This window comes from Mytilus trossulus, chromosome 2 (genome assembly GCF_036588685.1).
Source record: "Mytilus trossulus isolate FHL-02 chromosome 2, PNRI_Mtr1.1.1.hap1, whole genome shotgun sequence".
Lineage (NCBI taxonomy): Eukaryota > Metazoa > Mollusca > Bivalvia > Mytilida > Mytilidae > Mytilus > Mytilus trossulus.
Window position 1 is genome coordinate 6,317,243 of NC_086374.1, and position 64,929 is coordinate 6,382,171.

The 64,929-nt window shown below is 32.1% G+C and overlaps 3 protein-coding genes and 1 long non-coding RNA gene across 5 annotated transcripts in view; 3 read left to right on the forward strand and 1 right to left on the reverse strand.

The window, feature by feature from the left end:
* LOC134704873 (uncharacterized) overlaps positions 1 to 4,547 on the forward strand; it is a 15,508-nt gene extending 10,961 nt beyond the window's left edge. Inside the window, exons 3-4 of the long non-coding RNA XR_010105424.1 lie at positions 1,939 to 2,071; positions 4,379 to 4,547. This is a non-coding gene — a long non-coding RNA (uncharacterized LOC134704873). The remainder of the gene's footprint in view (positions 1 to 1,938; positions 2,072 to 4,378) is intronic.
* Positions 4,548 to 17,997: 13,450 nt separating this feature from the next.
* On the forward strand, positions 17,998 to 41,478 carry LOC134706369 (solute carrier family 28 member 3-like). Of its 2 annotated transcripts, none has more exons than XM_063565255.1 (13): positions 17,998 to 18,123; positions 19,468 to 19,601; positions 20,746 to 20,879; positions 23,261 to 23,499; positions 26,997 to 27,138; positions 28,371 to 28,562; positions 30,152 to 30,313; positions 32,045 to 32,170; positions 33,733 to 33,863; positions 34,945 to 35,113; positions 36,689 to 36,865; positions 37,683 to 37,863; positions 39,945 to 41,478. In XM_063565255.1, the coding sequence occupies exons 2-13, from the start codon at positions 19,481 to 19,483 to the stop codon at positions 40,103 to 40,105; spliced, it is 1,935 nt and encodes a 644-aa protein (XP_063421325.1). In that variant the 5' UTR covers positions 17,998 to 18,123; positions 19,468 to 19,480; the 3' UTR covers positions 40,106 to 41,478. The 2 variants fall into 2 exon arrangements, with proteins under 2 accessions (XP_063421325.1, XP_063421326.1); XM_063565256.1 differs by having other exon boundaries at positions 18,026 to 18,130.
* Positions 41,479 to 47,834: 6,356 nt separating this feature from the next.
* Positions 47,835 to 52,472, forward strand: LOC134706370 (leucine-rich repeat-containing protein 4C-like). The gene is made up of 2 exons (XM_063565257.1): positions 47,835 to 48,009; positions 48,382 to 52,472. Coding segments are annotated over exons 1-2 (1,311 nt in total). The 5' UTR covers positions 47,835 to 48,008; the 3' UTR covers positions 49,692 to 52,472.
* Positions 52,473 to 52,967: 495 nt separating this feature from the next.
* LOC134704803 (complement C1q tumor necrosis factor-related protein 3-like) lies at positions 52,968 to 56,232 on the reverse strand. Its single transcript, XM_063563586.1, has 2 exons — positions 56,054 to 56,232; positions 52,968 to 53,377 (listed from the first exon to the last, which is right to left on the reverse strand). Exons 1-2 carry the CDS (start codon positions 56,223 to 56,225, stop codon positions 52,968 to 52,970), a joined length of 582 nt encoding a protein of 193 aa, XP_063419656.1. The 5' UTR covers positions 56,226 to 56,232.
* Between the last annotated feature and the right edge of the window lie 8,697 nt (positions 56,233 to 64,929).

Here is a 64,929-nt window from a genome sequence, read left to right on the forward strand (position 1 = left end):
GCATTGTATTAAACAAAACGATCTTTTGAACTGCATTGTCTTCAACATACGAGTGTGAATATCCCTTTAAAATTTCCCTTCTCTCTATTACAACAACTAGATCAATGTAAATGCCTTTGAATTATTTCGAACATTCCACCAAAAAATTTAAAAAAGTATATAAATTGATTACCACAGAGCATCTATCCTTTCATTTAAAAAAAAAGGATGGCGATTACACTAATTATTGCTTAAGAGTGCACTACTGGTAACTCTTCTGTCTTGGAACTTTCTTCTGTCATTTTGCCTAATTCTTAGTTTTGTCGCTGTCAAGTAGAAAATACACAAGAGACAATTTCATTTAATTATCTTTTATTTAATACTATTAAATAACTTGGTGTTAGATATACAAGGCGTACAATTTATCTTCAGAAAACCTAATTTTACATTTCGTTTTTTTTAATTGATGGATAAGTGATGCCTTGCCTCAACCTTATCCATGTTCTATGTTTAGAGTATAAAAGTTGATAAATCTGTTCGGCTTTCAAATCGTCCGGCAAATATCGTGAAATGGAATTTTGATAATGATATTGTTAAAGAATAATGATAAAAAAAAACACAAATGAAAAAATAAACTGCCAGATAAGTTAAACATACAAAACTAATTCTTGATATCATATAACACGTAAATGTTTAATTTCATTAAAAAAAAAACTTGCCATATGAATTTCAAAGATATAGGGTGATAAATAATACATTACACCAAGAAACAATGTAGCATATCTTAATTATATTAATATCAATTTCCGTTAAATTATTGGAACAAAAAGATGATTTATAAAAATAAATGATACGCATATTCCATAAAAGTGGTGTATACCAGTCATACCAATAATTTGGGAGATTTTGCAATTTCAAAACGTGTTTTCCAATGATTTATTTAATAGATATAAACACTTTGTATAAAATTGAACGAATCGGTTGAGGCAATCTAACCATTCACCATAGACTTGGGGAAAGACTGCAGATGATGAGATTATTACAGGGATTCCTATTTTTTTCTTTTGACAAATTGGTTATTCTATTGACTTCTTATAGGTCAAATTAAAAAGTTATGATTTGCATTGAAATAAAATGCGAGATTCATACAGAGCAGAAGACCTTATCAGCAAAGAAAAAAATCTTTCCTTACATTCTTTATTTCTCGAAAATCATTGATATAAAGTAAAGAACAAGGAATTGGAAATATGAATTATTATATAAGTAAAACGTGAATCATCAGAACCCATTTCTCTTTATATTTAATAGTATTCGATTATAAAGATTACTTGTAATCACCTGCTAAATCTACCAGCAATTTATCAACGGTATCGATATTGTTATATACTTTCATATATTGATGATGGGTGCATAATGAACTTAATGTCAGACGATTAGCCGGAACAGTCATCTCTAGTTTATGTGCAACCTTGTCTCTGATATGTGTTACAGCTATTGATTCATTTAAAACAATGTTAGTGATGTTCAGTTCAGGATTGCCGATGAATATTTCTAGTGTTTCAGTTCAGAAATCGACGTTATATATTTTCCATGACCAAAGTTTAATGTTAAATGTCATATTAGATAGGTACAGATACTAATATCTTTTTTTATACCTCAATTAGCAAATTGAAATTTCGTTTTATGAATAAATAAAGGCAACAGTAGTATACCGAGGTCCAAAACTCATAAATCCATGGACAAAAAACTAAATCGGGGTATCAAACTAAAACCGAGGGAAACGAATTAAATATAATGACACCGATGACAAAAATTTGGTGACACGTGACTGTGCTCTTTAATCCAAAATATTCAGGGTTGAATTAGCATTTTTGTTCTTGATTTTACTAACCGAACATATTTGACTGTTATTGCTTTCTATGACTACGTTATTTAAAAACAAATATGTTATTTTTGCAGATGGTTGCCTTGGCTCATATTATGCGGTTAGCAATGGCTTTACCAGACAATGGAATGTTTTTGGATAAACGGAATGCTGGTACTGTAGATACGTTATATAATCTTCCAGATTTGTTTTCTGCAGGTCGATGAGGTAATATTTCCTTCTAAAATATATTGAATTGTTAGTAAGGACCCTGATTGTACATTTATATTTGAGGCATAAGAAAAAAAATTATGTTGATGACAACAAAATGGTATGGCAAATAGGGAAAGCATATTATGTGTCCGCAAGCAAAATATAACCATTGCCTTGTATTAGTACATAGTTTGATAATGATAGTTTTTCATGAAAATTGTTTTCAAATTAAATCAAAAGTTATAATATCATTTTAAGCTAGATGCTGTCTCGCGCATGACTGTGTTTTTGGGATATTCGTGTGGTCATTGTATTGCCTTTCTGATGAACGATTTCTTTTGGTATAGTTTTGGATGGAGAAAAGGACATTTCGATATTCCTTTGGGTGTGGTATTGTCTCTTTGATTTTGTTTTTTATGTCTTTAACAGATAATATGAAATTCGTTTCTGATTTGAAGACAAAATAAATATTTCTATTGCCTCTGGGAATGATATATCCTTTTGTATATTGCTGTGCGTGTAATGATAAAGAGCTCTCATTACCTTCAAATGCACATGGTATTGTTTCTATGATAAATTTACTCTTTCAGATGTCTTTTCGACAATGTAATTGTCTTCCTGATTTTCTTTCATGGAATTGCTTCTCTGTTTCGCGATCTGTTGAGTTTGGTTTTGATTTTGATATCTCCTCTGTGGTTAAAGGGCACCTTGAGTTTTCCATTGGTCAAATTATCGCCTTATAGTTTTTATCTCTTATCATTTTCTTTTTGGTCATTATTATTGCTTCTCTGATTATCGGGTTCTTAAAATGTTCTTTTGTTCAGTAATTGGCTCTCTAATAAAAGAACTCTTCAGAGTTTTCATATGATCATAGTATTACAATTCTGGTGTATAAATAATCAATTAGAAATAATATAAAATATTTGATACTTTTGGCAGGCAAAATCCTCATATTTTAATAAACGTTATCACGTGGCTTATAGAACTGACATTCTATTGTAATGTTCATGGTCAGTTTTGATCAGCAGGATTTATGTTATTGTTTTCTTTCATTATGGACGTAATAACATAAAATCATTTTGGGTTCTCTTGCAGCCATCTATGCTTTCCACCGCTTCATATGTGATCTTAAAACGGACTATCATTTGTCATTGTACAATCACAATACAATATCTTACCCAATTCTTCTTTGAAAATAATTTATATTAGGATCTTAGTTTTATAATACTGTAACGCGCTGTAAGCAATAGCTATTGGAAATGGTATTTACAATAGATAGTATAGTTAACATGATGTGTGTATGATCAATGGATTGTAAGCTTAAACTTGAATTAACGTTAATCCGATCTTAATCAGCAGGTTATTGCTTGTCTCGGAACATTCAACCTTTTCATCAGAACGGATAACAGTGCAGACAATTGAAAATTTACCGAGACAAATGCGAATTTTATGTCGCACGTGTTTATGTTTTGACAAATTATCTGTTATTTTATTTTGAAAGGCAAATTACTTTTGAAATATTGAACATCTATCTAAAGAATAGTGAGAAGTCATTACAGAATATTGTTTTGAATGACAAGGATACTAGTTTTCTATTATACTTTTCCGGTTTTATTTCATATTTCGTCTATTAAGGAAGTGCTATTACAGTTCACTCACGTTTTTTGTACTTCAAATTATCAAATAAATAGAATACTGATTATTGGTTTGTTCATTGATAACGTTGTTGACGTACTGAGAGAGGGACATATTATGTCGTATTAACTACGTCTATTGACAGGAAACATGCTTGAATAGTGTTATGAACATATATCGTAACAAACGTACAGCATTAAACCTTCACAACAAAACAACCATTAATTTGTATTCAAAAGACAACAAATCGATGGCTAAATGAAAAAGAAAAAAAACAATAGTGTCCCTTTTTATATTGTTGTTTCTGGTTTTTTCCCCAAAAGTCCGTGTATAATACATGAGTATCACAATATCGGAAATTAAACAAATATTCTTGTGTAGATCAATGGCCATTGTTTTCCCTGTTTTTGTTTTGGTTTAGATATTTTACTTTCTTAATTATTTCGAATTATTTTCCACATTTTTAAGAAATTTAGCTCAGTTTTCTCTATTGATATGTGTTTACTGAACACGGATTCTAACATAACAGAGGTTAATAACTATACATAACAACCCGAATAGTTGTTATTGTTTATTTGAATTGAAACATTTTATATGATTTATGTATTAAACGTGAGTTTCGATAAAGTTTTAGAATAAACAGTACCATACAAAGGAGTATATGTCATATTTTTTTTTTATTTGCAGATTATGATGATGGCAGTTGAATAAAGAGCAAAGATTCATTGTTTTCTCTTTTTATAAGATGTTTACTACGAATGTTGGCTTTAGTTGCAGCTAATTTAATTGTCATATGTTTTAACAACAAAACTTCGGTTATCAAAACTAATTACGCAATAATCTCAAAAGACATAAACCTGTTTGTTATCAATGTAATAGCTTGTGTAGAAATATGGTAATATGATTTTGATTTCGATAGAATCCCGATCAAAAGTTACAATTTATTATGGAAATGCCATTATTTAAACAAAATATATTTGTCAATACATTCTTCACAACGGGCTATATACAAATTCCTTTTTGAAGACCAATGTATGATTTCTTTCATGAGTATAGATGTGGCATGACTGTTAATAAGATAAACATTTACCGAAGACCAAAAACCTAAATTGTAAACAATCCATTCCGACCTCAAGAAAAAATATACAAAACAGACAGCTATTTTGACTATATAAACATCAAACAATAGATAATAGAACAAATCAGAACCAAGACAACAATTAGCTGACTTGACTACTGGTTTTTTTATTTGATACGAACATAGTATGACATAGTTAGGTTTCACTGACCTTAACTTCCTTTTCCATGAATATGTCAACCGTTGTTATCCATTCGTTTAATGTGTTTGGGATTTTTTTTTCCATTTGATTACGGACTTTCATTTTTTTGTTTTCATCAGAGATCGGTATTTTGATTATTTCGCTCTATTTTCAACCTTGGCCAGTGTTGTGAAAAAAAAAACGTGACAAAAGCTAACTGTTTAACTTAATTAAAATAAAGACTTTTTTTCTGAAGATTGATACTAATGTAAAAAGTAAAATCTCAAAAATACTCAACTCCGAGCAAAATTCAAAACGAAGCTCAAACGCACCTATAAAATGGACAACAACTGACATTTTCCTGACTTGGTACAGGCATTTCAGAAATGTAGATAATGGTTGGTCACACCTGGTTTTATAGCTAGCGAGCCTTCTGACTTGTATGCCAGTTGCATAAAATATCATTATTAATATTGACAACACTGTAAGAACAAAACAAACAGACATATTTTGTTAAAATATCAAAAATAGGGACACAGCAGTCAACATTGTGTTATTATCTTAATCTCTTTAAAAACAAACATATATGTAAATAAATATAGAAAGATGTGGTGCGAGTGCCAATGAGACAACTCTCCATCCAAATACCAATTTAAAAAAAGTAAACCATGATAGGTCAATGTACGGCCTTCAATACGGAGCCTTGGCTCACATCGAACAACAAGCTATAAAGGGCCCCAAAATTACTAGTGTAAAACCATTTGAACGGGAAAACCAGCGGTCTAATCTATAAAAAAAAAAAAAACGAGAAACGAGAAACACGTATAAATTACATAAACAAATGACAACTACTGTATATCAGATTCCTGCCTTAGGACAGGCGCAAACATTTGCAGCGGGATTAAACGTTTTTAAACAAACATTTACCATGACACAATCACGGGATGCTTAAGTATAGAACTACGCCATATGTTTAATACAACGAAACACAAAAAGTCCAATAGACAAAGCATATTAGCAAAAAAAAGAAAGAAAACAATACAAAAATGATAATTAAAAAATAACACAATGACGGGATGACTAAGTGCAGAGCCACGTCAATATTAAACAAGGAATCATAAAAAAGGCATATAGATGAAACATATTAGCAAAAATGAAAGACAAGGAAACACAAATTTTCATAAAACAATTATACAATGACGAGATGTGTAAGTATAGAGCCACGTCAAATGGATACAACCAAAAACCGAAAAAAAACACCAGTAAAAGTAATATTTATAAAGACAATTAAAAGAATAATATAACAAGTTATTAAGATAATAAACGTTGCAAAGTGAATGTGTGATACGATTTTAAAATCCACTTTCTTAAAGTATTTTATCATGAAGATCGTGGTTTGATTAATAAAGTTTCTTTGTTGTATACATTTATCATTATGATGTCATACTTTATTAGAGAAGCACGTTCCTCTAAGCAAACAACATATGCCTTGACTTCCACTTCTTTCGATCAGAGACAATGTCGTAGGGACCCATTGCGTATTTTTCAATATACATTTGTTAACTCTTAATAAGACTATTATTTTAAAAAAGTTCTCGTGGCCTTCAAATGTCACCAAACATCATACGGTGTAGTTTACGTCACATCCAACTTAGAAACATAATGCCAGCTAGGTCTAAACCTCAAACATGAAAATAAAACGCCCATATTAATATAATATGAACGTGTGAGCCTGAAGCCAATTTTGATAAATTAAGATAAAATATTCTTGTTACAAACCCATCTGGCAGACAACGCATCGGTTTTTATATTTTTTCTTTTTTCAAATTTCTTAAATATTTTTGGCCTCATCAAAATAGTATGAGCAAGTAGATGCAAAACAGAGAAATCGACCTTATGCCAATAAATATCTATAAATCTATTAACCTATTTATAATAAACAAAAATAAACAAAAAATAAACAAAAAATAACAAAAAATAAGTGATTATTGAAAAATGGATTGATACAAATATTGTATAAAAAAAGACGAAAGTTCATCTTTTAAAGTATATATTTGAATATTCAAAAATCAATCAAAGCCCTATACATGTATATGTACACGTGTATTTGCATAAGGTCGATTTATTCCCGACGCAGCTCAAATGTTTCAATACATCTAAACAGTATTATGTGCAACTTAAGTATGATATACTTGGATTTCAGTTGCATGCAAATTATTCACTGATTGATTATTAGTTAACAAAGTATGATTAGTATATTAAATTGTTGTATTATCTATGTACAATTTTGTCTAACAAAGCAAGTTAAGACGAATCCCATTCTATAACAGTTTGTCCAAAATATAAGGAACGTAGAGAGAAATACGTTAAAACCTATTTTCGGTGTAGACTGGGTGTTTTAAGAACCTTTGAATATCAATAGGTGAATTTATTTAGGAAAATGTGTTTTTCAGCATTTAAATAGTTATCAAAGATACCAGGATTACAATTTAGTACGCTAGACGCGCGTTTCGTCTACATAAGACTCATCAGTGACACTCATATCAAAATATCTATAAAGCCAAACATGTATAAAGTTGAAGAGCATTGAGGATTAAAATTGCAAAAAAATGTGCCAAATACGGCAAAATATTTCGTTCTTATGTTGTACTGTTATACCACTGTCCCCTGTTAGGGGGAGGGTTGGGATGCCGCTAACATGTTTAACCCCGCCATATTATTTATGTATGTGTCTGTCCCAAGTCAGGAGCCTGTAATTCAGTGGTTGTCGTTTGTTTATGTGTTACATATTTGTTTTTCGTTCATTTTTTTTACATAAATAAGGCCGTTAGTTTTCTCGTTTGAATTGTTTTACATTGTTTTATCGGGGCCTTTTATAGCTGACTATGCGGTATGGGCTTTGCTCATTGTTGAATGCCGTACGGTTACCTATAGTTGTTAATGTTTGTGTCATTTTGGTCTTTTGTGGGTAGTTGTCTCATTGGCAATCATACCACATCTTCTTTTCTATATAAGGTAATATATGCCCGGAATAAGAAAATCTAAATCAGAGACAATGTTATCGCATGATCATTATCCGTTTGTTTTCGTGATTACTTTGAAATGTTATGTTCATACTGATAAAATGCAGAGTGAAAGATGATGCAGCATTTGAAATATTTGATTGCATATTTGCACCAACTACTTTTCTACGATATAAGTTTGTTAACGTAAAGTATTACCATTGATTGAAATAGTTTTTAAGAATACGATTAGAAAATCAAAACCGTAAACATTTTCACAATTATATTTAAGGTTGTCTGTATTTACAAATTATTATGAAATTGGTATAATGCTTTATTTATTCGTTAAAGCTTCAAAAACAAAGGTAGTAGATATGAAAATAAATTTCTGATTTGCGTCTGTAATTGTAAAGATTTAAGTTATGTAAACAGTACTTTTAAGATTTCTATACATTCTTCAAACTTATCATAAATGTTTTGATGTACAAATATAGATATGGTTTGGCTTTATATATACTTTGTTGTGATTTAACTTGCTTGAATTAATAAGTTTACACTGTTACTTGTTATCAATGATGTCCCTTTCGTTCATACTGCAGTATTAGCAGCCCAGTAGTCAGCACTTCTGTGTTGACATGAGTTATCATTGATATGGTAATAATTATATATCATTTGTTTACAAACTTTGATTTTTTGAAATACTAAGGCTTTTCTACCTCAGGTGTAGATAAGCTGTATTTAGCAAAACTTTTAGGAATTTTTAGTCCTCAATGCTCTTCAATTTCGTACTTAATTTGGCCGTTTAGTCTTTTGGGTTTGCAGCATCACTAGTGGGTTTTTTGTAGACGTTCATACTGCATTTTGCTATTAATGATGTTCCTTCCTTTCATACTACATCTTGTTATGGCACCCTAAACGGAGTTTGGGTGACATATTGTTATTCTTCGTTTCTTTTTTTCTTATTTTTAATATTATTTTTCTTCCACTTTTTTGTCCAGGCAATTTCTCGGAACTGTATGGACCAATGCTAATGGAACTTAACAATAATGTTAACCACCATGTGCAGATTTGCAAATAAGGGTTGGCATCACCAAGATGGCTGCCGTTACCATGGAAACTGGTAAAATGCGAAAAATTTCAAAATTTTCAAAATGCTCCAATCTTTCTAAAACTTTACAGAAATGTTAATAGGCATGTGTAAATCTGGTCTTTGACTTTGGAATTTTCAAAATGGCTGCTGTTATCCTGGCAATAGGGGAAGGGTGCCATCCGTTATTGCTAGCAATTACAAATCTAGTTATTAATTATGTTTCTTCCATTCATACTGCATCTTGCTATTAATGACTGTGGATTTTACAATAGGGTACAGAAAACCTTCAGAGATGTTTTTATAAAAAAGATATTTGTTCTAAAATTCAAATCATATTTTGTATTGATTTTCGTTATCATGAAAAATTTACTAAATGTGCAGAATCTCAATATTGGCGACTCCTTCTGTGCTAGTCAGTCGTTCTTATTAAATCCGGCTGCCAAAGTTATTACTGATAATATAAACCGATATAAAAATATGTGGTATGGTGGCCAATGAGACAACTCTCTACTAGGGACCAAATGACACAATTATTAACAACTAAAGGTTACCGGACGGCCGTGAACAATGAACAAAGCCCATACCGCATTTGTCAGCTAAAAAATGCCTCGAAATGACACATGTAAAACAATTCAAGCGAGAAAACTAACGATCTAATTTATGTACAAAAAATGAATGAAAAACAAACATGTAACACATCAGCAAACGACAACTACTGAATTACAGAATCCTAACTTGGAACAGACACATACATACAGAATATTGCGGGTTAAACATGTAAGCTAATTTCCAACCCTCCCCTAACCTAGGACAGTTGTGTGACAGTACAATATAACAACGAAATCTAAAATCAGTTGAAAAATACTTAACTCATCAGATGGATACAAATATGAATACATCTAACGAAAAGACAGAGTGGATAATAACACTTGGCAGAGAAATGTGTTATGACGGGCTCGAAATATCGTGATCCTTAAGCCATCAATTGGAAAATACAGATGGTTTCAGTCGAGTTTTATGCCAGGCAATTGGTTAAACCCGAAAAAGAAAACGTAGATATTCTTTCCGAAATTATTATGGCTGTTTATTGAGTTAAGCCATTCCAATTGATATTTTATTGCCCGTTAAGGAATAACCGTTTCACAAATGATATCGGATAAGTTCCTTACTTCGTAACTACAATCCCCTTCCCTTTCATGAACGTGACCTACCGAATTAGACTATTTACCGGATTTGTTATCACATAAGCAACACGACGGGTGCCACATGTGGAGCTGGATCTGCTTACCCTTCTGGAGCACCTGAGATCACCCCTAATTTGTGTGTGGTTCGTATTGCTCATTATTAAGTTTTTCTATGTTGTGTCATGTGTACTATTGTTTGTCTGTTTGTCTTTTTTTTTATTTTTAGACATGGCGTTGTCAGTTTATTCTCGACTTTTGAGTTTGGCTGTCGCTCTGGTATCTTTCGTCCCTCTTTTATAGTGTGTCTTTCGATGTTGTGATGTTACTTGTTTCAGATAAGAGCTAAGGTTGGTACCATTAAAACGTTTAATCCCGCTACAATTGTTTCCACCTGTCCTAAGTCAGGAATCTGATATTCAGTAGTTGTAGTTTGTTTATGTGGTTCATAAGTTTTTCTCGGTTTCCAGTTTTTTGTTTAGATTAGACCGTTGTTTTTCCCGTTTGAATAGTATTAATAGTAATTTTTGATGTGCTTTTTAGCTTGCTGTTTAGTGGGATCCAAGGATCCGTATGTTACCCTATAAGGATTTACTTTTATTTTATAAATTGTAACTTGGATTGAGAGTTGTCTCATTGGCACTCATATATTCCCATATCTATGTTATGTGTTTAATACAAATAAAAATTATTGTATTCCTCAATTCGGTCTGTTAATAACCATACTGCAAAAATATTTAAAGACCAAAATAGTCCACGCCTGTCCTACCACCATGACAACGGTTTTAAGTGATAGATAAAGGCAACAGCAATATACCGCTGTTCAAACGTTAAATTGATTAAGAGAAAATAAATCCGGAACAACAGAAACACAAAACTGCAAAGAAAACAAACGCTAACATACATCAAAAAGGACTATTTGCCACAGGACATTTTAAGAGAAAATGGTGGATTGAAACTGGTTTTCTGCTAGCCAAACCTCCTGCTTATATGACAATTGCAAAACACACCGCTAAAGTGACAACACTATGTGACAAGAAAAGAGTACAAACAAATGCAAGAAAACTCGGCACATTGAAATACATAAATAAAATAGTTAGCAAAGGTACGAGGATTGTAATTTAGTACGCCATCCCATGAATAAACGACAGCAGAGGGCACCTCAGACTGTGAATCAAATGAATGAAACAACTCCACAAAAAGTTACGTGTTTTTGTGACGTATCTATTATCACAGGTAATTTTGAAATTCATACAATTATATGGAACGAGATAAAAAAAAATCAGTTTTATTTTCACAATACTAGTTTAATTAACTATCATGGTTATGACGGTCTTGAACAGCTATTTCAAATTAATGCTGTGAAGACGTCATAATTGTTTTGACTGACACAGTACATTATTCGTGGAAATATAAATTAACTCGACTATACTGAAAAATAAGACATATATGTGAAATGTACCGAAAAAACTGAATTCAAATCACAAACAATCAGACATAACACAATACTCAACCGTACTTACAAGAGAAACATCATAACACAATACATGACAGGGGGTAGATGTTTAAATAACGATACGAACTGGGTCTTCCTTCAGAGTTCGGAGTTAGTTTTAAAACTACCTAGCTTTTTCTAGAGATGCTGATGTGAATAAATAAGAAAGTGTCTGTACCAAGTCAGGAATATGACAGTTGTTATCTATTTGTTCGATGTGTATCAGCTATTGATTTTGCCATTTGATAAGGGAATTTCCATTTTGAATTTTCCTGGGAGTTCTGTATTTTTGTGATTTTATTTTATATAATATAAACAATATAAGACTCTTTCCTCTTACAATTGCATTTAAACATTTGACTTTTCTACACTTTGCAAAAGTATCATCCATTCCAAACTATAAGAAACATCTTTGAAAGAGTAGATCGTGCTTTATAAAATAAAATAACCAGCGTTAATACAAGCATCTTATTTAGGAGAGGGATAAATCGTACTTTATAAAAAAAATCACCACTCTAATTCAAACAAACAATTCTCTGAAACTGACATTAATTGATTTCTTAATTGATAACAGATTATTACGTTGGAGGACGTGTTTTCGGCAAACAATTGGGATTTCTATAGTTCTTTTTCTTTCCGACTTGTGCCTTTCTTCATATGAGGCTGTATATAAAGTTTTCTTTTGTGTACTGTTTGTTCTGTTGGTCTTATTTTTAGCCATTGCGTTGTTAGTTTATTTTCGACTTAATAGTTTGAATGTCCCTTTGGTTTCACTTAGAGATAAAAAGTCTTGAAAAAGTATGAGGAGAAGTTGTATCACTATAGAGGTGACACTCAGTTTGAAAAATACAGGGTGCAGCCCGGGACGTTATGAATGGTCATTGCAACTTAAGAGTTTTAATTAAAATAATTCATTTATGTTTATACTTATATTAGAATTTAATTAATACTAAATTAAAACAAAATGTGCGTCCAAATTATTGACGTAATAGAAACATTACATTTTCAGTCTCTTCGTGACTCTCGAATTATAAAATCGTGTGAGTTTAATTTCAACTAAATAGAAAATTTTGATTCGACAAATAAACACGCTTATGTTACAATATAAATTTACTGGGTTCTTACGTGTAATTAATTCTTCACACTCAAATATATATGATTATGAATATATTTTTTAAATCCTACTTAATCCATAAATTTGTGATAAATCCGTGTAAATGTCAAACGTTGACGCATGTCTTAAATTTTGAAAAATACATCGTGTGATATGATTGCCAAGGAGATTACTACCCTTAAACCTCTATATTGACACAAAACTCGAATCTATGCATGGCAAATGTAATGATTTCAATTCACATGTTTGTCAACTCCATATTTCTCACCATTAACATCTCCTCTGTCCCATCGTATGGCGTTTACATATCTAATTTATATGTTACACTTATGTACACGTGCGCACATAGGGTAAATAAATGCTACTTACAAATACACTTTTCCAATAGAGCCATGATCGAAGAGGAACGACAGGAATCGTCATTACATAAAGGTTATGTATACTAACCATAACGAATGTGTAGACCACAAATACGATGTGTCTGCATGTGTCTCAACTCACAAGCGGCATGTTTTCCCATTCTCAGTTATTCAGATTCCAAATTATTAACATCTCTTTATTCAATTTTTAAGATTGTGAATTTAACATAGATACAATTTGGTTAGTCCTCATTGCAGAATCTTTGCTAGTCTATCTAACTAAAATGTATAACTTCGTTTTATATTTATACATAATACAAGAAAATTTGATTTTCTATTACAGATAATATATGTTTACCTAATATACTTTTTGGTTATTGAAATCTTAGAAACGGAAATTTTATTGTGCTTTAAATGTTGATTTTAAAAAGGCATTTAATAAATTAACCGGCACTGTATTGCAAGATGGTGTATTGTTTTGTTATTGATTGTATCGGGTCTACCATAAGAGTGAATTTTGTTTTGTTCTCGTTTAAATGAAACTTGTGCAACTGATTACCGTATATTCAAAACATTTATTTATTATGCATAAATTCTGCCACTAGTTTAAATATTCGTAGGAAATAATCAACAAGTGACCGTCAGCAAAACTAATTTAGAAGTTACAAAGCGCAAAAGGTGATATAATTATTATCAATGTTACAACACTCGGTTATATCATACTAGTAGTTGAGGGCGACACATGAATTTAAGGCAGATAAGAAATATAAAAATATATTTTTCTTTAAATTGACTCATCACAGAGAAACACAACAGAGCCCATCCGAGAAAAAAAATCATGTATATCAACAAATATTAATAATCTTTGTTGATTAATTTTAATGCATAAAATTACTTAAATTCTTATACATACACCATGAAATAACATTTTACATCAACCAACTTAGTACAATAAGCGAGTACATGCTGAAGCTCGATGCAAACAGTTATGTTGGAACAATTGATCATACCAGGAATAGGAGGAAGACGAGATGTGACTCATATGCGTTCCCAAATTGATTCTGAAAACTAAACGACTAGGCAAGAATTTGTATGTACTATACTATACAAATCCTTGAACTAAGTACTTACAGTTACATTATTATCTTCTTTCGTGATAACTATGACAGTTGTTGTCCATTCGTTTGATGTGTTTTGTCATTTGATTTTGCCATTTGATTTGGGACTTTCCGTTTTGAATTTTCCTCGGAGTTCAGTTTTTTTGTGATTTTACTTTCTTCTTCTTCTTCTTTAGTTACAGAAAACTATCAACATTTTGAAGATTACATTCTTGCGCATGCCTGATTGAGGTTGCTTTTTAAAATTAATTTCAATTTTTCTTTATTTTTTAAGCTTTACAATTTTTATTGCACTTTTAATTTTTACATTTTTTATTTTATATTTTTTAAATTAAGATAAAAAAACAATAGGTACATTTAGTTAACTTTAAGTGAGAAAAGGTTTTAAGTAGTACTTCATGGGTAAGTGCATCCCTACAGTTGTCTGTAGAAGATTTGTTTGAAATTTCAGGTGGTTGTTTATTCCAGTCTTTGATGGTTTGGCTGAAGAATGAGAGTTTAAAACTGTCTTTATTGCATTGGAGCTGTCTGAATGTTATTTGATGAGTAGATCTTGTTTTGGACTGGCTTTTTATCAGAATATCTTGAGATGGTATTGCAGTTTCGTTATTTATTACTTTGTGGAACATTTGTAATCTGGTTTTAAGCCTTCGTTTTTTTAGGGTTTGCCATTTCAGATTTTGAAGCATATCAGATACACTGCTGGTGTTGTGAAATCTGTTGCAAGTATATCGTGCAGCCATTCTTTACACTTGTTCCAGTCTGTATATATTTTCTGATGTGTATGGGTCCCAAACGGTACAGCAGTATTCGAGTTTTGGTCTTACTCTAGTTTGATATGCTCTTTCCTTCACTAATTTTGAACTAATTTTTAGGTTGCGTCTGACGAAAGATAAAGATTGATTTGCTTTTGCTGCTGATTGTTGTAAATGTTTGTTCCATTTGAGATCTGAAGAGATTGTAATGCCTAGATATGAAGCTGATTGTACTTGTTCTAGGGTATGACCGTGCATGTTGTAATAAAAGTGTATTTGTTTTTTCTTTGTTGAGACTCTAAAGATGTTACAGTTAACGGGGTGGAATGACATGAGCCAGTCTTGTTCCCATTTTATAGCTGCTTCTATGTCTTCTTGACGCTTAATACAATCGTTTTGGCAGGTAATAGGCCGGTAGATAATGCTGTCGTCTGCAAAGAGTATTATTTGGCTGTGTTTAAGGTAGTCTGGTAAATCATTGATGTAGATAAGAAAGAGTATTGGTCCTATTACAGTGCCCTGAGGAACGCCTGATGTTACTGGAATATTTTCAGATGTCGTGTTTTCGAGAAGGACTGTTTGAGTTCTGTTCATGTACACAACTAAATTGATTGCCAAAGTAAAATATTTAATAATATGATATAAGGAAGGATTTGTATAGTAATATAACAATTCCTTGATATAAGATATACAAAATGTATTTTTTAAGCCATGATTATTTTTATTCATACAATGGATTGTATAAATTCCCAAGGGGTGTTACATGTTTTTATGTACTTTAAAAAATTCTTACAGAAGCTGTGAATGGAAAACGTTAAATAAAAAATGCTACAGTTTAAAGGTTCAACGTGAACAGACCGGGTGGAAGGAAGCAAATCAGAGCTCTACATTTTACTTTTTAGATTGAAAACTGTAAAAAGAACAATCGTAGTATGTTTTAGATTTTGCTTTTTGCCGTGACAAATAATGGATTACTTATATTCATACTCGACATTTATGATCATTTATGGACAGTATACTACGAGGTAGTAAAATGTTAATTTAAATTATTTAATCAAATTCCAATATGATCCACTACAAAAACATTTGATATCAAGTAAGAGAACATGATAGAGAAGCCGTATATCAAACCAAGTCCATATTCAAGGTATTACGCAAGTAGAACAAAGTAACAACAATGAATGATAACAAAACAAAATTAGGCTTTATAGGTCACTTGAACTAACATAAAACCAGAAATTGTGTCAGGTGCTGCTCCGATGGGTGGGTTTTACATGCTGTTCCTAATGCAGCACATATACATTGAACCAACGCAGCGCCGACATAAAGTTTGATAGTACTACGTTTGCCCAACTTTCATCCAACGTTTGAACTAAGAATTGCATAAAACGTTAAACGTTGGGCTTTTGAATAGTTACTTTTTTTATGTCTAGACATATGCATGCTTCATTTAACAGTGAAATTGAACGGTATTCTCGGGTTTGTATTTCCTATCATGATTTTCTTGATAGAGGATTGCTACTGAGTAATTCACATGGAAGCTATTAAACCAAGAGTTCCAAATGGCGAAGTTGAAATCATCCCTTCGTAAATTTTACGGACGCCATCACGGGTTGGTAAACCGTTTTATATATGATATCGGATATGTTCCTTATGCCGTAACTACAATACCCTTTCCCTTTTCACGAATGTGACCTACCGAATTATACTATTTACCGGATTTCACGGTAATAACATAAACAACACGACGGGTGCCTTATGTTGAGCAGGATCTGCTTACCCTTCCAGAGCACCTGAGATCACCCAAGTTTTTGGTGGGGTTCGTGTTGCTTTGTCTTTAGTTTTCTATGTTGTGCCTTCTGTACTTTTATTAATTTTGTCTGTTTGTCTTTTTATTTTTAGCCATAGCGTTGTCAGTTTATTTTCTATCTATGGGTTTGACTGTCCCTCTGCCTCTTTCGTCTCTCTTTTAAGTTGTTAGGAAAAAACTTCTTCAAAAAAAATTTTGATTTATTTTCACTAGTTTTTTTACAGATTGATAGGCTAATATCCAATTTCCGTTCGCTGTACAAATACTGTATATTTGTGTTTGAGCTTTTGATTTTGCCATTTAATTAGAGACCGTCAGTTCCGTTTTGAATTTTCCTCGGTGTTCAGTCATTTTGGGATTTTATTTTTTTATAGTACCATGATCTACCATGAGTTAGTTGACTGGTCCGACAATGTTAGCCGCATTTGTCATTCATTATATAAGCTGCTCACTGCTGGACTAAGATCAGATGGGCACTGCTCAACACCTATTATCAGGTACCAGTACAATTATGTGTGTTTCACGAGTCTAAATATGATAATGTCACTTGTGTGCCTCTCTCGAGTTCTAATAATAAATATGACTTCGATGTCTGTACAGAGTTACAGAAGTTAAGCTTTTCCTGAAATCCTTCAAGTTTTCCTCTTTTGACTTTTCTCTTTTGTATAGATACTGAGAAATTCAAGTATTTTTTTCTTTTTAAATACGATATTTTCAATGATTATAGAATAAAATCCAAACATTCGGATTGCTACTTAATTTATTTACAAAAACAAATAAACAATGCAAATACGTAAGTTACTAACGTTTACCAAATATCAAAATGTAAAACTTTTTAAATTTAATAATCATAAAAATTTATAAATATTGTTAATGAGAAAGAAAGCCGCGAAACGAATTTTATCAATCTAATCAAGAATTACAACAATTTTATCAACATACAATTAAAAAAAACATTTCGTATCGCACCTGTGGTCTTGTATCATGTGTATGGCATAAGTGAATAAACTATCCTCAAAGGAGTGCCAAGGTTCTAGATGACGCAACCACGTTGCACACATGGCTTTGTTTATTCGCGGAAACGAAAATAGATAGTGTTTCATTGGCTTAGAACAACAGCTTTAAAAGACTTCGTGTTAACTCGGCTAATTCCGCGCCTCTTCCTGAATGGAAGAAACCCGAGGACAGCCGATAGGTTATTCTAAAGATTAAAAAAAAGCGGTAGATACACGGACATAAAGCGACTAAGGTGAGAAGTAAGTTATATTATTTGTTAACTTATACATGTTATACATACATACATATCAAATATATATACAATATAATTTTTTAGAAAATAAGTGCAAAGGATTCTAAAAGTTCAAAACATTGTTATATTTTTATTAGTATTTTTCTAGTAATGTTTTCCTTCATGCTTGTCTGTTTTTACCCCTCTCTTACTCTTAGTCTCTATTTCTTCAGCAATTGTTTATAAATTTCATCAGAGACATATGATACTGTACATTTGGCACTGTGATTAGCAATACAAATTTATATACTATTCATAACTTATTTACTGGCACTCTATGCTTCACGTAAACATGTACATGTGCAAATATCGATTATCAGGTTTCGGAGAAAGACCCCCCTTTTTTGGTCCCGATTGTAAAAAAAAGTCTTTATTTTTCCATATTTACTTTTTTTTGTTTTTTTTGTAGGATTTATAATATAAACTGATAAAGAGTCTCAACAATCCATTTCTAGTCAATAACAATACTTCTTTTTCATTTTCACTTGGGGTTCTTTTGGATAGTAAAAGGTATTGTAATCAATTTGTAATGGATTGTTGACTTATGCATCTATACATTGTAGAAAAATTGTAAACTATGAAAAAAAACCATTTAGGACTTTTTTTTTATTAAAGGGGGGTCCATGCGCCAATAACCTGTGAAGTAGACACTGGACAGTGGTGTCCCTGATTCTCACTTCTCTACCCACTGACCTCCCATTACTCAAATACCCCCTACTTATACTCACACTTCCCTGTCACTTTGATTTTACTCCCAGATAAAGTAGAATATCTGTTAGCTTTTGAGGTGAATACTGACATTTTTGTGCTTTGTAAAGAATATTACAATGAAAGATTGAATGGGAAATACCTGAACATATAAGATGTCTGCATGTTAAGTTATATTTACGAATGATTTCCTTATACTGATGATAAAGTTTAGTAAATGTTTTGACTAGTTTGGGATATATAGATATAGCTGAAATTCTTATTCCAATAGAACATGGTAGACGGATATTGAGGGAAGGGACCTGGGTGTACCTTACGTTGATACATGTATACTAATGCCTAGAATTGATATAAGTCTCATTCCTAACTTTCTCCTGCTCGGTTCCCTTTTTAAAAATCCTGGATCCACACCATCAATGGCACCAGTGCTCTCTTTCAGGTACAAAATGCAGGTAAAATTTAAACTTATAACATATATATATAAAGTAGATGATTATTATATAAAATATCAAGCAGTAGGCATCCAACAGATTTATTGTTTAGACCTTATAAACCAGCTTGTAAAATTAAACATGACCATGTGCTCTTATTTTCCAGTTATTTTTGAAAGATGTCAACTGTTAAAGGAGACCCTATCCTGATATCAGCAGTACCATTACCAGACACAGATCTACCTCCGAGATATGAAGATTATGAGGAAAAAACTTCTTTGACAATCAATTTTGACAATGGTGAGAACTAATATATATATATATATATACAACTCGTCTAAACATCAACCCAACAATGTTAGATCTGTAAATTTGCTTTCACAAATTTTTGGTTCTTCCCTCGCCGGGATTCGAACCCATGCTACTGAGATATCGTGACACCACTGCACAGCAGCCGTCCAGCTATATACAGCTTTATATTATTAATTCGTATTATTTAACAAATTTGATTCGTTTAGGCATAGTCACATGTTAAACTATATTTTCGAAGGTAGAGAGAAAACGGCGTATAGCAAAAAGCATATTGACCGGCAAAATGCAGATCGCACGGTTATTTTTAGAATATCTAAAAACCGATATACTTTTTGACATCATGTAATGAATTTCAGGATATTGTTTAACGTTTTGAAACACATGATATCTGTGATCAATAATTTGACGGAAAAAATCTTCAAATACATAAGATGTCAAAAAAAAGAGTAAATTAAATAATAACTAATATGTTGTTATTGTCAAGGAGACAAATTGATGTAATATTTATAAAATTCCAACAAACCTAAATGACGATTTTGATACAAATATGGTCGGAAATTAATAATATAACAAATATAGCCTTTGTATGAGGTCAATATAGGATATATCGACCCAAAGAAGTATATCGACCTCGGACTTCGTCCTCAGTCAATATACTTCTTTCAGGTCAATATATCCTTGTATCGACCTCATACAAAGGCTATATTTGTATAATATATGCTGTTTATACCTAGTACATACAGTCTTGAGAATGGATTATATATGATACGGCTGAATTAAATTATATGTGTGGTTTTCCTGATCAACTGACCCTCACTCAACATGTGGTGGGTCTCTTTTAAGGACAACTCCCTTTTCATGGCTGGAAAAATAATAATGAAACTTTGCATAACTGTAGAACACCACCTTAGGTTGTGCATAATGGAATATAATTCCTGTTTTCTACAAGTTAAATGAGAGATAAATGAACTTGTTTGTGTAAACTTCAATTTAGCTGCATGTGGTGGAACGGGAAATAATAATATTTGCACATGTGGATGTATCATTTTGTGAACATACTCTCAGTTCTAACTCTTTTTCTTTGTAAATCTATTCATTATTTATGTTTGTTATACTGATCTTATAATTTCAGAGACTATTATGACGGGTATTGACAGTGATCCATCTGATGATTCTGACAGAAGTTCTGCTTTGTTTGCAAGTTTCATCAAAGTCCATGACAATGTAACACAATTCTATACAACTAACTACAAACCAATATGGAAGGTATAAAACACTTAATATTTTTATACGGCTTCAAATTTTTCGTTGTATATTGCTATCACGTTGGCGGCGTCGTCGTCGTCCGAATACTTGTAGTTTTCGCACTCTAACTTTAGTAAAAGTGAATAGAAATCTATGAAATTTTAACACAAGGTTTATGACCACAAAAGGAAGCATGGGATTGATTTTGGGTGTTTTGGTCCCAACATTTCAGGAATTAGGGGCCAAAAAGGGCCCAAATAAGCATTTTCTTGGTTTTCGCACTATAACTTTAGTTTAAGTTAATAGAAATCTATGAAATGTTGACACAAGGTTTATGACCACAAAAGAAAGGTTGGGATTGATTTTGGGAGTTTTGGTTCAAACAGAATAGGAATTAGGGGCCAAAAAAGGGCCCAAATAAGCATTATTCTTGGTTTTCGCACAATAACTTTAGTTTAAGTAAATAGAAATCAATGAAATTTAAACATAAGATTTATGACCACAAAAGGAAGGTTGGTATTGATTTTGGGAGTTTTGGTCTCAACAGTTTAGAATAAGGGGCCCAAATAAGCATTTTTCTTGATTTTCGAACCATCACTTTAGTATAAGTGAATAAAAATCTATGAAATTTAAACATAAGGTTTATGCCCATAAAAGGAAGGTTTGTATTGATTTTGGGAGTTTTGGTCCCAACAGTTTAGGAATAAAGGGCCCAAAGGGTCCAAAATTAAACTTTGTTTGATTTCATCAAAAATTGAATCCCTGGGGTTCTTTGATATGCTGAATCAAAAAATGTACTTAGATTTTTGATTATTGGCCCAGTTTTCAAGTTGGCCCAAATTGAGGTCCAAAATTAAACTTTGTTTGATTTCATCAAAAATTGAATATTTGGGGTTCTTTGATATGCCGAATCTAACTGTGTATGTAGATTCTTAATTTTTGGTCCCGTTTTCAAATTGGTCTATATTAAGGTCCAAAGGGTCCAAAATTAAACTTAGTTTGATTTTAACAAAAATTGAATCCTTGGGGTTCTTTGATATGCTGAATCTAAAAATGTACTTAGATTTTTGATTATTGGCCCAGTTTTCAAGTTGGCCCAAATTGAGGTTCAAAATTAAACTTTGTTTGATTTCATCAAAAATTGAATAATTGGGGTTCTTTGATATGCCAAATCTAACTGTGTATGTAGATTCTTAATTTTTGGTCCCGTTTTGAAATTGGTCTACATTAAAGTCAAAAGGGTCCAAAATTAAACTAAGTTTGATTTTAACAAATGAATTCTTGGGCCTCTTTGATATGCTGAATCTAAACATGTACTTAGATTTTTGATTATGGGCCCGGTTTTCAAGTTGGTCCAAATCAGGATCCAAGATTATTATATTAAGTATTGTGCAATAGCAAGAAATTTTCAATTGCACAGTTATAAATTCAGCAATTGCACAGTATTGTGCAATAGCAAGAAATCTTCAATTGCACTGTATTGTGCAATAGCAAATATTTTCAATCGCACAGTATTGCACAATAGAAAGAAATATCTAATTGCAGAATATTGTGCAATAGCAAGAAATTTCAATTGGATTTCAATTGGAGTTATCTTTCTTTGTCCAGAATAGTAGTTGAATCAACTTAAATACAATATACAATGTATATTCACTTTTACTACCAACTGATAGATTAAAACAATCTTTACCATTCAGTCATTGTCAGTGATAACAAGCACTTTTTTTTACATTTTAATATTTTATGATGTATTTAAATGAGTAGTTATTGTTGCAAACTTCATTAGAAATTTGAATTGAGATCATTTTTGAAATAAAGGAAAGGGGGATGTGAAAAAATTGGGGGGGAGGGGGTCAATTTTTTTCATTTCAGATTTCATGAATAAAAAAAAAAATTCTTCAAACATTTTTTTGAGAGGATTAATATTCAACAGCATAGTGAATTGCTGAAAGGCAAATTTTTATTTTTTTAAGTACATTAGACCACATTCATTCTGTGTCAGAAACCTATGCTGTGTCAACTATTTAATCACAATCCAAATTTAGAGCTGAATCCAGCTTGAATGTTGTGTCCATACTTGCCCCAACGGTTCAGTGTTCAACCTCTGCGGTCGTATAAAGCTGCACCCTGCGGAGCATCTGGTTAATGCTTGTAAAAAGTTAAAGTGAAATATGTAAAATTTACTTCTTCTCTAAAATTTCAAAGTAGCATGAGTCCTGATTTAAAATGTATCAAACATAAGTCAATATATTAATATTATACATGGATACCATACATTACAATTTGAGCATTTCATTAGTGACCAAAGCTAGTTTTGTTATTTAATAAGTTATCTTTTCTATTTCATTTCAGATGTTGCAGGTGTCTTTGTTTAATTAGTTATCTTGTTTATTTCATTTCAGATACTGTATGTGTCCTTGTTTATTGGTTACCTTGCTTACTTTATTAGTGCTATGGTAAAGTGTTCAGTAGACAAAGTCAGAGATCCAACACCACTCCTGGTACTGACCATTGTTGTACTGGCTTTCTTTGTCATATGGTTTATCAGAAAGAGATTTGAAGAAGACATTTACAAGGCCTTTGTACAGCCTGTCATTGATTGTTTTACAACCAAGCAAAGACTTCAGACGTTTGTCAAAATGTAAGTAACAAATGATATAAATACATAGCTCTCTATCCAACATTCATCATACATTGTACATGTAGTTTAGGCATTGTTGTTGCTTCTGTTGAAAAATGGAAACTAAAATATAAATACTACATTTGTAATGCTAAAGAAGTTTAAATATTGAAGATTTATACTGATTTGTAGGATTTTTTTCCTCTTTTTAGTCAAGAGCATATCATATTATTACATGGCTTTTACTGCTTACATCAACCCATGCATTCAATTTGTGTTGGGATTTAGTTAACTAAAACTTGTTTGTTTTATGTAAATTTAATGTTACCTTACTTAAGTTAATCAGATGTTAATCAAATGAGCATTTCATATGTCATATGCATCCATATCTATGCTTTTTGTCACATTATTCATGTATACATGTATATCAAAACAACATTTTTCAAGAATACAATTTAATATTACATGTTATAAAACACATAAGTATGCCATGTACAAAATGTATGTGGCATTGTACAAAACAAACCAGGAATCTTAATCCTTTCCTGGAAATGTTAGGTCAACCTTTAGTCAAGTAGGGTAATTTAATTGTTGAGCTACTTGCTAGATTTTACACTGAGGGTAGCCAGGATTATTCTTAATTTCTAGCCAGGCTCTAATAAAAAATGTTGAAAAAGCAAAATAAAGATCATTTTTAGCTTGTCTTTTGAATAATTTCCATGGGTTATCCAAAGGTATGGCAATGCTATGTTTGGACACCACAAGAATATAAAGAAGATGCGGTATGATTGCCAATGAGACAACACTCCACAAGAGACCAAACTAAATGATACAAAAATTAACAACTATAGCCTTCTACAATGAGCAAAGTCCATACTGCATAGTCCACTATAAAGGGTCCTAAAACTAGACACATGTCAAATCGAGAAAACTAATAGCCTAATTTATGCATTAGTATTTTTTTTTAAATTAATACAAAAAGTCTGGTTCTATTATACTTATACTTCCATTTTGTATACAGTATAATAGATTGGCATAATTGTCATTAGAAAGATTTTGAAATTGCTAAAAGTGCTTCTCTGCTAAACATGCATCATTAAGGAGTATTAGTAAGGACTGGTTGGCTCAGAGTTCTAATAATCCCCATAGAAAATATCAATGGAATTCCAGTGGAATACCAGTTGATTCCACTGGAATTCCACTGGTTTACAGTGACTCATTTGAATTCCACTGGTAAATCATTTAAAACTAAAAATTCCAGTGGAATTTGATTGGAGATTCCACTGGAATGACATTTGAAAATTTTACCACTGTAATTCCACTGGAATAATGACATTTGAAAATTTTACCACTGTAATTCCACTGGAATAAATTGTTGGGTTGCATGATTTATCATTTAGATACTGATGGCCATTTTTTGGGGTAGAAAAAGTATTTATATTATATTCTAATGACTATTCTCAGTACAATTCATTTGTACCTAGTCAAAATAATTATGATGTCTTTATTGAAAGGCAATTTAATTGTTGCTTTAATGACAACTTCTGCAGCAACGTGCAAAGAAAAAAAATTAAATTGCCATTCTGTTCAAAAATGTTTTAATGCATCACCCTTAATTATTTCTTATATATTGAAATTTATCTGAATACAGCCTCTCCCACCATACCGGCCAAATTAAGAAGACCCAGCAGATTTGCATTATATTAAATGGTTATTCCTTGAAATCGGATACCAGCCGGTATTGTTGTATTTAAATAATTATATCATTATAACTCATTCTCGAAAAATGGGCCTTGTCATCTGAAATGATTTAAAATTACTGTTTCATTTGTATAACTGTAACCTACAAATTGTTCGGTCAATAAAATTCAATCAGGTCACCTAATAGTCGGAGGCTGTAATATCTGTTCACCTGTCAATTTCGTTTCATAACTCTCCTTTTTTATTGCGTTATGACAAGGTGTAACATTTATAACTTACAGCACACGTATAAATGAGTGGTACCATTTCGACCTTTCAGAGTAGAACATTTTATCTAATTATTCGTGAAATATCATAAATGTATGGTGTTTTTATTTTTGTATTCCTGCAAAATAAAAAAATAAAATAAGATGAAATAGAAGTTGTAGCTGTATTTTAAGATAGATATTATATACAAAACTAAAATTTAAAAAGGAAAACGTATATTTTAATGAAAGTGAAATACATTTTCAAAACATTCTCAAACACCCATATTAAGGGGAAGTAACTCTTGTGATTTTAAATTTCTACAAACCGGCAAACCCCGCAAATCGGCTGTTTCCGTAGTCCAACGGACGACCGGTTTTGAGAAGTTTACTGAAATACCATTACAGGGACGAATCAACTTCGGGCCGATATGAAATGGGAAGAGATTGACACCTTGACTTAAACGCACTTGCAAATATGACGTCATGATTACGCTGGATAACAAAAATGGAGAATCCAAATGCAGATGTTTTCAGATAAGTATTTGATTTAACATATAATGATTATGAAATACTAAATTTGAGTTTAACTTAAACTTCCAATGCAATTTAAGATGCATAATGCTATTTCTATTGAATTTATTGCTTCATACAATCATTACCTCTTGAACAATTGATTCTTTGTGGATATTTTTGTACTTTTAGGGGATTAAATATGAGCTGCCAGCAATGATATGAAACAGATTTTATGCAGACTCCATTTTAATACCTTTATTCAGCAATTATAGTTGGAAGTACAGAGACAGCAAGTTTTGAATTACAGAAAGGAAGAGAAGTTTATATATCACACATAATTTTTATATTAGTTAATCAGTTTGTGGGTACGGTTTAAGCTGACCATATAGACACTGTTTTTATTCTACTTATACAAACCATGCAGGACATTTTTCTGTTCATGGATAGGATGTTAAAAATGTTATTTATTTGAATATGATCAGATCAATCATATGATGAATCACTATATTTTGTGTTTCTCAGAAGTAGTGATAAGGCCAGCAATAGGGCGTTTATGTCAGAGTAGCAATTCCACTGGAACTGTAGTTATTCCACTGGAGTTGCAGCAAAATACCACTGGAATTACATTCACATTCCACTGGAATAATTTGGTTGGAATTCCACTGGAATACAAGTGAAATAACACTGTAATTTCCACTGGAATTCCAGTGATTATCAGTGGAATAATTTGGCTGGAATCCAGTGAAATAACACTGGAATTTTCACTGTAATTCCAGTGGAAAGCCAATGTAGTTCCAGTGGAATTCCAGCCAAATTATTCCATTGGTAATTACTGGAATTCCAGTGGAAATTACAATGGAATATCAGTGGTATTCCAGTGTAATTCCACTGATTTTTTTCTCTAGGGATGTGCCCTGGGAGGGTGATATGTCTTTCCGAAGGCAACTTCCTTGTGAACTAGCTTGTTTTAAATCTGACTTAGATGATCTAGTGCAAAGCAGGGTTCATATTCATATCACATTAGCATATCCATTATTATCATCATCATCATTTCAGATTGTTTATGATAGCAGTTATCATTGGTGTTATTACATTGATTGTGACATCAGTTTGGAACCGTCCACAGAATTTAATCTCACTAGCAGGAATGGCTGTGTTCCTGATCATCCTGCTGATATGTTCTGCTCATCCAACAAAGGTGGGATCACTGATACATCAATAGTTCTTATCATCTTTTCTTACTTTGTATCATATGTACATGCATTATCTTACACTGATAAAATAGAAAGCTTTACCATTAAATCTTTAGCTGAAAAAATCCTTCCAGCTATATTGACTTGAAAGATTGAATTTTATACAAATATATCATGCTTACAAGGGGTATTTGCCAAAAATACCGGTTGAGAGGTTCAAATTTCCTGAGCCGATAGGCGAGGGAAATTTGATTACCTCGAAACCGGTATTTTTGGCAAATACCCCTTGTAAGCATGATATAATTGTTTAATTCCACCGAATGTTCCACCCCAGTAAGTTTATTATAATCAGGTATATTATGTAAGTTCTACTTGAATGTATAATTTTTGTAAACACTGCCGCTGTGCTATTTGCACTGTCAAATTGCATTGACCGTATAAACATTTCTAATCATATTTTTTTATGTACAGTCACTAGCTGACCTTTTTGTGATAATTTGCTGATTCTCGGCTGACTACTACACTTAGTTCATCAGTTTCAGTGAGGCATAATACAAGTTGATTCCAGTTTTATGTGACCAGTTGATAATTCATTTCCGTTGAATTTTATTTATGACGTCATTTAAAGCACAGGTTCGCGGAATTTTTACGTCATTCAATAATGATGCTTTTTATCATTAATATTTCATCTGGAACCGTATATTTAAAATGACCATGAATTTGTCATATTAGAATAGAAATAATTCATTGAGTTATTTTTAGACATGGTATTCCCCGTCTGCCATGGTATTTGCTAGGGTATTCCCCATCTGCCATGGTATTTGCTAGCAAATTCCCCGGCACATGGAATTCCCTAATGACAAATACCCCGGTAGAGAAAAGAAAATCTCAATACATAGAAATTTGTAAAAAATACCATGTCTCTCATCCAATCAAAATACAGCATTAATACATAAGGTGGAATTATATTTTAAACACACTTAATTATTTATAAGATTTACACAAATTCCATAGGAAATAACAAACAATTTATGAATTTACATATTACCAAATTTCTATATTTTGCTTTAAATTTATTAATGTTGGGTTTTTTTCTTCAAAATCCTAGCTGATGTCTTTATAAAAAGCAATACTCTTTGTCTTGATATATAGTACCCATGGTACAAATGGTTTTAAGTAGCAATTTAATGTTGATTCTTACTGGTATGTGATTTTTGAAAAAGTTTTTACTTTATAGGTGAATTGGCGACCTGTCATTGGTGGTTTTACCCTACAGTTTTTCTTTGCTGCAATCATATTGAAATGGAGTGTTGGTTTCCAAATATTTGAATTTCTTGGAAAACAAGTTCAAACTTTCCTGATGTTTACAGATAAAGGAACAGAATTTGTTTTTGGAGAAAAGTATACAGAACATTTGTTTGCCATGAAGGTATACACACTTCAAATAACTTAGGACATCATTCCTGACTGATGTGGGACAGGTTGTACCCAATCTATACATTCTTACATATGTCAGATAACATTGTGTTACACTGGGTTTTCAAACATTTAATAACGAGCACACTTAAAGATGTTATATGGAATACAGTTTTATTTAACGAAAATATGTAAAAACCTTTATATTTTGTTAATTATTTGAAACTGCTCCAGCTTGCAGAAGAACATCTCAATAATATAACAAAAATAAAACTATCACCATTAAAATTTAGAAATAAAATTCAAGTGGTCTTAAGCTTTAAAAGTACTGTAGATTTCACAGGTAAAAGTGAACCATAAAGGATAAGTCCGGTAAGGACCAATTTTTTGCCTCAAATTTCAGGTTCATCTAATGAAAAATTTTAGACACTTTTTAATCACTTAAGTGTCTATTTCAATTGATTCAAAATTAGTTTATGTGATAAATTTTAACTGATTTTGTCATTACAAACATTTGGAATCAAGCCTAAATATGAAAAATCTATCAAATATTCAAAAAACGTCACTTTTCAGTTGGTTTTTGTCAAAAATAAACTTTTATATATGTTAATATGGATTATCATCAAATACAACTTACATCTCAATATTGTGAATTAACAGGAATGCTGCCACTTTCATTTAAGACGGAAACCGTCTAAAATTTAACTAAAATGCTGAAATTGTGAAGATTTCAGTAATTTAGCATGACTTTACAATGCTAGTACCTGATATACAAATGTATGTGCATTATATTGTCAAAAATAGACCATATTTATGAAGCAGAAGCATTCTTCTTTCCAGTAAATAGCTGAAAAATTACATTTCACAATTTTGTAAAACTGCTCTATTTTGAGGTCAAAAAGGGGTCTTACTGAACATACTCCTTTAAATTTTCAACAAAGTACACATTTTTATAGGCTTGTATGTAAACTGAAGAATCACCACAAAATCAAAGATTAATAAAAAAATAAATGAATACACATCAGTTGAATACAATTACTGTAATAAACATGGAATTTTTGCAGGTTTGTGAAAATTCCTTGTTAGAATACATTTCTTATTTTGAAAACATAGAAAAATAGCTGTAAAGTAAAAGCAGTTTAAGATAAATCAATTGATAAATTTATAAACATAATAAAAATGTAGTCAATACCATTATATAGCTCATTATGTTGAAAATTGTTTTTCTCATTTTTAGTTGGATCTTTTCCGTAAATATGAATTTATGTTTTGTAACAAACTTTATAATAAATAATATTTTCAGCTGACATGACAATGATTTACGCTCTTGTTTGTTTGTTTGATTGTTTGTTTGAGTTTGAGAAAAGTGTGATTAATATCTTACATAAATTCACAAATGTTAAAGATTGCAATTAGTAATTGAATCTTTACAATACCAGAACTAATTGTCTCTATATCCAACTGCAAGTTATACTAAAATAATAATTTTTGCTTACATATAGTGAATAGCTGTTAGGTTTTAGTTACCACATTTGAAAATCAGTGTTATATTATGAAATAGCTTAAAAGATTGTTATCAGTGTTAAACCATTTATATTTCAGATTTTACCAGTGGTTGTATTTTTTAGTTGTGCGATATCAGTGCTATATTATGTTGGTGCTATGCAGATTGTGATTGGTAAGATAGCATGGGTAATGAGAGTGACACTGGGAACGACAGCTGCAGAGTCACTATGTGCTGCTGGAAATATATTTGTTGGCCAAGTAAGATCACTAAATATCTTGTAAACCCTATTCCTTTAAAATACTTGAAGAACAGACCCAAAAATATACACTGCTTGAACTATTGACGTCATACAACAATCACTTTTATATTGTAGTATCAGATATTTAGTATTACATGACATCAAAATTTTAGGGGAACCTTTGTGATGACCAATAATGGCGGAAAAATAGCAATATTATTAAGGTTTATAAATTTATTGAAATGATTACATATGATGGTTAAAATCTTACAACAATGGATTGATTCAACAACATAATTCAATTGAAAAATCTAATCAATTGTTACATGTTACTGTACATGTTTCTGATCATGGCATTACCATTTCATTTAAATATGTGTGCAAATAAATATTATGTTAAGTAAAGTTGTTTTTAAAAAGAATACCATTATATAGCTCATTATTTCATTTATATTGAAAATTGTTTTTCGAATTTTTTGTTGATCTATTCCGTAAATATGAATTTATGCTTTATGATTTCAATCATGAAAAAAGCTGCATTTCTTAATCACTGGAGGTTTTGCTTGTACTGATATCAACAAACTTTATAATAAATATTTTTTTCAGCTGACATGAAAATAATTTACCCTCTTGTTTGTTTGTTTGATTGTTTGGGTTTGAGAAAAGTGTGATTAATATCTTACATTAATTCACAAATGTTAAAGATTGCAATTAGTAATTGAATCTTTAGAATATCAGATCTAATTGTCTCTATATTCAACTGGAGCCGGTTCCAGTAAGAATTAGGGGTATATTGTTCCTGCAGGAAATGGTTAAGGAGTATATTGGTTGAAACTTAGTTCTGAAGTCTTTAAAATTATCCATAATTAATACTTTAGTTTCTTTAGTGCTTGAAATATTGTAACGACAAGAAATCTGAGTTAAGCTTTGGGGTTTATTTTGTTGCTATCTTATGTTTGATACCCTTCATCTCCCTTTATTTACACAAATAAATCTGGCAAAGCTTAAAAATCATAACAAATATTTATACCTTTTTTCAAAACTCCTTACAGGATGGATAAAAAACCAAGCTACTAGACTTGTACCAAAACTTAGCATGTGTAAAATACCGCTTTACGAATAATTAATTATATCAAGTCCTATTATTTTCCCCTTTGTATGCTGACCATAAAAGTAGACTGTTTTGTCAGCAGAACTTTGTACTGTGATGGACTTTTGTGCGATATGGAATTTGACACATTTCTACATCAATCTTTCTCTTCTACACTATGATATAGACCTGGTATAAATGAACATTAAAATTAAATAAAGAAATAAGATGTTTTTAGATTACTTTTTTTATGCTTTGAATTATATCAATTTAACAATAAATACTTATCTTTGATTTTGAGACATCAGCATATATATACTATTCTTATATTCACTGTCAACTAAATTGAATACTTTACTGTCACTTTCATGACCTGCTATCATTATTATTTTTTAACTGCCTCACATACAGATAGGCTCACATATAATAGATGCAAAGCTATATATATATTACACAAACAGAAGTTGATAACTCCTTTAACAGACTTAACCCATTTGGAAGTGCAGCGTATGACTATTAAGACTGGCTTTCATGTGACCTGGTTTTAAAACATGGATGGAGTGTTTTAGATATAGGAATTAATACATAAGAATATGCAAATAATAATATGAAGTCTTATTAAAAAATGGAATACTTTGATACTTATATCTTTAATTTCAGACAGAGGCTCCTATCCTAATCGGACCATTTCTAGGGTTAATGACCAAGTCAGAACTGAATGCTGTTATGACGGGAGGATTTGCTACCATAGCTGGTGGTGTTTTAGCTGCTTACATCTCTTTTGGGGTAAGTCCATAATTGGATCTATAAAATATCAAGAGAGTACTATTAGTGTTACAATATACATCAGGGCTCACACTACTTCAGAATTATAGGGAGAAATGACTTCTCTTTTTGAAACTGATAGGGAGAAGTGGTGATATTTGAAAGAGAAGTGCTCATTCACGCGGTGCGCTTCAATGTTTGGATTTTACTGTAGTATAAACAGTCATTTGTAAATAATGTTCTTTTTACATTGTTTAATTCATATCTGAGTATTCAATTAAAATAAAATTTCACATTAAAAGTTGTTTTAATTTTACTAAGGTTCTTGTGAGAAACTACCAACTAAATGTTAAGCACTAAAAAAAAATTTTTTTTTTTAAAAAGGTAAAGAATTTATAATATATCAATTACAATTTAATAAAAAACTATCTTGTGTATGAAATCAGTGTTTCTCATCAAAAGATATATAAAGGTAAGCTGGGCCATAATATATTGATATTAGTGTAAAAGTCTAAGAGTTAAGAAACTTTACAATAGATTACAACAATCCATATAAGTTATAGGGAATTATATACACCAATCAATGAAGAGTTTATTTAGATGTAACCAAAAGTCTTTTAATGTGTGTGGAATGCGTAATTTTTCCTTTTGGGATCAATATTCTTCTGTCAGCTGTTCCATCCATGCGTCCGTAGTAATTTTTGTAAAAATACGGATTTGGGTCATTGTCCGTTTTCAATCCGTAGTTTTGAAATCGGACAATGGCGGACGATTGCAAGAAAATTTACAAAAATAAACGATGTTTGATAAGTTATTTGGAAAGAATCATGACGTTTTTAATGCAATAAATGGATTGAACATTTACTTGGGGCAACTTTTATCAAGTTTAAATGAAGTAACAAACTTATTTTGCAGCCGAAAGTTAGGTTGATGTACGTTTTCGAGTAACAATCACTGGAACTTTCGGAAGTGCAGGAAGTGATAAAAAGTTGTATTTTTATCAAATAACTTGCTACACAGAAAAAACGATGCTTCAACCTCATTTCATAAGATATTAATCGTTTATGTCTAAATTTCTTTAATTATCAATAAAAAGTTGATGTTTCATCAACTTGGTAAAAATTGAAAATGTCCGATGACGGAAGTGACTGAAAGAGAATATCTGAAACAACAGGGCGACTTGTCTTCGCTTTTAGGGGATGGGGAAAGCGAAGTGACGGTCGGGAAAGCGACTTCTTTGCCCATGTCGCCTGGTAGCGTGAGCCCTGTACATGGTATAGTCATTCTCTAGTAATTACTGGCAAATAATCAAAAGTTAATCTTCAGCTGACAAGAACTTACTAAACTGTATAAAAAAAATGTTGAAAGTAGTCTTTTCTTTACCTAACTCAAAATCTAAAATCAAAAGAAGTTATGTTTTCCCCAGTGAACAAATCAGTATATTTTCAGTATATAAAGTAGTTTAATACTCTAAAGAATGTGTATAGACATATAAGTCAGATCAAAATAGCCTTGTTTTATTATACATCAAATTTGATCTGTAGCAAATATTCAGGATGACAAGATCTTTTATTGTTTTGTAGGTACCAGCAGAACATTTATTATGTGCGTCTGTGATGAATGCCCCCTGTGCCTTGGCAGTATCTAAACTTCTATATCCAGAGACCGAGGAGAGCAAGCTTAAAACTACAGCTGATTTACAACAGGAGGAAAAGTAAAAAAATTTACAATATAAAAACAATGCACTCTTATTTTAACAAAACAGACAACTTATGATCCCCTTTTAAATTGTACTTGATGACATTACCCCTATCAAACATTACTGCCTTTTATGATTTAATAGAAAATAAGATATAAAAAATCTGACAAGTTTCAACAAAAGTTACAAAGTATAATGCAATACCAAATGTGACTTATAGCCTTAAGTAGTGGCTACCTCAGTTATTTTTATACATAAACAAACCTTTTTTTTTTTTTTTAAACTTCTATACATTTCTTTAAAATAATGGAAAAACTAAGTCTAGAAAATAATAATTTCTTTGAATTTTCTAAATTTAGAGTCATGAAATTGTTTGATTACCAATTACCATCAAGCATGGCTTAATCTTTCATACCCCCTCTCTCTAAAATGGAGGTTATACAGAATTCACCTTGTACATAAGTCCTCTATTTATCCAACAAATATTTCTGCCAAACTTTAATGTGGTACTCCTTTTAATCAGAAGTACAACAAGGCTTACCTCGACAATAGTGTTTTTTTCTTCAACAAAATGTAAGAATTTTGAGAGTGTTAACACAAAGAACTGCCTTACTATCTTCTTACTTTGCTGGGATCTTTCATTGCTATTGTTTCATGGTTATTGTAGGTTTTTTTTCATAAAGTGTTTGATGTTAAATCCAAAATTATCATTTTGGAATAAAAAAAAAGATTAAGCAGCAAAATCACTTTCAAACTTTTAAAGAAATTAAATTAATTATGTCTCCTGGTAAATAAATAACAAATGCAGTGAAAATAGGCAAACAAAAATTTGGGTTTTTCATTTAAAAGCCACAATGCAGTTCCTTTATAACATTTTATGTTTTCTGTTCAATGAAAGAAGACATTTATAGGTTTAAGACTTGCTGTTTCTTAACCTTGGCCAGGCCAATATCTATTTAAATTTTTTGATAGTTGGTTGTTTTATTATCATATTTAAGAGCTTTAAATCATTCAAGATTCTATTATAAAATGTAAAACACAAAACATTATATTTATATCAAAAGTCCAATTGGTTATACTTTTTCTGATTTTTCAGGAAAGAAAGAAATATTTTAGAGGCAGCAGCAGCTGGGGCCTCAGCATCCATTAAACTGGTGGCCAACATTGCAGCTAATCTTATAGCCTTTATAGCCATGTTAGAGTTTGTTAATGCTGTCTTATCATGGTTTGGTAGCTTTGTTGGAGTTCCAACACTTTCATTTCAGGTAAAATACTTTCTCTTAGGCCATGTTTTACACAAACAATTTATTTATTCTTGTTAAAAAATAATTTTTGCAAAAAGAGGTGGTCCAAATTTGACCACCAAAATTTTGCAAAGGGACCGACACAAGTTTGTTATTTTGTAATAGAAGTTATAGACATTGAGTGTGTCAATTTGAACCAGCCATACAACACACGTTGAAAACAAAAACAAAAAGTCAAAGAGCTGGATGGACAGCGTTTAAATCAAGCTTGAATTGTCTAGTGTTATGTTGTGAAAATTTAAACAGATACCTAACAATTTTTACCATTAGTCAACTAGACAAGTATCTAAATGATATGGCAAGCCCTAAATGGCAAAGGTAACTAATGGTAGAATAACTGCATCTTCTGAATATTTTTGTATTTAAAAAATCTGTATGATTGTGTGAAAGACATACAAGAAATATCACCAGATATGTTGTTTATTTTAGGTAATCTGCTCCTATGTGTTGATGCCATTAGCCTATTACATGTACTGTTTATTGTAGGTAATCTGCTCCTATGTATTGATGCCATTAGCCTCTTTATGGGAGTAGACTGGTCAATACACAGTCAGAGATATAACTCTATAGGGTTATTCTAGGAAATAACTTGCGTGTGTTATTACAGATACTTTCACCTTAAATTTTCTAAATCTGTAATAACATATGCTTGTTATTTGTAAAATTATTTCATTAATAGTGGGCTATAGGGAACTCTTGAGACTTTGCTAAGAAACTAAATGCATAGTCTTGATAACTAATTTTTTAATTGAATTAATACATTTTTGATGGACCATGGTAAATCAATGAGTCGAGGCTATTAACGATAAACTTAGCTGTGATAGCAAGGCTAAGTTATCAAAGGAATGTAACTAATTATTATGTAAGACAATTGGGAATTACTGAGAAACTTGCGCAGAACCTCATTACATGCTCTGGTAATTTTTTCTTACAATAAATTAAACTACATTGTAATTATGCATGATGTATGTCTGAGCAAATGCTTTGAAGTGATATAGAGAAGCTGTGATAACACCCTTTAGTTATTACAGGCATATTTTTTCTGTAATAACATACAGGTGTACTATGCAAAATTGGCAAACTATGAACTGTTATATCTTTAAATAGTTAAGTATACATATAGAAAAAAGTAATATCAATAGAACTTTTATACATTTTAACTAAACTAATGATGTATATTGTCCCTTTGAAACATGAAACATACATATGTTATCACAGTTCTTTGATTTTTAAGTCCACAAAAACAAATGCATGTTATTTTCCTGTAATAACCCTATAGAGTTACTGTAAGCCAACTTATTTTTGCGTGCGATTTATTTTCGCGTCTTGTGAGTAGAAAAATAACGCGAAAATAAATCGTCGCAAATATGTAAAACTCTGTTTTTACCTTATTAAAATACACCAAGTCAGCTGGAAAATCGCAAAATTAAATAGTCGCAAAGTTGACTAAAAAGGATCAAACGCGAAACAAAGTATCCGCGAAAATAAGTTGGTTTACAGTATATCCCTGACTAATACATGTGTTGTTTATTGTAGGTTATTTGCTCTTATGTGTTAATGCCATTAGCCTATTTGATGGGAGTAGACTGGAAGGATGCAGGTCTGGTCGGAGAACTTATAGGAATGAAAACATTCCTTAATGAATTCCTCGCCTATAAAGAGTTAGCTGGCTACATGTCCAACAGAATGGACTGCTCTGGGCCTTACTTATCTGTAAGTTTACTAGTATGCTATAAATCTTTGTTTTTCCTTTAAGTTCAATTAGGCCATCACTTTAAGGTTTGTGGTTTGTACACTTTTTCAATTATTTATAAATATACAACTTTCAACTAAACACCAATGATAGTTGCCAGCATAAATGTAAATCAATTTGGGAAAAAATTTGTTCATTGTGGCTTCCATAATGGAGCATTTATTGATAAATTAACCTATCGCATCTTCCTGTTAAAAGTGCATTGGTGTCCGTCAAATGTCTAAATGGATTGCTATAGACTAATTACAACTATAAAACCTCAATGTCATGTTTTAAAATATTTTTTTTTTTTTAAATAAATGACAATAAAAGTTAAGTGTTACTGGTCCAAAATCATCCTTATGGTGTTAATGATCAAATTTATGTTATATCTTTCTGCCAAAGTCCGATATGGGTGTCTATACTATAAAAAAAAGACTGAAGACAGCCATAACACACGTAGTATTTGTTTGCCTTACCTGTTTTTATTTTTAAAAACTACTTATTAAGTTTTTTTTGTTAATATTTAGCAACATTTTTGGTATACAGAAAGGAGAAGATTAGATGAATTAAAAACTTCCAAAATTTTAAAGATTAAGACGCTAGTAAGATTTTGATTGGATTTGACAAAATTCTGTGGTAGCACATGGTATCTGTCCTCTTTGGGGAAAACTATAGGCAAAATAAGGTTTTACTTCCATTTATTTATAGAATAAATTCACTGACTTTAAATGTGTATACAGACAAAACAATTTCATTAAAAATCATGTGACCATTTTCATTTTTTGTTTTGTTTAGGTAAGATCTGAGACTATTGCTACATATGCCTTGTGTGGATTCGCCAATTTCAGTTCCCTGGGGATGCAGCTTGGAGCTCTGGGTCCAATGGCCCCTTCTAGGAAAGGAGATTTAGCTCAGATTGTAATGAGATCTTTACTAGGAGGAATTATAGCCTGTCTCATAACAGCTTCTGTAGCAGGTAAGGGACTTATAATTTAACATCTGATGGCAGAAGTTAACAGATGTGTGTAACAGATGAATATCAGATGATATATCAATTTGTTAATATAAAAAGAATGCAGTTTACATATTAGTTAAACTTAAATTGAAAATCCTCTGAGTATTGGTGACTTAATCAGAAATATTGAAAACTGTACATTTGATAATAATGTACTACTTGTTACATATGATATAACATCACTATATACCAATCTCAGATTTGAAGAAATCACAGAAGCATTACAAAAAGCGCTTGATGAACATGACAAAATTGAATATTCTGTAACAAAACCTACCAACAATTTTTTGATCGAAATAACAAAACTCATCCTTTCCAATAATGAATTTACCTTTCATGGAAATTCATATACCGGTAGCCAAATCATTGGAGCATCAATGGGAGCAACATCTTCCCCTGAAATATGTGACATTGCTATTTACAATTGCATAAACTCAATCCTTAAAAACTCTCCAATCTCTGAAAAAATAATTTTTCATAAAAGAATGAGAGATGATGGACTTCTAATGGTGAAAGCAAAAGAGTCTGAAATTGACTTTATGTTTGAAAATGCAAATAAACAACATGACCTGCTAAAGTTCACTTACGAATGCAATAAACAGTCCATAAAATTTCTAGACCTAGAAATCTTCAAGGGCGAACGCTTCAAAAATACTGGTGTTTTAGACCTGAAATGTTTTACAAAGAAAACTGAAAAAATCCAATATCTTCTTAAAAACTCAAACCATCCCATCTCAAACTTTAAATCTTTTATTAAAGGCGAAGGCATTCATATACTTAGAAACACCAACAATGAAAGTGAATTTCAAACCAGAAAAAATCTTTTTATTGAAAAACTGTTAGTAAGAGGATATGAACGGAAATTGGTAGAACAAATTCTATCAAAAATCAAATTCCAAGACAGACAAATTAAATTAAAGAAAAAGAACAAAGTTGAAAATAAATACAATTTATCATTCATTACAAATTATCATCCTCAAGCAGAAAAACTTAAAAAAGTATTTAGGAAATACTGGCATCTTATTAAAACGCATTCTACAATAGGTGCTAAATTCCATAAAAACCTATCAATAGGTTTCAAAAGAAACAGAAACATTGGTGAAATAGTTAAACGAACTATAAAATAATTTATCTAAACCTCACAGTTCCTACTAAACATTTAACTGTGCGGAACTAATTAATGACCATCATGTAAACAACACATGTAAACTGATATTCTTCTGAGGACAAATTCGTACTCTGAAACGCATAATTAATTAATTCAACATTGGTTGAAAAAGTTAAGAAAAACAAAAAACAAATCAAAAAGTGGAATTATTAAAAACACAATTCAGAAACGGTTTAAAATATTAAGAATTAAAAAAAAATTAAATAAATTAAAGTAAAATAGCAATAAAAAAGAAATAAATTAAAAATCAAAAATAAACAAATCAAAACAAATCAAAACAAAAACAATAGGGGTGGTCTCTGATGAAGGTTTCCCTGGAATAAAAACATTTCCGAAATAACCCAAAACATTGCGTACATAGCACAGTATCAATGTAAGGCCAGAGATATGATTCGCACCTAAATGGGTGGATATTGGATCAATTTCTATGAATTTAGGCCAGAGATATGATTCGCACCTAAATGGGTGGATATTGGATCAATTTCTATGAAACTATGAACAATGTTTTTGTAAAATATCTATGAAACTTGCACAAGTTTTGTGAAAATATGCTCTTGTTAACAAAGGTTGATATATCAGAATAAAAGTACTTCAGTTGTTAAGTATACAACATCTCTGCTTGTCTCTTGATATCTCATATCATTAACTTTAGTGGATCTTTTTAAAGTTTACCCAGATATAAGCTAACTTTCTATTTAGAGAAATTTTAAGATTCTTCACTCCAGAATAAAAGCCATTTAACTGTGTTTCAGGACCACTTTGAGGTTCTGCAGTGTTTTATAGTTATGAAACTTAAGTGATCAAAACAAAGTGGTTAGGAATCATGCACTCATGAATACACTTTTTACTTTCAATTGTTTTACTTTTTTTTCAGGACTCTTGGTGAATGATGATCCATCAATGATAACCTGTGCCTTCATGTCTAACTCTTCAGCCATCGTGAATTCTACAGTGACTGCTGTCAGCTATAACGTCACAACCATCCTGAATTCTACAGTGACTGGTGTTAGCTATAATGTATCAGCAGCTTTATGATGACAGTTTATTTTAGTCTGTACATATTTTTAATGCTTTATTTTTTAATATTTTAAATTTTCTTTTTTAGTTTATGACTGTGTCTTATTCTCTATATATAACTGTAAGATTGCTTTTTTATTTCTTTTTTGTAACAACAATATGTGTTCTAGATCTGTTGAAAAATACTCCATATATTCTTACACACTATAAGGTAGGCAGCACAATATTAGCTAGTAGTTTTGAATTGTTAACTTTATAGTTGACAGAAAACTATGATTAAAAGCCAGAAACAGAAGGTTATTTTGCTGGCCAAGTAACATCACCGGTAAACAAATGAATACCAGTGCAATGCAGTATAATGCAGTCCCAATTTATTATTTGCTAACACTGCCATTTTAATTAGCATTTGTTATAGAGATAGAATTAACATGTATATCATCTATTTTTTTTAAGGAATTTGGAAATGTTTCCCCATTTTACAGGGACAATTTATAATGTGGTTTATGATCATACTTCTCATTAATGTGTTCGTAGTATTTATCTTGATATACCGGTATTTTATTTGCAGTGTTTTTATTTTATTTATTATGTCTTTAAGACAGTTTATTATTTTTGTCTCAATATTTATAACAATACATTTATTATTAAATGAAATGCATACTTGTGAAAATTCAACATTACCTTGAAGCTTGTCACTGTTGGACAGTATTAATTTTAAGGATGATTTAAGTGATGTAGAATACAAAGATTCACTTTATTTGTTGAATGAAACTGGTGGATGGAGGTAATGAATAACTCTTATGATTGTATGAATGAGTTATGCCCTAAAACTAGAAAAACTTATTTTGTTTAAAATAATCATTGATATACCCTGATACATGAAAGAGAGTAACTTTTACTGATGTTTTTAAATCTTTTCTGAATGTTACTAATGCAACTTGTTGCATCAAATTAACATCACAGTCAGAGAATAAAGAATATTATTTCAATATTATGATGATTTAATTTTTGTCAAAAACAATATGTCTTTTAATGTTTCTAGATTGTAGTTAAAAGCAGTGAATCCATCCTTTGTTTAAATTGTTCAACCTGCTATTTTAACAAGTCTTCAAATATATCAAGTTTTACTTATCTGTTTGTAAGAAATGTAGCATTTACTTATTTTGTGTTCAACAAACATTACTATATATATCATATCACTAGATCGTCCTGGACATGCATGAAATGTTCGCCACTGGACATTAAGCAACCAACAATCAATGAATCATATCATTAGAAAACACTGGTTTGATACCAAAAGATAATCTGCAAGTTAACTTGATATACACAAATCATCTAGATGATGTTTACTTTTTTATACTTATTTAAAATTATATTTTGACAAATTTAAATTGTAATTATTATTAGTTCGGAGCTTTAGCTTCTCAGTATAGCATTCCAACAAGTTTAAACCTGTGGTCTACCTGGTTTGTTCCATCAGGAAGAAAACTTCTCATCAAATTATTACTTACCATGACTAATAAATTCAGGTGTCACATGTGGAGCAACGTCTGCTTAGCCTGACAAGATCACATGAGATTATACCCTGTTTGTGGAGTTTTTTTGTGTTGCCCTGTCTTCAGTGTTCAATGAAGTGTTATTTGTTGATTTTTGCTGTGGTATAATTTTTTCCCCCTTTGCAATCTTTTGCCTATTTTTCAATTAAGTACATTTATTTTAATGAATCTCGTACCAGATGTTTATTCCATTAAATGGCATTTTGAACTGAATATCAGAATCTCAATATTTTTTTGTCTTTCTCACAATATCATATGTAGTCATAGTAAGCAGTAAATTTGTATTAACATAGACCTGTGATCTATCATTTCTGTCTTTCTGGTTATTTGTTTTAGTTGTTTTATATGTTTGTGTATGCTGTTTTGAATCCATTTACATATATCCATTTCAGTTGATATTTTTTTGCTTGCAAAGACAATTATGCTTTCCCTATACAGATGGCAGTATGGATCTCAAATGGGTCATATCTGGCTGATAATGTATGAAAAATTAACATAATTACAAACTTCTTCAGAACATCCTACATATTAAATTGATTGAAATGTCCATATTTTGTCCGACTTATACGAGGGTCAAGACTAAATCCTCAGAATTTGGAGCTGAAAAGGGCATCCGACTTATAGTCAGATCGACTAATAGGCGAGTATCTACGGTAGTGTCATGACTAGAATGAGGCAGTTAGTGTCATGAATAGAATGAGTGAGTTAGTGTCATGAATAGAATGAGTGAGTTTGTGTGTGAATCAGGGATTTATTAAAATCAAAACAGAATAATACTCTCTTTAGATGTTATTATCATCAGGATTAACTGCATGGTTGAACTAATGTTACTTAACCAATTTCAATATTAGAAAAATAACATAAATCATGTGAATGAAAATCTTCTTACTTTTGAAGAAAAGACCGTTTTTTTTCTATTCACATAAAACATTTTAGTTGATCCTGTTATTTTTCATATTTGATGTCCTTTGTTGTAACTTTTAGACCTGTAAGGGATATGTTTTAATTAATTACAAACTTTAATTGAATTGTAATAGATGAGATCAACTTTCTTTTCATCTCATGAATATTTAAATGAAGAGTAAACATATAGAGAAATCAAACATTTTTGTGTTCCATACTAAATATAGTAGTGATATTAGAACCATGATCATACTTTTTATTAATACTTAGATATCCAAGATTACATCAGTGTTATACACTCTTTGCTCAATATTATCTAGTCTACAAGAGATAAATGTTTGAATGTATGTAAAATTCTGTGAGATCACACAGTAAAATTTGACAACATATTTGTAATACATTGCAAGCTGGTAGCATATTAACTATGCGATATAATAAAAGATTGCTACAAAACAAACTTACTTTATTATACATTTGCCATATCAAAAAAAAAATATTTTCATTTAGTTAGATAAAAAAAAGAAGATAGAAATAAAAGAAGATATTGGATATTCATTATTCTAATTATGACATGTGGCATTAATTCCATGGTTAGTGGTCAAAGTTTATGGCAACAATGTATGCCAGTGAACATTTATGGGATATGGTGAATTGTTTTATTCTGAACATATTAAAAGTATCATTAGAATAGAAATAACAGTACTGGATTAGAAAAGGGGAATCCACAGTAAAATATTGATTTAACAGTCCCAAACATCTGTTTTACAAAGCTGCTTTTGTGACGATCAAATCACCAATTAATGGTGGCATCTTACCAAAAAAAATACTGTCATTCCTTAAATGAAAAGTGACCTTCAATATGCCAAGCAATGAGAAAACTAACTGCCAGGTTTATATAAAAGACAATAAACAAAAACATATTTGATAAATAGCAAAATGACAACCACTGAATTAAAGGGACCTGATAGAATGTGGACGGGTTAAATGTATTTGAGGTTACAGTGGTTCTATTACAGCACAACATAAGAACAAACTACAAGTTAACACAATAGCTTTTTATGAAGCTGAGAGAAAGTCAGGTGTACTAAAATGGTTTTGCCATTGCAAACAAGAATATATGTAACCATCAATGGTATGCGACAACATTCTGAAGCAATATGTGCAACCATTTGGAAAAATAAAAGTGGACTTCAAAGTTTAAAAAAAATTATCATGTTCCTGTTAGAAATGTAAACAATGAATTTGATTATCAAAATTGACAACCCAATGAGACGTCAAGAACACCATGACAAAAAAAAAACACTGCAAGTAAAATATCATACCAAACACTTGATAGTAACAGTAGCTAACAGCAGTATAACTGTTCTTAATCTGCTAAAGTGATATCTTTCACTAGATATTCTTCAAGATTATAATGAAGCTGTAAAAATTATAGGAATTTGAATGCTTATATTTGCTAACTTTAATTTTGGTAGAGCCTTTTGACTTTTGTCTAAAAAGATAGACATAGCGATCCTACACGCTGTCGTTGGTGTTATCCAAAAATATTCACTCTGTGGTTAAAAGTTTTTTAAAGTTTTTAAACTTTCTTATACTATCCTGGATTTCTACCAAAGTTGGACATAAGCTTTTTAATGATCATAAGATAGTATCCAGAAGTAAATTTTGTAAAACAAAAATCCATTTTTACGTATTTAACTGATAAATGGACTTAGTTTTTTCTGCTACGAAACATTACATTTCCTCATCCTGGATTTTTATACGTCCATCAAAGACGGGACGCATTATGGTATACAAATGTCCAGTGTCCGTCCATCTGTCTGTCCATCCGTCCGTCTGTCTGTCCAGCGTAAACATGTCGCACCGTAACTTGAACGACTTCTCTAAATTTCATGAAACTTAATATAGTTGTTTCTTATGATGGTCAAATGATCTGTATACTTTTTGGTGAAAACAAGATTGAAACTTTTTGAGTTACGGCACATTGTAACTTAAACAGGGGTGTGATTTTTTCACATGTCGCACCGTATCTCAAAAACAATTCTTGATTATGGCTTAAAACTTTAAGCACTTCTTAGTTATATTAATCTTAATATCTGTATACTTTTTGTTGATGATTCAAAATTTCATATTTGAGTTATTGAGTATTTTGTAAAAAAGGGGGAGTTTTTTTTTACATGTCGCGCCATATCTCAAAAACGATTTATGATTATTGCTTAAAACTTTACACATGTCTTTGTTATATTAATCTAAAGATCTGTATAATTTTCGGTGATGATTCAAAATTTCATTTTTGAGTTATTGAGTATTTTGTAAAAAAGGGGGAGGTTTGTTTTTAATACGCCCGTCAAATTTTTGACGGGACGTATTATGGTATACAAATGTCCGGTGTCCGTCCGTCTGTCTGTCCGGCGTAAACATGTCAAACCGTCACTTGAGAATGACTTATCTAAATTTTATGAAACTTAACATAGTTGTTTCTTATGATGGTCAAATGATCTGTATACTATTGGTGAAAATTAGATTTAAACTTTTTGATTTACGGCACTTTGTAACTAAATCAGGGGTGTGTTTTTTTCACATGTCGCACTGTATCTCAAAAACGATGCTGGATTATGGCTTAAAACTTTAAGCACTTCTTAGTTATATTAATCTTAAGGAGGCTCGAGGGTATAAGATTTTCAGAAAAATATCAAACATTTATTTTTCATTACAAATTTCATTAATTGCCTTTAGTAGTTGTTACTTAATCATATGGTTAAAAAATTATTCCAAAAAATCAATTCGTTTTGGCCCCAGGTGACTTTTAAAATGTATATATCATTGAAAAAGCTCCAAATTATCTCCCTTTGGTGCAAAAATGCCATTATTTTGCTTTAAAATTGAAATATCTTTTTTAACTCATCAGTGACCTATATTTTTTAATATAATTTCCATATAAGCTGTACTTAAACTAAATTATTTTAAAATTTGAGCGATTTCTGTAATAAATTTCATTTTTTATTTCGATATTACCTTTCATTTCTCCTATCACTTCAACAGAAAATCCCCACCTTTACAAAAATGTATGCTTCTTCCGAAGGCAGATTGTGAGCGCAATCGAACGGTGACCCCACTTTTTTATTTCATTTTTCTATTAACTATAAGATAAAGTTCATTTACAGAAAAATATAGAGACATCCTTCATATAAATGATTTAGACCCGCGAACCCCCTTAATATCTGTATACTTTTTGGTTTTGATTCAAAATTTTATTTTAGTGATATTTAGTTTTTTGTAAAAAAAAAAACATGGCAGGGGGTTTCCCGCCGTGTCTCACAAACTATATATGGTTATTGCTTAAAACTTTTTCAGAAACTATTTATGATTATTGCATATAACTTCCACATAAGACGTCGGGCGTACCATGCGCTAATGGCGCAGCTGTTTATTATCAATCTTGGACAGAAGCTTGTTTATGTTCAAAATAGTAAAATTGAGAATGGAAATGGGGAATGTGTCAAAGAGACAACAACCCGACCAAATAAAACAACAACAGCAGAAGGTCACCAACAGGTCTTCAATGTAGCGAGAAATTCCCGCACCCAGAGGCGTCCTTCAGCTGGCCCCTAAACAAATATATAAAGCCAGTATCAAGAAGGAAATTTTGTAAAAACTTATTTCCTGTTTATCCGTATATTACATATAAATGGACTTAGTTTTTCCTCCAGTTAACATTACATCCACTCTGTGGTTAAAGTTTTAAAAATTAAATAACGAAGCTCAAACCCCATATGGAATTTACTGACCCGGTATACTTCGTATTAGGTCATTAGCCCACTATGTAGCGAAGTTATCTTACAGACTATCTTTATTTGTTGGATTTAGACTAGGGTAGGTTGTCTTGTTTGCAATCATACCACATGTTCTTATTTTAATATTAATGTGATAAAGTATTCAATTTTAAGACCTAATAGCATTGGTATGCACACAAAAAAACTAAATTCAACAATAACAATGTAATATCAACAACCTTGATATAACCGTTATATTAATCAGAACTTTCAATACATTTTAAAAAATAATCAAATACTAGTAATGCCAAAGTCTTCATAAAAGAAAGAAAGGACATCTTAAACAGATATACTAGTATATCAAAAATCGAGTATGAAGAAACAATATGGGACATGATACTTTTCAAACAAAAAGATAAAATTTCGGATTAAAAGCAAATAGTGAACAAAAAGCCCTGTATCATGTACCAACGATTATGAAATATACCATCAGAAGATATATAGCTTAAACATTTAAAAATTGTCCAGGAATTCACGAGGACTACTGATAAAAGTCGCTGTGAAGTTATATTCAACTGTTTTCAGTTTGAAATGGCAACGTTGTAATGTTTTACGGTACACTTTTTGGTTATCATATAGAGTTTGTGTGAACTGCCTAATCAAATTTAGTGTAAATCGTTCAGAAAAAAATAATATCATTTTAGTGTGCTTATTCAGAGTAGATATGTTAGTGCGAGTTGTAGGAGAGATGCTGATTAAAAGCATTTGACTTCATGCAAAAATGAAGAAACATAGCTATGATTTCAAATTATAAAACACATTAACATTTACTTGGTTGAGTCAAGACAAGCTTGTCACGTTATCAACTGGTGCAAGAGATCTGTTTGACATTCTATATGTTGCATTCTCTTTAGTGAATAATTTCCCGTAAATATTTTGTTCTCTATAACTTATAAACTGGTTTTCAAGACAAGTGTTTTACCCTAAAACGAAGGTTGGAAGATCTAAGAGCTTATGAAGTAAACCTATAAGTTTTTTTTCATGTAAGAAACCAGATTTCGTAGGGCATTTTACTATTGAGTTGACTACTTCTTACTTTTGTAAATAATATTTTTGCAATCAATATTTCTAATATTATCTCACAATACAAAGGGTTTAACAGAACGAATCACTGAAACAGAAATGATAAGGCAGCAACCATTTGAAATTCCGCATGAAGTTTGTTTTTTAATACAACCAAACTCATCTAAAATGTTTACTGGGATAAAGCATATATCGACCGGCATTATAACCTATACCGATGTTTAGAGGATGTCTATTTTGCTTAACGGGATGTGCCAATTAGACATAGATCTATTAGAAACAGTCAATCTTGTTTTTTTAGATTTTTAGAAATGGAAAGTATAGAAATGTTTCTCTTTTTTCGTGTTTTGAATTGCCACGTGAGCTTGCTACACCTACACTGTGTGTGCTGTAACAGTCATTATTGTATCTATGGAACACTTTAAAAGTATAAACATCCAATACAGTATCAGTCTGTAGATTATACGAAATACATTAGTTATGTCGTAGTTTTCAAGTATCTACACTTGTTATTACATTTGTTTGACCAGTATACTTAAGATTCCGATAAACACGACATCCTCTAGATATTTTGTACGGAAGGCAGTGTTTCATGAGCTTACAAAAAGTGAGTTTTTTCTTTGTAATTTGTCTTTTTAAAAAAACTATAAAAATATAAAGAAAATTAGACATAAATAGTTGAGGTTAATGTAGATTAACAAATAGCATTTGCAAAATACAATTAACATTTCTTTCCTTATTAATGGGACAGATAACAAAACAATGCTCATCGTAATCTTATATATATTTGTGTCAAATGCAAACCAAAGAGCAACAAATACGAACACCAACCATGGTAAAAACTGGAAACGTCTGCTTAAAAATCATTCAACGAATGTGTTATTCTATATCTTGTAAATAAATAAACCAACAACAACAAAAAAAGATAGAAAACTATATAATTTAAAACAAAAATTACAGCCTTCTGTTTAATTTGCAGTGATGACCATAACGATTTTTACCATCATTCTGTGTTTTGGATTAGCCTTTGTACAATGCAGTATTGACCAAGAGTGTTTTAGCATCGGTAAAGTGTTGTCATGTGGTACGATCAAACATTTCCCGACGTCAATTTCGTCTGATATTGATACGATTACTATTTACGAAATGGAGGCTGAATCTATTCCTTCAGACTTATCACATAGAATTCCACATCTACGTTTAATACAAATTTACTTTGGAAAAATCGACAGAATTTCTGCAGGTGCATTTACAAATTTGCAGCAAGCCGTCGAAATCAGCTTTTTCCAATCCAAAATCCGTCTTATTGAAACTAATGCTTTCAGAAATATAACGAAATTGTCTGTATCATTTCATAATACAACCATCAAGGAAATGCAAGTAAACAGCTTTTCCCAAATTCAACGTATGGACAGCTTTGGAATGACGCTTTGTAATGTAACAATAGTCCGTCAGAACGCTATTAATTCTATTTCCTATGTAGACAGATTCCAAATTCAAAATTCGAACTTTGGACTTATCGAGAAGCGAGCTATTAGCAACTTTGGCAAATTGATTTTCTTCCAAATTCATGATAATACGTTTAAGCTGTTCAAGTGCATGTCTTTAGAACCACTATTAGCGGCTGCTAATAATAGCGCCTTCTACCAGAATGTATTTTCATGCTCGTGTGACCTACAGTGGATTGTCAGAGACAAAATAACCAGCACTTACTTATTTTCAAACATGTGTGAGGAAAAAAAATCTAATGAAAGAGTCGTGCTAGACAAGTTTGACTTTCAAGCAGCCGGATGTACTGACGTAATCGATACTTGTAAAGAGAACTTTAAGATCACCATAGCTACACGAGCAGTTCCATCTACAAAGAAAACTCTACCTGTGACAACAGAAAAACAGAATGAACTACATTCAACAAGTGATCTCACAACAGTTGTTGCTAAAACGGAAACAGCAACAATTCCCATGACAAAAGAGAGACTGGTTATAAGCACAAGAAACCTGAAGCAAAGTACGACCAAAGAAGTTAAAATCAAAACAGCATCTACCATTTCGGCTACTACTTTCAATTTATCAAATGTAACATCTTCGTCGGAAGAAACTACTCAGCGACGTACAAGTTTATATTCTGAGTCAGTCGCGTCTACAAAGGTCACCGACCTGCATACCACGAAATTACGACAAACTGTACCAAGTTCAAGAGGTCAAAATATAAACAATTCGGAAAATCTTAAATTGCATCATAGTTTGATAATGTTGATGGTATTAATGGTCATTTTAAACATGTTATAGAGCTATGTTGATGTTTTTTGAATACGTGAAGTTTTATATACATATCTGGCAGTGATTGGTATAGTGAATATGGATGAAGTATTAGAATAGTGAGCACGTTTGAAAATTATCGAGGGAAGAAAGGAAATTCTCTTCGAAGGTTTAGATTGTAGGAATTTCATTTCAGAAAAAAATGAAACGGCCTTTTTTTTTTTTTTAATTTTTGAGTCATCCTGGGACTGATAAAGAGGAATATTGATATAATTAAATATACATTAAAATTAGTCCAAGAAACAATTTGTATAATTCTATTTTGTTCCCCATCTTGACACCCACGGGATTATCTGAATGAGTCAGTTCCAATTAAAGGAGACGAAGTGTTAGTTGATTTATTTATTTATAATTTTATTAGATGTATATATGTTTCATTATAATACTTTATTTTGATTGGCTAACTGCACATCACGTGTTATTCCGTAAGCAATTGCATCACTCAATAAAACTTTTCATTCATGATAGCACGTGGTCACACAATAAAGTGCACAGGCGAATAAAATAAAAAAAATGATAAAATTCGTGTTTTCATGATCATAGCTAAAAAATGTAATTATAAGTATTGAATGCTTCGTTTTGTAACTTTATAGGGTTGTAAAAGCGTTGACCGTGCGCACATTTTTAGTATGAAGCGATTTCGCGCTTCATACAAAACGTACTTCGTTCGGTCAACGCTTTGACACCCCAATAAATTTACAAAAAGCATTCAATTCTTAAATGAAAAATTATAAGATATATATTACAATGTTACATAAAGTTAAAATATGGGATTCGGAAACAATTTTGGAAAAACTTTTATAAATCCGTCTGAGACGAGGTGTTGACATCAGACACGAGACAGCCAAACGTAGAAAATAGCCAAACAGATACATTTGGGAAGGAGCAAATATGTGTTGGAGTTCATTGAATGTTTCTTGCAATGTTATTGGCATCTTCGCTAGCCAAGGGTTACGATCCACTCCCGCTGTGAAGAGAGCGGGAGTGGATCGTAACCCTTGGCTAGCGAAGATGTGTTATTGGGGATTAAAAGCATTAACAGAAGCACATTTTATATGAAGCACAGACGCTATTCTACTTCTTTGTCTTGATGTGTTCACACGTAATTCAAATTCGATTCGCATTAACTAATTCGAATTGGTTAGATTTTACATTCGAAATTTTTTACGTCCGAGCGTAAATTAAAATACGAATTGCAATGCGCGACAAATTGCTTTACTGTCCGAAAGAAGACAATTATTGATTCGCGTTATGAATTAATTGATTATGATTTAATTCGAATTACAATTTAGAAAGTGTCTACATCGCGTTTTTATTCGAATTATTGCCACGTTTACATGTACATTTAATTCGAATTAAATTCAAATTCCGAATGGCGTACACACACTCGTCTTTTTTTAAAATTCGAATTGAATTCGACTTGGCTGATTCATATTATCACTTTTGCATTAGAACTGCGTTTTCGTTAAAACGAATTTGTTAATTCGCATTAATTCGAATTAAACAGTTGTTTGGACACTTTCTTAATTTGTAATTCGAATTAAATTATAATTAATCAATAATTATTGATAATGCGATTTAAAAATTTAACGTCTTACGGACAGTACGGCCTCTATCTACTTTCGTACATTATTTATTTGTGTAATTGTATTGAAATATGTATAATCTCTATACCTTTGTAATTTGGTTTGTGATAATAAAGATATATATATAGTAAAGCGAATTTGAGGCGCATTAGCAATTCGAATTAGTAATTACATTTGCGTTCTATTCGACTCGAATTCAATTCGAATTAAATATGCGTGTAAACGAGGCAATATTAATATATATCGTCTTATCAAAAAAGACGTACGAAATGTTGATACATTATAGTACACTCATGGTTAATAGTTTGGTTTTTTTTTTTTTTTTTTTTTTTACTTTTTTGAAATTTTGATATTTGTTTAGATATGTTGTAACTAAACATGAGAATTGTGTCAAATCGTTGAACATAAATTTGATAGCTAATGCAACTGTATGGAAAAGGGATATAGACTTCGGTTGTCGATATGAGTTCCTAATGTCGTTTAAATACGAAATAAATAAAAAAATGTACATGAAAAAAATAAACGTTTTTAGATGTGCCTAGAAAAATAAAAAGTTTATTATTTTTTATCGTTAATCTTTGCTTTTGAAGGGTAAATGTTTTAAAAGAGAGTTAGTTGTGAAAGACCGACAAATTGACCACATTTTACCCATTACCATAACTCGATATATTAACACTCTGATTTGTACATGACTGTAAACTATCACATGTTTCTTTTCAAGGTGATTGTTTTCATCAACATTGTTAATTTCGTGCAGTTTTTTGTATATGCTATTTATATTTTTATCTGGTGCCATGTTACGTTTCACTTTTTCCTTTAATTCCTTTGTTTATAATGATATGAATCCTAACGACGCAGTTGACCATGTTTTAAATGTTTATCTGTTATGTTAGTATGCTTGTTTGTCCGTGTGGATGTAAACTGAGAGATAACTAGTAGCTTTGTTTGGCTCTGTATATATGCCAAGCCCATTTTATATACAAATTGTTTCTTTAAGTGTGAGATTTTCTTAATGATCAAAATGTTTATTAATAGAGAGAAATGTGTATGATTTTTTTATTGTGTCTTTTTAACATTTGTACGTTGGCTGATTTGACATTCGAATTTAATATTGAAGTTAATTTTTTCACAAATGTACTGATAAATAGATAAAATGAATACATAATTAGTCTTTATTTCAAGAGGAGGTTCCCATTAGTTATAACTAATCTCCCTGGAAAAAACTCATCTTAGATACTAGTATACCATGATTTAAATTATGTACATTAGACGCACGTTTCGTTTACAAATCAGAGGCGGATTTAGGGTGCCCCCCCCCCCTTTTCTGGGAAAAATTTGGTTGCTTATATAGAGAATCACTGAAGCATGACTGGAGCGCGCCCCCTCTTTGGCAGTCAACGGGGCCCCACTTATGAAAATTTCTGGATCCGCCACTGCAAATTAAACTCACCAGTGCAGCTCGAATAAAAAAGAGAAAAAAAATAGTTTAAAGTTTGAAGATCATGGAGCATCCAAAACTCCTGAACAGTTTGTTTGAGTAGATATGTCCTTCTAATGTACGTTTAAAGTAACTTACTATTAAAAATGGCTGATATTATATGTTTTATTTTAACATTTCAAATAATAAACCAAGAAGAAAAGCTTTCATAGAAATATTTTTCTATCCGATTAGAAACCCTGAAAATGAAGAATAGCCAAAGCCGTGCATTGTTTGCTGTGTGGTTCCAACCTCGTTATTATGGCGGACATACACTACATCGCCTTTCTGTGCCATCACAACTACGTCCATTGTACCAGACGATCTGTGTTCATTTCCAAAGTTACGACCAATTTCAATAGAGTTCTTCATGATTTGAGTATGAATTTGATTGTTGGCGCTAGTCATCTGCAGCATGGTGGTCGAAAAATGATAAAGCCCGGTAACGGGAACAGTAAATATACCCGATATGCCATTATATGCTCCTCCAATGTTGGTGCTAACTTTATCAAATTCTACTGTTTGTTGTTGTCCTAGTGTTGTATGCGCTGTTAGGGTTGCGTAGAAAGCAATATGTCGGTTGTTCTCATTCACTGAAATAAACGTGGTTAGTTTTATTTGAATAATGAAACGGGAATGACAAACCAGGAAAGTATATATATAAAAACTTAAACAAATCATCATTGACGAAGATGTCAAAATCCTCAGTCGAAGAAAACTGTCTTGTCATACTATAACAGAAACAAAGAAATGTGACAATATCATGACGCAACACATACGCTGAACCCTGCAGATAAGGACAACTTTTGAATTAAGATCAAACTAAAGGTAGAAGATGTTTGTATTCATGAGAGACGGACTATGATAATGTGGGTTGGTCATACCAACAGACAGATTGCTTTGTCTTGTGTATCGTAAACTGTATATTAATTTTTCTGCACGCTCCATGTGTTTTCTAATAGAAAAGAAATCGAATCAGCATAACAGAGAAATTAAGTCGGGAAATTCGATTGCGAATAATTTAAATATTTAATGTCATGGCATTCTTTACAATCAGAAAACAAGTTTATAAAGAGATATGAATACCTTTCTCCTGCAATAAGTGCACAGTCTGTGTCAAGTTTTTACAGAGATATGAATACCTTTCTCCTGCAACAAGTGCACAGTCTGTGTCAAGTTTTTACAGAGATATGAATACCTTTCTCCTGCAATAAGTGCACAGCCTGTGTCAAGTTTTTACAGAGATATGAATACCTTTCTCCTGCAATAAGTGCACAGTCTGTGTCAAGTTTTTACAGAGATATGAATACCTTTCTCCTGCAACAAGTGCAAAATCTGTGTCAAGTTTTTACAGAGATATGAATACCTTTCTCCTGCAATGAGTGCACGGTCTGTGTCAAGTTTTTACAGAGATATGCATACCTTTCTCCTGCAATAAGTGCACAGTCTGTGTCAAGTTTTTACAGAGATATGAATACCTTTCTCCTGCAATAAGTGCACAGTCTGTGTCAAGTTTTTACAGAGATATGAATACCTTTCTCCTGCAATAAGTGCACAGTCTGTGTTAAATTTTTACAGAGATACGAATACCTTTCTCCTGCAATAAGTGCACAGTCTGTGTCAAGTTTTTACAGAGATATGAATACCTTTCTCCTGCAATAAGTGCACAGTCTGTGTCAAGTTTTTACAGAGATATGAATACCTTTCTCCTGCAATAAGTGCACAGTCTGTGTTATATTTTTACAGAGATATAAATACCTTTCTCTTGCAACAAGTGCACAGTCTGTAGTCTCTGTTAATTTTTTACAGAGATACGAATACCTTTCTCCTGCAATAAGTGGACAGTCTGTGTCAAGTTTTTACAGAGATATGAATACCTTTCTCCTGCAATAAGTGGACAGTCTGTGTTAAATTTTTACAGAGATACGAATACCTTTCTCCTGCAACAAGTGCACAGTCTGTGTTAAATTTTACAGAGATACGAATACCTTTCTCCTGCAATAAGTGCACAGTCTGTGTTAAATTTTTACAGAGATATGAATACCTTTCTCATGCAACAAGTGCACAGTCTGTGTTAAGTTTTTACAGAGATACGAATACCTTTCTCCTGCAACAACTGCAGTCTGTGTTAATTTTTACAGAGATACAAATACCTTTCTCCTGCAATAAGTGCACAGTTTGTGTCAAGTTTTTACAGAGATATGAATACCTTTCTCCTGCAATAAGTGCACAGTCTGTGTTAAATTTTTACAGAGATACGAATACCTTTCTCCTGCAATAAGTGGACAGTCTGTGTTAAATTTTTACAGAGATACGAGTACCTTTCTCCTGCAACAAGTGCACAGTCTGTGTTAAATTTTACAGAGATACAAATACCTTTCTCCTGCAATAAGTGCACAGTCTGTGTTAAATTTTTACAGAGATATGAATACCTTCCTCCTGCAACAAGTGCACAGTCTGTGTTAAATTTTTACAGAGAAACGAATACCTTTCTCCTGCAATAAGTGCACAGTCTGTGTTAAATTTTTACAGAGATACGAATACCTTTCTCCTGCAACAAGTGCACAGTCTGTGTTAAATTTTTACAGAGATACGAATACCTTTCTCCTGCAACAACTGCAGTCTGTGTTAATTTTTACAGAGATACAAATACCTTTCTCCTGCAATAAGTGCACAGTTTGTGTCAAGTTTTTACAGAGATATGAATACCTTTCTCCTGCAATAAGTGCACAGTCTGTGTCAAGTTATTACAGAGATATGAATACCTTTCTCCTGCAACAAGTGCACAGTCTGTGTTAAATTTTTACAGAGATACGAATACCTTTCTCCTGCAGTAAGTGCACAGTCTGTGTCAAGTTTTTACAGAGATATGAATACCTTTCTCCTGCAACAAGTGCACAGTCTGTGTCAAGTTTTTACAGAGATATGAATACATTTCTCCTGCAACAAGTGCACGGTCTGTGTCAAGTTTTTACAGAGATATGAATACCTTTCTCCTGCAACAAGTGCACGGTCTGTGTCAAGTTTTTACAGAGATATGAATACCTTTCTCCTGCAATAAGTGCACGGTCTGTGTCAAGTTTTTACAGAGATATGAATACCTTTCTCCTGCAATAAGTGCACAGCCTGTGTCAAGTTTTTACAGAGATATGAATACCTTTCTCCTGCAATAAGTGCACAGTCTGTGTCAAGTTTTTACAGAGATATGAATACCTTTCTCCTGCAATAAGTGCACAGCCTGTGTCAAGTTTTTACAGAGATAGGAATACCTTTCTCCTGCAATAAGTGCACAGTCTGTGTCAAGTTCTGTAACTGTTTTTCCATCTGTTGTAACCTGTCATCAGAGGAACCAACTAATAATCTCTTCGGTTGTCCTTTTGATGAAACATGATAAAGTGTGGATATGCTCAAGACAACAATAAATATTACTTTGGACGCCATTCTTACGTCGTTTATATGATCATGATGATAAGGCTTTTGATAAGAATACATAGCCAAAGTATGTTCATGTAAATCAGGAATCTGATGTTCACTTTTCGTTTGATATTGTGGTTCATTCGTGTTTCTCGTTTCTCATTATTTTTTTATATAGATTGGTTGTTTTTCCGGTTTGAATGGTTTTACACTAATCATTTTTGAGGCCCTTTATAGCTTGCTGTTCGGTGTGAGCCAAGGCTCCGTGTTGATTATAAAATAAGAAGTGAAATGTTTGCCGATGAGACCACCCTCCGCAAGAGTCCAAATGGCACAGAAATTAACAACTATAGGTCACCATACTGCCTGCAACAATGAGCAACTTCCATACCGCACAAATGTATAATAATTCAAACGAGAAAACTAACGGCCTAGTTTATGTACAAAAAATGAACGAAAGAGAAATATGTAACAAACGACAACCACAGAATAACAAGCTTGATATTGTCTGTTATTTTACCGTTTAGAAAATGTTAAAATAATTTGATATACTTCGTCCTCACAAGGCACGGTATACCATTACACAATTGTGAAGTTTTAGTTTTCAGTGCTCTCTAACTTTGTGAATGATTTGACATTTCAATTTTTCCAACTCAATTTGTTCAGCACTGGTGAGTCTTATATATATATATATACAACTCGTCTAAACATCAACCCAACAATGTTAGATCTGTAAATTTGCTTTCGCAAATTTTTGGTTCTTCCCTCGCCGGGATTCGAACCCATGCTACTTTGATCTCGAAACACCAAATCGCCTGCACTGCAGCCGTCCCGCTAGACCACACGACCACCTTGGCTCTCAAAAGAGAGCTTACGGTGGGCATGTGTTACCTTTCCACGTCAGTTTTAATCTAGCGGCGTACTACAGTACATGATATATAAGGCATGAAGATGTTATTGTTACAGATCAGCTAAATTATCTATAGTAAAGGATCCTATAAATTAATGTAAGATACAGTCACAGAAAATAATTATATTCATAAGTACGTCTGAGTCAGTGACAACCCTACAACAGATGTGTCCACCGGATCGCCATCAATGATGGTGATACATGGCTGTGTACATAATGTTTATACAACTCGTCTAAACATCAACCCAACAATGTTAGATCTATATATATATATATATATATACTTAATGGGTGTCTGCCATGGTCAATAATAATCTCATGTATTTGATAGTTTTTTTAAGAAGCACTGGTTTCATATTGTATAATTTGATAAACTCAGGATTTTCTCCAAAAAAAACCAAAAATTCCGAAAGCTAGATTTTTGCATTACTGATACGGTGCTTTTTGTCCGCAATTTGCTTTTTGTCCGCTTTTGCTTTTTGTCCGATTATTTTGCTTTTTGTCCGATACTTTTGCTTTTTGTCCGTTGCTTTTTGTCCGTTTTGCTTTTTGTCCGATAATTTTGCTTTTTGTCCGATACTTTTGCTTTTTGTCCGTTGCTTTTTGTCCGTTTTGCTTTTTGTCCGATAATTTTGCTTTTTGTCCGACACTTTTGCTTTTTGTCCGTTGCTTTTTGTCCGTTTTGCTTTTTAGCTCACCTGGACCATAGGACTAAGTGAGCTTTTCTCATTTTCTCATTATTCGTCGTCGTCATTAATTTTTACAAAAATCTTCACTTCTGAAACTACTGGCAAAATTAAAGCAAACATGGCCAAAATCATCCTTAGGGTATTTAGTTTCAGAAAAGTATCCGATGACCCCGCTCAATAATTAAGATGGCCGCAATGTCTAAAAATAAATGTAGATTTTGGCTTATATATCTGAAACAAAACCATAGAGACAATCTAACAAGGGATAAGAACATTTCGCCTCATAAAATAATGTGGACCAGTCAGAACTTTTCATGTGGGACAATATGAGCTCTTAATTTAAAAAAAAAGTGGGCCAATCGGGAATAAGCCCTACAGACTTGAGCAATTCTGAAATAAACACTGTTGATGTATCTTTTTAAAATTTTCTATTAAAAAGTGTTTTTAAATCTGTGCCTTTTCCAAGTCAGGAGCCTGTAATTCAGTGGTTGTCGTTTGTTTATGTGTTACATATTTGTTTTTTCATTTATTTTTTTGACATAAATAAGGCCGTTAGTTTTCTCGTTTGAATTGTTTTACATTGTCTTATCGGGGCCTTTTATAGCTGACTATGCTGTATGGGCTTTCCTCATTGTTGAAGGTCGTACGGTGACCTAATGCTGTTTTTGTCTGTGTTATTTTGGTCTTTTGTGGATAGTTGTCTCATTTGCAATAATACCACATCTTCTTTTTTATAAGAATGCCAACTCCTCACACGTACAATTATTACTTCATTTTCTTTTTTTCACTCATCTAATTATTATGTCTATTTTAATTCAATATTGTATCCATATAAATGTATATGAACGCTTACATATATATAATTATTGCGATATCATATATAAGAGAGAGGCAAAGTGTACCAAAGGATAATCACACTAAAAAGGGTTGAAACAAACCAACAAAGCCGCAACTGAATGAAAAACAACAAGATACACAACAGTCCACAAAACAAATGGTCCGAGAACACAATTAATTCGTAGTGCATTTCTTTTAGAACATAAATGAAAATTTAAAAAAATCCCACCTGCGCTTTCTCAATGAAACTTTTACAGTGTGTTGTACTAATTTTGGGACAAATTATATCAAAATTATAGAAAACTTCATCGCGTCTAACTCAAAATATGGACAAGTTGGTGTTTAGGGTGTCTTGAAATCTTTTGACAGCTTCCGAAGTGCTAATTTGTAACCTTTTTTCAGCTGGACCAAATCACTACTTTCCTGTAAAATTCTGGACCAAAATTTTTTTACAGTGTAATTTCCCCCCCCCCCCTACTTACAATTTGAGGCATTAAACAAGGAGAAATAAATTTGGAAGGGGTATAAAAATTATTGGCGAGTAACCCACTGTTATCACTAGGGACTAATAACGAAAATCAAGGGACGACAATTGTGGTCTCGGACGAAATCATTGAAATTTAAAATCTGAGCAGCAAGAACCAATGCAACTGTGATGATGTATGGTTAACTGGAAGAGTAAGATAATCCTGCTCCGTCCATTAAGTTTTAAAAAGTCATGTATTAAACTCAAACTCTCGAAAATGTTGTCTTGGAAGATCTTTATTCCAAGGGGGTCCTTAATAGTTGCTTTTTGATAATCCTATAAGGAGTTTATAATTTAACTCCTTGCGAACACTTTCATAAGGAACGAAAATTCCCATCTGCATCTTTTTGAAAAGATTGCAAATATTTTTTAAATTAAATAGCCTATCCCATTTCAAACCCAGCGTCTCGGAAAATCTCATTTTAGGGCACTAGACAATGATTAAATTTGTAGTAATTCGATAATAATACATGGATTTCTCGCGAAAACATCGTTAAGGCGAAATTTAAAGTTTGTCTTGGCTGATTGAAGAAATTTCACAATAAAAACTGAAACGCAAAAACGCAAAAACGCATAAAGATGTTTATTCAGGACAATAACTTATATAAAACAACACAATACATATATTGTATCACCAATAGAGGTTGTAAAATACTGTAGGTGATACTTAAACGTAATGTTCTATTTATTTTTTTTGTCGTTAAGGGGACTGGAGGGTATTAATCCATTATTATTTAAATATACATGTAGGATTTTGCTTGTTTTTCTATAGATGAACTTTTATCATATACTAAATAGAAAAATCAAATAAAAACATGGGGTTATCGTTCACTTAAGCTCACAATCTGCCCTCGAAAGAAGCAACCATTTTTGTTAAGGTACTTTTTTTAAGTTGAACTAATAGGAGAAATAGAGAGATATATATATCGAAATAAAAAAAGAACTAAATTACAGAAATCGATTTAATTTTACAACTGTTTAGTTTACGTAAAGCATATTTGAAAAATATCTATATGTCACCGATGAGTTGAAAAAGACATTTTAATTCTAATGCCAAAACAAAATTTCATTATTGCACTAAAGGGAGACAATTTGGAGCTTTTACAGTGATATAAACATTTGAAAAATAAATCTGAGGCCAAAATCATTCGATTTTTTGGGTTGATTTTTGAGCCAATTCATAAAGTTATAACTAATAGTGTAATAAATAAAATTTGTAATGAAAACAAAAATGATAAAATTTTTGCTGAAATTACCCTCGAGCCTCCGAAAGAGCAAGTATTGCACAAAAAAAAGGAATCATCCTTTAACGGAAACAACTCTTGAAATCATCGGCTATTCGTCGATGACTAAAGGCTATCTATTTCTGAAATCTAAATTTTGTTTTGCTGTTCTGAGTGTTCATGATGTTACATGCAGCTAAAATATTGGTAAAACATTTGAAAAAATACTGATCTGTATAAAATTTACACAAAAGTAAACGAATGCAAGCCACTGGAATGCAGTCCAGGACTCGGATAAATAAGCACATCTAAACAAGAGTGCACACACTGAAATGTCTCGCCTACTTTACTCATCATTAATATTATGTTGATAGCCCTAAGTATAAAGATTTATTACAACTGCCACATAAACTTAACATTAACCAAGATAGCTAAACAAAGACCAAATGAATTATGAAAATGAGGTAAAGGTCAGACGAACCATACCAGGCAGACATGAACAGCTAACAATTCTTCGATACAACAAATATACTTGACCTATTACTTATAGTTTAAGAAAAACAGACCAAAACACAAAAACTTAACACTGTGCAATGAACCGTGAAATTGAGGTCATGGTCAAATAAAACCTGGGAGACTTACATATAGATCATAAGATATTTTCATGCACCAAATATAGTGACCTTTGGCATATATAGTTATCAAAAGTACCAGGATTATAATTTTATACGCCAGACGCGCGTTTCGTGTGATATAATATTATAATATAATATTAGATAAAAAGACCAAAACTCAAAAACTGAACTTTGACCACTGAACCATGAAAATGAGGTCAAGGTCAAATGATATCTTCCCGCTAGACAAGTACACCTTACAATCATTCCATACAACAAATATTGTAGACTCATTGCATAAAGTATGAGAAAAACAGACCAAGACAGAAAAAATTAACTTTAACCACTGAACCGTGAAAATGAGGTCAAGGTCAGATGACACCTGCCAGTTGGACATGTACACCTTACAGTCCTTCCATACACCGAATATACTAGCCCTGTTGCTTATAGTATATGAGATGTGGACTTGACCACCAAATCTTATTCTAACCTTTGTTCACTGATCCACGAAATGAAGTCGAGGTCAAGTGAAAACTGTCTGACGGGCATGAGTACCTTGCAAGGTACGCACATACCAAATATAGTTATCCTATTACTTATAATAAGAGAGAATTCAACTTTACAAAAATTCTGAACTTTTTTTTCAAGTCATCACTAAACCATGAAAATGAGGTCAAGGACATTGGACATGTGACTGACAAAAACTTCGTAACATGAGGCATCTATATACAGAGTATGAAGCATCCAATTCTTCCACCTTCTAAAATATTAAGCTTTTCAGAAGTTAACTTACGCCGCCGCCGCCGCCGCCGCCGCCGGATCACTATTCATATGTCGAGCTTTCTGCAATAAAAGTTACAGGCTCGACTAAAATGACAGGTTATATGAACTGATTGGCAATAAAAGCACAAGTCTAACACTTGCTTTTTAAAAAAGTAAAATGTTTATTTAAAATGGTAATCTTTAAACAAACAAAAATTGAATATGAAAATTTACAATTCCAACAATAGATCGATATTAAACAGAAATGTTTCATTATCATTTTTCGGCTACAATTGGTATATAAACCATCAAAATGTCAAAATATCAACATAGAGTATTTACAAAGAATGTTTCTGTTATGTTGTGCAACTAAATCTCTACAGCAAATGGTAGTGACAACACTAGATGTTAATTAGGATCCATCGAAAAGCCAGGCTTTTGTCCACGAAGGTAGCAAATTGTCGGTGTGACTATCGCTGACGGCTTTTGGTAACACACGATATGGTTGTTGGTCATGTTGTTATCACCAAGGGAAGGTCATCGTGCTCTTAATTTCCACACAAACTGATATAGCTCCAAAGGTTTAACAATGAACACCAATGGACACTCGTGTCAATTGGAAGGCCACGCGGAATCAATATCGGAGATGTTAAAGACAAATGCATCGGTCATGCTGGGCTTTTGTTTCTTAATATCTAAATGGACATGGCCTATAATTAAAAGATCCTTTTGCAGAATTTGTGGATTATTTGGTCAACTGTATACAGTCTACGAGCAATTGCATCCTGGGAAAAGCCTCATTAGATAAACCCCAATTTGTTTGTAATTAGTTGTCAGAAAGACCTGGCATATAGTCTTATTGACCTTAATTACTTACTTACAATAAGGGATAAGCCAGCGAGTAAGTCAGCAAAGGGTTAGGGAAGTACCTTGGTATATAAAAAAGTCGAAATAAACAATTGCCGGCTGGCCAAGAGATTCTCCACGTGGGATATGATGCCAGAGGTAGAATTAGGCATTGCCTTAAAAAAGGCACAGATCACTTAGGCCCAAGACACGTACGAGTTTGACAACAATGAATTAAAAGGGTAAGGTGGTACCTCTGTTTGCAACGAAGTCGAAATACACTTTAATAATTGCCGGCTGGCCAAACTAAAAGATTTTCCACGTAGGCCATTTTACCAGAGATAGAGGAGGGCATTGCCATACAAATTTCTTATAGCACTTATGCCCTAGATCCGTACGAGTTTGACAATAATGAATCAAAAGGGGGAGATGGTACCTCTGTTTACAACAAAGTCGAAATAAAGTATTACCGGCTGGCCAAACTAAGAGGTTCTCCACGTAGGCCATTTTACCAGAGATAGATATGGTAATTGCCTTTAAAATGGCATATAACACTTATTCCAAAGACCTGTACGATTTTGCCTGCAAGGGGTTAAAAATAAAAGGTGTTACCTTTGTTTACAACGAAGTCGAAATAAACCTCTACCTCTGGTATAATGATCCACGTAGAGAATCCCGGAGTTTGGCCTACCGGCTACAGTTATTTTGACTTTAATGTGAACAGAGGTACCTCCTCCTCATTTTAGCTCTTTACTGACAAACTCGTACGGGTATATGCCATATAAGTGCTATAGGCTATTTTAAAGGCAATGACCACCTATACCTCTGGTAGCATGGCCCATGTGGTGAATCTCGTAGTTTGAACAGCCGGCAATATTTCATAACGACTTTGCGATATACTAGAATACCCTCCTTTCCTTTTGCTGGCATAAGTGCTATAAACCATTTTAAAGGCAAGGCCCACCTCTACCTCTGGTATCATGATAAACGTGGATCATCTTTTATTTTTGGCCATCCGGCAATAGTTTATTTCGACTTTGTTATATACCAGGGTACCCTCCTTACCCTTTGCTGACAAACTCGTACAGATCAATGAAATAAGAAGTATGGGCCATTTTAGATGCAATGTCCACCACTACCTTTGTTATAATGGCCTATGTGGAGAATTTCTTTGTTTGGCCAGCCGGCGATAATTCATTTCGACTTCGTTGTAAACATAGATACCACCTCCCCCTTTTAACACTTTGCTGAAGCACTGGTACGGGTCTACGGCATAAGTGGCCATTTTTGAGGCTATGGTCACTTCTACCTCTGGTATCATGGCCCATGTGGAGAATCTCCTGTTTAGCCAGCCAGCAATAGTTTATTTCGACTTTGTGATATACTTAGGTACCCCCCTTACCCTTTGCTGATTAACTTACACGGGTCTGGAACATACGTGTTATGGCTATGTTAGAGGCAATGCCTACCTCATCCTCTGATATAATACCCTGCGTATAGAATCTCTTAGATAGGCCAGTCGGCCTAATTTATATTTTCGTTGTAAAAAGAGGCATCGCATCCCCCCTTTAACCTTTTGCTGACAAACTCGTACAGGTCTAGGGCGTTAGTTTTATCAGCCATTTAAAAGACAATGCACACATTTAACCTAGGATTAATGGCCAACTTGGAGAATCTCGTACTTAAGCAAGCCGGCAATAATTTATTTCGACTTCTTTGTAAACAGAGGTTCCAACTCCCTTTTAAACCCTTTGATGATACCGCGTACTTCTCTATAGGGAATAAGTGATTTAGGCCATTTTAGAGGCAATGACAACCTCTACCTCTGGTATCATGGCCCACGCGGAGAATCTCTTAGCCATCCAGCAATAGTTTAGTTCGACTTTATTATATACTAGGGTACTAACCTTACACTTTGCTGACTAACTCGTACGGGTCTAGGTCATACGTGCTCATGGTCATTTTATAGAGGCAATCCCTTCCTCTACCTCTCATATTATGGCCCGCGTTGATAATTTCTTAGTTTAGCCAGCGGGCAACAGTTTATTTCAACTTCGTTATATACCGGGCTAATTCATCCCCCTTTTAACTCATTGTTGACAAACTCGTTCGGGTCTATAGCATAAGTGCTATGAGTCATTTTTAAGAGACTACTCCAACATCTAGTTTAAGGGCGCACCTAAAAATGTCTTAGTTTGGGCAGCCGTCACTATTTTTGGTGGACTGTGTGATATACTAGAGTATTCCCCTTACCCTCTTCTGACCAACTCGTATGGGTCGAGGACATGAGTGCCATGGCCCATGGACCATTTAAGAGGCACTGC

Excerpts from the sequence above, each read along its gene's own strand:
- LOC134706369 (XM_063565255.1), top strand. The coding sequence starts at position 19,481 with ATGTCAACTGTTAAAGGAGACCCTATCCTGATATCAGCAGTACCATTA. Across the intron at positions 20,880-23,260 it reads ACTACAAACCAATATGGAAG|ATACTGTATGTGTCCTTGTT; the intron begins GTATAAAACACT and ends ATTTCATTTCAG. Across the intron at positions 35,114-36,688 it reads TTCCAACACTTTCATTTCAG|GTTATTTGCTCTTATGTGTT; the intron begins GTAAAATACTTT and ends TGTTTATTGTAG.
- LOC134704803 (XM_063563586.1), bottom strand. The coding sequence starts at position 56,225 with ATGGCGTCCAAAGTAATATTTATTGTTGTCTTGAGCATATCCACACTT. Across the intron at positions 53,378-56,053 it reads GCACTTATTGCAGGAGAAAG|TGAATGAGAACAACCGACAT; the intron begins GTATTCCTATCT and ends CGTTTATTTCAG.